This window comes from Theropithecus gelada, chromosome 12, assembly GCF_003255815.1.
Source record: "Theropithecus gelada isolate Dixy chromosome 12, Tgel_1.0, whole genome shotgun sequence".
NCBI classification, from domain to species: domain Eukaryota; kingdom Metazoa; phylum Chordata; class Mammalia; order Primates; family Cercopithecidae; genus Theropithecus; species Theropithecus gelada.
Genome location: NC_037680.1, coordinates 115032345 through 115104433, shown reverse-complemented (window position 1 = coordinate 115104433; position 72089 = coordinate 115032345). Strand labels below are relative to the sequence as shown.

General features: G+C 50.5%; 1 long non-coding RNA gene across 1 annotated transcript; it reads left to right on the top strand.

Annotated features, from left to right (window-relative positions):
• The first annotated feature begins 14811 nt into the window (after nt 1-14811).
• Nucleotides 14812-57936, top strand: LOC112636506. Its single transcript, XR_003122191.1, has 3 exons — nt 14812-16406; nt 19347-19483; nt 56410-57936. It is a non-coding gene; the product is annotated as an uncharacterized LOC112636506 (long non-coding RNA).
• The last annotated feature ends 14153 nt before the right edge of the window (nt 57937-72089 follow it).

Sequence of the window (72089 nt, the reverse complement as noted above, 5' to 3'; positions counted from 1 at the left end):
AGTTGTGGAGCCCCGAAGTCTGAAATCCAGGTGCAGACAGTCTTGCTCCCTCCAGAGGCTCTCGGGGGCATCCCTCCCACCTCCTGCAGCCTCCCACTGCCCCCGCATCCCTTGGCTAGTGGCTGCATCACTGTGAGCTGTCTCCATCTTCACACGGCCTCCTCCCCTGTGCTGCTGTGTCCCCTTCTGTCCCTTAGAAGGGCAACTGTCCTCGGATTTAGGTCCCACCCTAATCCAGGACCATCTCCTCCCAAGATTCTTACCTTAATTATATCCTTAAAAGCTGTTACTCCAAACAAGGTCACATTCAGAGGTTCTGGATGGACATATCTTTTGGGGTCACTCTTCAACTCTCCGCAGGCCCCATTTTCTTCCATCCCTTTTGAAGTTGCCTGCTCAGCCTCCTCCCCTGCTCTCCAGGGCATATGTTCAGCTACTTGTTCCCGTTACCTTTCTCTACCCTCTTTCCCCCTCTGTTAATAAAATCCCCTGGGACCTCCTCCCCCGCTGTCCCTGCCATTCCCAGAGGCCATAGGGAAACTCTGGTCCAGCCACAGTGGTCTGGCCACACGGGGAGCCACATGGTGACCTCCATCTCCAGCCAGGACGACACCAGTCTGCAGTGCCCAGCTCGTCGTCCAGACGGGATCATCCAGGCCTCACCCCCCTGCAGCCCCTCACCCACCCTCTTCCAGGTCCTCTTCGGGCCCTGGCATTTGCTCAGCGACAGTCCAGGCAGTTCAGGTTTCAGGGTGCTGGGTGGGCCGCCAAGAGCTGGCTGCCGCCCCTCGAGGTGTGTGCCGAGCAGAAGGTGAGAAGGCGCTGTGCTCCTGAAAGTGCCTCTGCAATTCCACTGAGCACATCCTGGCAGGGGCCGCTACCTTCTGTTCTGTCCTGAGGGCCGGGGTTAGGCCACCGAGAATTCCAGCACTTACTCTTGGCCGTCACCAGCACTAAGTGGGGAGGCTGAGTGCACGGAATATTATTTCAACAGCCTTTAAGAAAACTAGCTCCACGTCATAAAACTCTTGGCTGGTACCTTTGCTCTTTAGCTTCAGACTTAAATGCCATCGGCGTGTTTCTCAGCAACATTAATTAAAATCCTTTTAAAGACCGGGCTGTTCTCCACACAGGAAGGCTCTCACCTGGGGAGCACTTTCACAGGTGAATTGGCTCCTTAAAAGCTTTTAAATTAATGTCATTCCCCATAATTCTTATTTTTCCAAAAAGTAAGTTTTTACAACTTCGCTGCCTTCCTCCCCAGCGAGCTGAGCGGTTGAGGGGGAAGTGGGAGCAAGGTGCCTCTGAAGAGGGGCTCTCCATGGGAGGCCGGCCTGGCCGCCAGCGCTAACGTGTGTGGAGTCTGCACAGGGGCATTGCTTCAACGACTCGCTTCCGGAAAGGGAGGGCTCCCCTGCTTGACTTCACACTGTTTCTGTTCAGAAGCAATGATCCACAGAGGACTCCTCGGCCCCCACGTTTTGATCTTCCGTGGAGATACAGATACAGCCCAGGACTGGAGCTTGGCCCCCTGCTCAGCTCAACACGAGTGACACTCACCCCAGTAACTGGCACTGTGGGCACCACTGGTGTCCTGCGCAGGGCCAGAGACGTATCATCTCACTCAGTCCTTTCAGCTGTGCCGTGAGGCAGGTGTCGTCACTTCCTTTCAAAAATGCAGAGACAGGCTCAGAGAGGCCAAGTCATTTGTACCAGGTAACACAGCAAGTAAGTGGGAAATGAGAATTTTATTTCAATTCTTCTGGCTCCAAAGTCTGTTTTATTTTACCTAGGCTACTTTGTGAAAATTATGAAGAGCGAGTTAATTTCGATAGTCATTTAATAAAGATTAAAGGTAAAACAAAGAATGAGGGTGCCGAAATGCTTGGCTGGTGTTGAGAGCCCAGGCTCACCCTGTCCGCCCCGCCCCGCAGCGGTTCTCAGCCACCAGCATCCCCTCTCCACCTGCTAGAGAGACCGTGGGAAAGGCAGGGCTCAGACGGCTCTCGGGGACTCCGCAACAGAGGCCTCAGAGGCTGGAGCAGAGTCCCGGTGTGGCTGTAGCCCCAGCTGGCTCCAGGTGGACAGATCAGCCCAGGGACCTTCAGTGTCTGAGTCTGTGGGACAACAGGAAACCCAGGCGCAGCAGCCCCCAGGCACAGCACCCCCAGGCGCAGCAGCCCCCAGGCACAGTACCCCTCCCCGAGACACAGCATCCCCCAGGCACAGCACCCTCAGGCGCAGCACCCCCCAGACACAGTACCCCCCCGAGACACAGCACCCCCCAGGCGCAGCACCCCCTAGACACAGCACCCCCCAGGCACAGCACCCTCAGGCACAGCACCCCCCAGGCACAGCACCCCTCAGACACAGCACCCTCAGGCACAGCATCCCCCAGGCACAGTACCCCCCCTGAGACACAGCACCCCCCAGGCGCAGCACCCCCTAGACACAGCACCCCCCAGGCGCAGCACCCTCAGGCACAGCATCCCCCAGGCGCAGCACCCCCCTGTGACGCAGCACCCCCCAGGCACACCACCCCCAGAGATGCAGTAGCCCCCAGATGCAGCACCCTCAGGCGTTGCACCCCCCAGGCACAGCACCCCCTGAGACACAGCATCCCCCAGGTGCAGTACCCTCCCTGCCGTGGAGCTGCTGCCCTGCATCTGCTGAATCGAGAATGGCAGGAGGCACCACATCAGCCGGCTTCCACTGAAAGCAGAGCCTAAGATGCAGAGCTTTTCAGGCCATCCTCTGTTGGGGGCTGTGATCCCCACAAACAGGAGTAAGAGCAAGAGTAGGAGTGAAACAGGAAAAGTTCCCGCGTCCCCCTCGCAGGGTGTGCAATGGGGGTGTGACTCCCTTCTTTATGCCCCGCTCTCAGACCTCTAGGGGAGCATATAGACGGGCAGGCTGTGGGGCTCTGACCCCAGGCAGTGTCTAGGGGTGAATGTTTTCAGCTCCTGAAGCCCCAGTGGGCATGCGTCAGTGTGCTCTTTTAGTTTTGCCATCTTTAGGCAGCTTGTGTTAATCAGCTCAATGACACCCTCTGCCTTGTCGCAAGGACAAAGGGCTTTCTGTATCCCAGGTTCTTCCTTGCTGTACCGGAAGGATCAGGTCACACGTGGGCTTGGAGAACGAGTGCAAGGTTTTATCGAGTGGAGGTAGCTCTCAGCAGAGGGGAAGCCAGACGCAGGATGGAGTGGAAAGGTTTTCCCGGGGAGTTGGGCTGCTCAGCGGCCTGGGCTCTCCTCTCACTGCCCCAGCTAAGCTCCACATCATTCTGCTTCTGCCCGTCAGTGGCCTGCCGGCATGCCGGTGTGTGTCAGGGCATTCCTCTCCACATCCAGCCACCCGTGTGTTCCTCCACTGATTTGCTCCTCTCGACATCCAGCTGCTTGTGTGCCTGCCTGCTGGGGTCTCAGGGCTTTTCACAGGCACAAGATGGGGGCGTGGTAGGCCAGGGTGGTCTTGGGAAATGCAACATTTGAGTGTGAAGGCAGGAGTGCTTGTCCTCACCTAGGTCCATGGGCACAGGCCCGGGGGTGGAGCCCTCATCAGGGACCTGCCCTTCTTCTCTACCCAGCACTTCCCTGCCCCTCTCCCATATCAGGAGGAAGAACCGGCACCAGGGCGTGTTGTCAGCTCACCCAAGACCAGCACTGCAGTGGGCCACACCCCGGGCGGTGTACAGACGGGGCCCAGGGCCACCCGGCCGGGGAGGAAGGGTGACGGCTGACTCTATCTCCCACTGACCAGCACTTGCCAGAGGCCAGAACCCTCCAGTGGCACAAGTGTTGATTCCCAGGGGATTCCAGTGTCCTCGCCCTGACATCAGTAAGAAGCCAGGGCCTGGGACAAATTACGGGAAAGCAGGTGGATGCCCAGCAGGGAACCCAGGAGGGGGCTTGGCCACCACACTGTCACACCTTCCTCTGCATCCACGAGGGCTCTCCCAGGAAGGTCTGTGCTGTGCACACATTGCACTGCAGTGCGTTCTGAGGGGCTTGAGGAGGTGCTGGGCCTCGCATCTGCACCAACAGGGTTCAATGTAGATGAGGGGCAGGACGCAGGAGCCCAGGAAGGAGAGGGCGCCCGGAGAGGTGAACTTCCAGGGGCTTCAGGAACCCCAGGAGGCTCTGCACGTCCAGAGGCTGAGGAGTCAGCAGAGGCCTCAGATTCCTGGATCCCACAGGCCACAGACGAGGTCTCGCATGGAAACAGGAACCACTGCATTCCTGAATGAGCTGGCCTTGGAGGGGCGGCCCAGCCTGGGAGATGGGTGCTGTCCCCATCCCTGTCCACTCTGATCTAAATTAAAACTTGAACTTCTCACCAGTTTAAAGCTTCTCTCCACCCCCAGCTCAGGCCTGACGCACAAAGTCCTTGCACAGTGGGGCAGAGCAGAGGTGGCCGTCTCCTTCCACCCTGATGCTTCTCCTTCTCCACCCGCCACCACAGTTCTCTAGGGTGGGAGGAGTGTGGGAGGGGAGACAAGGGGCTGTTGTCGCCTGCACTGGTGACCTGCACTGACGTTTGCCCACACACTCACCATGGGGACCTCCAGCACTGCCTGTCCTCATGCTATCCCGGCTGACCGCTGCCCACCTGCCCCAGCTCACGCCCCCAATGGCCCAACTCTCCCATCTTTCCTGCCTTCCCCTTGGAAGGAGTCTTCAAGCTGGCTGGAACTCAGCCATTTTCTGGGGCCCCCACCCAGTAGCTTGGTCTCATCCCAGCTAGAGATGCAGAGAGATGTGGCTCCCAAGGTGGGCTTTGGAGGCAGGGCCTGCAGCCCAGCCAGGATCAATGCCAGCTAGCAACGGGCATGGCAGAGGCTAGCCAAGACCCAGAGAGGTGGGCCTGATGCTTCCTCCATCCACACCAGGCAGGGGCCACCCCGTCACAGAAGAGTCTGGACCCAGCCCAGAAAGACAGGGGGAAGAAACCCAGAATTGGCAGAGTTCACACAACTGGGCTGATCCGGAAGACATTCGGTTACGCTTGTGTTATCAGGCTCCGTGGAGCCTTGATTCCAAAAATAAGCTTGCTTATGGAAAAATAATAATCATTTTTTGAAAGTTTTCATTAAAGTGTAATACACAGACAGAAAAGTGTGCATATCATAAGTGTTGGGCTCAGTGAATTTTTTTCATGAACTAGGGATACCCATAAAAAATAGTTACTTTTTAAACTTTGCGTGTGTGGCCTCGGAGAATATTGTTCCACTGCACAGGAAATGAGGCTTCCTGCCAACAAGGGTCTTTAATCCCCTTGCAGAGCCCCTCACAGACACACACCGCCCAGAGAGGTCCCAGCCTCCAAGCAGAGCATTCGGGCCTCCAGGAGGAGAGTGGCTAGTGTGTTTCTTGATGGGGACCTAGGGGCCGATGTAGAACACACAGAATGGTCATGCATGAGAATTATCTGTGAAGCTTGCAAAGCCCTGGCTGCACCCCAGGCCAGTTAACCAGAACCACGAAAACAGGACCCAAGCGTCGCATTTGTGAAAGCTCCCCAGAGAGCCCCATAGGCAGCCCAGCCTGCGGACCGTGACTTGAGTTCACTGTGTCATCTGTGTAACTGGTTTAAATACACTACACCTAGTTCCCATTCTAACGGTGGTTTAGACAATCTAAAGGAATCCTTTCATCTTATGCGAGAAGTTAAAGAAGGGCCCGAGGTCTAGTGGGCCCGTGAGGTAGCCTGCTCAGGCTGTCATGACAGCGTACCCCAGACGAGGGGCTTGAACAGCAGGTATCCTCACAGTTCTGGAGACCCGAAGTCCGAGATCAAGTTTGCAGCAGGAGTGGTTTCTTCTGAGGTCTCTCCCCTTGGTTGTAGACACCATCCTTCCCCTGTGTCCTCACTTGGGCATCCCTCCCTGGCTGCTGTGCCCTAATTTCCTCTTCCTTTAAGGGCACCAGTCACTGGGGCCCACCCCAATGACCTCACTATAACTTCATTACTTCTTTAAAGACCCTGCCTCCGAATACAGTGACACTCTGGGGTACTGACGTTAGAACTTCAATATATGAAAATATATGAATTGAGTGGGACACAGCTCAGCCCATCACAGCCAGACACATCTTACCTGACTAGCAAAGGTGCCTGGTATCAGGTCTGGAAATAGGGGGTAGGGGAAGCCCCTTACAGGGGACGCTGTCTTCCTGAGAATGCAGTGTGATGGGCCGTCCTCTGGATGAACTGGGCTTCCAGCACCCGGAAAACCAGACCTTACCAGCAGCCCTCGCTCTGGCTGGCTTTCCTTGGCTGCTTCCAGAGGAATCTCCACACTTCACATGGAGGCTCTGCCATGCAGGTGAAGGTGAATTTCAGCAGAAAGAGGTTGGGGAAAGGTTGGGGAAAGGTCAAGCCTGTTGCAATAGTCCTGGGAATAGGCCACTGGGAGACGCACTGAGGCATGGGCTGTGAGGGTGCGTGTCATCCGTGGAATCATTTGCAGATGTCTGCAAGCAGAAAGAGAGCCAGACTGCACAGAGGACTCGCCATGGTGGCCTGAGGACGCCACACTTGACGTGCAAGGGGCAGCAGCCCAGCTCCGGGGCCTTCTGGAAATGCGTCCCTGTCTGGACTCCATAACTGCAAAGGTGTTTTATTTCCTGGAACTCTTAGATCAAAGGACATTGTTTTAGGACTCTGAGCTGCTATTTCCATTTCTCTGGAGAAATTCTAAGAGGCAACAGCCAATTACTATCAGTGAGGGTCGAAGCAACAAGAAAGAAAAGGGCTGTTTTCCCTTCAACAGTGAGGCTCATCAAAGACCATAGAGTTTGCCAGTCTCGCTCCTCAGGAAATGCATTGCTTGAAAGAAACTCTGCCCCAATAGAAGGTACTGAATGGAAATTCCTTTGGCAGGAGGAAAAAGAATCAAGCCCTGCGAGTGAATTTGCACCAGGAAATATACTCTTACGTGCTCTTTGAAGCCACCAAGAAAAGAGAATATGCCCCACTTTCTGCTTCTAGGGAGGTGAAGGCCATCTCTCCACCTACATCAGCTGGAGGGGGAGCCCCCTGGGTGACCTCACCTTGCCCAGACCACCCGTCCACCACTGCTTCCCTCAACCTTCTTCCTTAAGAATAGTGACACGGCTTAACTGGAATGTTCTGGATAAAAAGAGACGCTTCATGATCACTTCCACTCGCATTACTCCCCTTTCCCTTAGAAAAGAGTTAAACGTTGCCTGGGTTTTATGTGTAAGTGGATCCGAAGACCACCCACGTGTTGGGAAGCTGAGGTTGCCAGAAACATTCCCCGATTTCCAATATCTCCCTTCCTGGAGCTGAGAGCTTCATCTCACTACTGGCGGCTCAGTGTTTTGCACAAAGGTATGAGTTCTCAAACATTTTTAAGCAAGAGAACCATTTGTAAAATAAAATTTTACACAGCAATTTCTAAAACAGGGTGGGGGGCACCCTCGTCAATCCCCAGTGCATCGCTCCATCTGTCCATGGAGTCCCACAATGTGCCAAGCACTGCACAAGTCCCCTGTGTCCCTAAGGATATCTGAGACGATCTAATTGTGCACTCAGAGTATTGACAGCCTCCAGCAGGAAAGATGCTGCAGCAAACAGAAAACTTTGATTCACTGAAATGAAATGTGTTGAAGGAGAAATAATGAGGAGAGATGGGGTGTGCCTCTGACCAACTACACTGTAAATGGGTCAAATTAATGCAACTCCAAAACCTTAACTAAATGATTCTGAAGACGAAAGAAGAAAGGGATAAAAATAATTCAGCATTTCTGGAAAGAGGGGCAGTGGAGGAGGCTTGCCTTTGGGGATATTAAAACAAGTGAGAAAGCAATCAAAACAGGAACTTCATGGTGCAGCCGACGACAGGTAGAGGATGCTCCTGAAAAAGATGCTTCTAGCAAAGGCCGAACACATGGCCAAAGTCGCATTACGGACAATTAGACTGAGGATGGAATTTTCAATTAATAGTGCTTAAAAGTGTGACTCCTTGGGAAAAAAAGTCAGGTTAGAATGTCACTCCAAACCATATCCCAAAGCAAATTCCAAATAGATTGACAAGCTGAACGTTGAAAAGAAGCCATAAAATCTTTCAAAGAAAATAGAGGTGAATATTTAAGTGACTTTAGAGTAAGTCGGGTATGATCTCTTAAAGTACTGAACTGTCTTAGTCCATCTTCTGCTGCTATAACAGAGTACCTGAGGCTGGGGAATTTATTAAGAAAAGGAATTTGTTTCTGCTAGTTCTGGAAGCTGGGATGTCTCAGGCTCAGGGGCCACATCCGATGGGCTTCCGGCCAGGGCCTCGGGCTGCATCAGAGAATGGCCATTATAACAGCCCCATGCTCATGGTAACCAACTCACTCCTGTGAGAACCCACTGATCTACCAATCCACGAAGGGACTACCCACCTCCTAAAGGCCCCGCCTCTCGATACTGTTACCTTAGGGATTCAGTTTCAACATGAGTTTCAAAAGGAACAAACATATTTCCCTTTGAAACATTTCATAGCAGGATGAAAACAAACAACAAAGGAAAATTTTATCTAAAATGGGAAAGTATTCATACTTCAAATAATAAAATTAAGCAAATAAGAAGTCAGGAAAAAATATAAGCAACAAAGGTAACAGAGAGTTCATATTCTTACTGTAAGAAGGGTGCTTTCATACAATTATTTTTTTAAGCCAAGCTTTCCGTAGGAAAAAGAGGTAAAGACCTCATAGGCAAGTCACAGAAGGAAAAAAGTAGAAATGGATGATAAATGTAAAAAGTGTATTAAACCACACAAATGTTTTCTTCTTTATACATTTCTATGTTTTCTAAATTTTGTAAATGACCATGTTATTTTCATAATCAGAAAAGAGTACAGCTAGTGTGAATTCATCTAGATAAAGCTCAAAGCTAATTTTGGAGCCAGGAGTCAGGACAGGGTTCACCTCCAGGGGCTGATCACTGCCTGGGGCGGGAGGATGCACCTGTGTTCTTTCTAAATCTTGATTTGCTGGAGATCACATGGGTGTGTTCAGTATGTCAACATTCATCACAGTGTACAATTCTAAAGTATGTACTTATCTGTATTTGTATATGCTTTGATTTTTAAAGTTTAGCAAACTCAAAACATGTATATGGCAAAAGATATCACCAAAAGTACAAAAAAAATGTGTGTGTATATATATATATTTAGATGGAGTCTTGCTCTGTCACCAGGCTGGAGTGCAATGGCACGATTTCGGCTCATTGCAACCTCCACCTCCTCGGTTCAAGCGATTCTCCTGCCTCAGCCTCCCGAGTAGCTGACAAAAAATAGTTTTAACGCAGATGACCAATAAGATGTTAATGCCTAAAATATACAGTAAGCATTTATGAAGCCACAGGAAAAGGCCAGACATCCAGCAATAAAGTGGGCAAGAGATATGAATGGGCAGAAGTGAGTCAGAGCAAGTAAATCCAGCAAACCTGAAAAGATGCCTGAAGTCACGAGCAGCCAGGGGAAGGCATATTTGCACAACAGCGAGACATCATTACACCCATCAGGCCATGAAAAATATTTAAAGAAAACTGGAACACACTTTGCTGGTAGGGAGATGGAGAAAGGTCTGTAACACACTGCTGAGGGGCGTGTTAAGATCCTGGCCTCTTTAGGAAGCTGCAACTGCTAGTACGATTAAAATGCAAAGAGCCTTCACGTTGAATTCAAGCTAGTGGAGAAGCTAAGCAGACACAGCCACTTTGCATTTTCGGGGAAACATTTTTCTCCTCCTGGCCTTCAAAGTCCTATGAGTTCCACTGTTGGATTTTCCTCATTTCTTCATCCTGGAAGGAGAGGCTGGCCCAGACCAGGGTCCATTCCCTGGTGCTGTCTGAGGACTCGTTCGGTCCTCGGGAGGCCTGGACTCATGCACAGGTCTCCTCTCGGATCCCCTGGCTCCCACTCTGCCACTCCGTCCATCGTGTGCACTGCAGCCAGCAGGAGCCTCTGAAAACACATCTCAGATCATGACACCATCTCTTGGTTGCACTTGAATGAAACGTTCCTACCACACTGTCCGGGTCTGTCCCTACCAGCCCCTCCAACCTCCTTTCTCCAAACCCTCAGTGTCCTCCTGGCCCAGCTCTGCCCCTCCGACCTGTTTCAGTTTCTGGGCTGCACCGAGCTCTTGGCCACTTGGTGCCTCTTGTGGCCTCCAGTGCTGTCCCTTCCATTCCCTGGGCGTGGAGAGGCCTCCATGTGTGCTCCCTGTCCCAGGAATATTCCCAGCACTTGCACGGTGATGATTCATGAGTCTGTCTCCCTGGAAGGCTAGAGCTCGGGAGCTGGGACCCTCCACCTCACCAACCGCCACACCCCAACCCCAACAGTGTCCCGCACGAGGAAGGAGCTGTAAGTACTGATGAATGGCACACTCGGGCCTCCTGCCCTCTGGCAGCTGAGATGTGAATGGCCAGCGTTGTGTGCTGGGAGAGGGAGGGTGGGAGAAAGGAGGCAGCCCCAGCCATCCTGGTGTCTCCTGGCAGTGGCAGTGCAGGCCCAGGACCTCAGGCCTTCCCTCGCTGGCTGGGTGTCCTCCCAGCCCCTCCCATGCTGGGTGTCCAGACAACACCCCACAGGCCCAGAGGCCACGCTGGTCTTAGTCTTGGTCCAGGCCAAGCAGTGGGACTGTGACCTCTCCATCCCTCTGTTTCTTAATCTAAAAAATGGGCAAGGGGGAGGAAGAGAAGGACGATGACCCCCAGGGCCAGCTCCACAGGTGTGAGACCTGGGCAGACTCACAGGGCCCGGCTGAGCCCACAGGGACCCCGTGCTCTGTTGAAGGCCTGGCCATCGCTGCCTTGGAAGTCTGAAGGCCTTCTGAACTGGGGGCCCCCACTTCCATTTCACCCTAGGCCCCATAAACAGCACACCCAGGCCTGAGAGCGCCTATGCAAGAGAGCTGTGAGCTGAGGGCTGAGGCGCGGGCTGCCAAGCTACACCAGGCTTGCAGGGGCTGCTGGCCTGACTCCTCACAGTCTGAAGACACCTGAGGACTCCTGCGGCCATCGGCCACCGCCCGACTCAGGAGGCAAGTGGTGGAGAAGCCCAGAACCTTTTGCTTCTCTCCCCCACTGCTGTGGAGCCCCCTCTGTGCACTGAGAAAAGCCAGGCCACTCCAGGAACTCGCCCTGCAGCTTCCCATGGACACGCTACAGCTCCTGCTCCTCACGTTTGGTGAGTGGACTGTAAACCCCTCTCCTCTCCCAGGTGGGCCCTCACCAGGCAGCTTTATGACAGGGATGATGGGCCTCGAAGGGCAGAGAACTCTGTTGAATGTCAATATCCGGGCTCATTAGGAGGGAGATATTTCAAGAATTATATATGCAAACAGTGAAAAGGCAAATGGTTTTAATAATGACTTATTAAAAGGCCTTTCCCTGGACTGAGAGTCCCATAGCGCACAAAGCCCCCAGCACTTAGCGGGATGGATTTAAGCAGCAGAAGGCACACTCCGTGCAGTTCTCCCCACAGCTCTGCGGACACGGGTCCCCTCCTGGGGGCTCTGGTCTGGTTTGTTTTTCAGCCACCTGGGAGGCTCAGGTCTGGCTGGGTGCTGGGTTCCCATGGCTGCTTCTGGCTGCAGCTAGAGACGAAATGTGGACTCCATTCTTCCAGAGCCTTCTGAGGGCACACTATAAACCCAAGTCAGCCCTGGTGAGGCACCTCCTCTCTGCGCCTCAGTTTCTTGCGTCTGTGGCTGGGTAGGGGCTCAAGTCGTGGGCTGTGAGCCTTCTCCATGGTGGGCGCCCCCCTCCGTCCAGATCGCTGCCAGCCATGCTTGGATGGGCCCAGGACATAGAGCAGAGGGCAGCAGAGCTGGCTGAACCTGGTACTCAGGTGCCAGCCCCACAAGAGAGCCTCAGTTGAGGGATGAAATCCAAGATTATTTTGAAACCTTCTGTTCTAACTTTGGAAAGCAGATGAGAGAAACACTTGAGTTGACCTCTGAAAGTACAGCCTCTAAAAGCGAGATCTTGAATTCACTTCACCTCCTTTCCATCATCTGCAACACTTTTTCTCCTGTGTGTTAATAGCTCTTGAGAAAAACGAGGTTGGCTCAGCTGGAGGTGGGATGGGCTCCCCTCGAGGACCGGCCATGGGAGGGCAGACGAAACCCACAGGATACCGGGTGACTACCTGGGGAGTGGGGTGCAGAGGCAGGACACCAGCCCCGGAGCCCTGGAGGGGCCCAGAAGACCCTCACTCCTTGAGGGAGGCCAGGACGAGAGGCAAGGTGAGGGAAGCCAGCTCCTAAACACAAAGAGGGAGGCCAGGGGAGGAAGGGCAGAGTGCCAGATGGAGCCCAGGTAACCGCCAAGGTGATGGAGCCCTGCAGGCGGCAGGTGTGGGCTCAGTGACCTCAGCTGGGCCAGAAAAAGACCAAGTGCAAGAGTCAGGAAGTGCTGATCTGGGCAGGGCCTTAGACAGCAGAATCCAGCGCCCATTCTACAAGGAGAAAATCAAGGGGCACACAGGTGAGGCACGGCCCCCAACTCTCATGGGGAGTTGGGGCTGAGCTGGGGTCTGCACCCGGTTCCTATATCTCGAGGCAGAGCCCACTCCAGCAGGCCAATCTGCACAAGGCTGGACCAGTTAAGAAATGCAATGCAAGCAACTGGCCGCTCCCAATGTGAACAGCTTAGTGTGAACTCTGCTCCAAGCTGGACAGGGCAATGCCCAACCCTATTTAATCGATGTATAATGAAGTCGGGGTCCATCAGTAAGGCCCTCTGGGACCCTACCCTGACTTGCCCTTCCAGCCTGACCTCCTTGGGAGTACAGCTTAGTCCCTGACTGCACCCCACACAACACACCCAACCCAATGGAGCCACTCCCCTGGGATCTCCCCGACTCCAACCACACTAGACCCAGCCCTGCTTCAGAGTGACCAATTCCCTCCCATTTGCCTGGGCCTCAGGGTGGAGCGGGGACTGTTTCCCTGAATGCAGGACTTTCCCTTTTAAAACCAATGAATTCCCAGTCAAACCAAGATGAGCTAGAGACCCTAGCCCTCTTCTTCCAGCCTCATTCCTTCCTTCACATCCCCACAGCCCAGGCCAGCCTGCCCCTTCGGGGGGACCTTTCCCATGCACCCAGCCTGACTGTCCTCGTGGGACCTCCCTGCTGTTGACCACCTTCCTGCCTGACCCAGAGACACCCAGGCACAATGCTCCCAAATTACCCCATCTGCGAGCTCCTCTGTTGCCTCTAGGCCCTGTGTGTTGCAGTGTGAAGCACACAACCTAAAGGGCGTCCCGTGCCGGGACAGACCCTGGGAGGCAACCCTGCTGGCAGTGGGCCCTCTGACACACGTTAGACAAGGCGGAGGGCAAGGGCCTTCTGGGGGCATTTTGGGGAAAGGAAGGTCATTTACACTATTCCAATATCCCGGCTCTGTGGGGAAGCTGTGGGGCCCGGAGCGAGGGTCTTCTCTTCCAGCAGGGCGACTGCTCAGAACGCAGTAGTTAAACAAAACATCGTGGAGATTTCTGTGAAGCATGTATTCATTTGGGGTCTCCTCCCACCCATCAGTTTGCTGCCCCCTCCGACTCCACAGACCAGCATTAGGGAGTGAGTGTACAATCCCCAGGAGCCAGTTTCCAACAGGCTGTCCTGTTCTGTGGGACCCTGAGCCAAACCTGTCTCAAGATCGTGGTGCGCCGAGAAAGCTAGCAAACGACCCGAACTGTGCCACCATCAGCCAGCAGCCTGTGCTGGGAATCACTGAGATGACCCTCCACAGTATCTTGGGACTGGCAACAGCTGGGAGATACCACCCCTAGTCCTGAAAGGCAAGGGGCTTGGGGAGTAGCTAATGGCAGTTGGAGAGAGACCCACCTGTCATGGGTTGGGAGCTGGAGAGAGGACCCACCTGTTGTGGGTTGGGTTTTTCAGAAGCAGGAGTTGAGACAAAGTCAAGATACAAGATGTTTATGAGGGTCCAGCACCTGGACAGGAGGGAGGAGGGAGGATTGGGTGGAGGGAGACGTTCAACTGTGGTGTAGGCCTGTCTGGAAGCTCCCAAGTGTGCAGTACCCATCCAGCGTCCCACCTCGGGTCTCCCAAGACCCTCTCCCAGTCTCCGGGTGTGAGCTGGGCATGAAAACCAGGCTGGCTGGGGCTCATCACTGGGAAGATCCTAAAGAGCTAACAGGTGGAAGCCGTATTCTGACCACTCCTCAAAGCTGCAAGCAAGTCCTTCCTGGAAGGGGCGTCTGGGTGGCACATCTCCAAGTCTGTCACACAGGCTGAGAGGAGCCGAGACCTCAGCAGAAGGGCAGAAGTTGAGACAACATTTGGGTGTAGGTAGAAGTAGAAGGCAAATGACAGCAACAGACAGGGTGGGAGCCAGGTGGCCTTGCCCAGCTCCTGCCCCCTTCTACTCTCTCTCTCCGGCTGCCAACCTGACCAGAAGCCAAAGAGCAGAGAAGCCACTGGGGTCTGGCCCATGCAGTCAGCCTCCTGCAACACAGAGCATGGCGAGGATGGAGGTGGGTCTGGACCAGCAGTAGACAGCCAGTACCCCGGTCAGCAAAGCATGGCACTGTCCCTAAAGATACAGGGCTTCACCAGTCAGCAAAGAATGGCACTGTCCCTAAACATACAAGGCTTTGCCAGTCAGCAAAGCATGGCACCGCCCCTAAAGATACAGAGCTTCACCAGTCAGAAAAGCATGGCACTGTCCCTAAACATATGGGGCTTTGTTTTCCTTTGATTATTATTACTTGCATTTGAAGGAGCGTGGAAAGCATGAGGAAGATTATAGAAGGCTAAAACACACACACACACACACCATGCACACATGCACATGTATGCACAGACAGGCACACACACTTACCACATACACACACACCATGCATAATGCACATCACCCATACATATGCATGTGCACACATGTGCACACATGCACACACAGGCACACACACCCCATAAATATGCACATGTATGCACACATGCTCATATAGGCACACACTCACACACCATGCACTCACACACAAGCTACATTTTGTTGCATTGATTCTTTTACAGCTTTCTCAAATGTTTCTGTAGATGGTGCATTTGAATATGTTACCACATCTTCAATTAATTTTAATAATACACACTTTTCGAAAATTACCTTCTTCAACTACATTTTCAAACTCTTTTAACTTACAATGGTAAGAATTGTTCTCTTCAAATTCTGGTTTATCCAAGGCTAGTCTTATGAGGAGCATTCGTGTTTTCTTACATTTCTCCTTGGTTAACGAGTTAGATTATCCATTCTATTTTTCTAGAGTCAGCTCTCAGGATTCATTTATCAATTCACTTGTTTCCATTTTCAAATTCATTATTTCTGCTGTTATCTGTAGTCCTTACTTCTGCTTTCCTTGGGTTTGTTTGTCTTTTATTTCAAGTGATTTCTTAATTTCCTTTGACAGTTTTAAAACTGCGGAATTATTTTCTCAGTATAGTCCCAGCTATATCCAATAAGCTCTAGCATGTAACTTTTTCTTTTTTGTTCTTTTCGAAATACTGTGTCACTGCTGACTTGGTTTTTCTCTTTCATCCATGAGATGACTGTTTTAAGTTCCCAGGAAGTGGGTCTTCTGGTTCCAGTTTATTCCTGAATTGTTATTTTGACTGTCGTTACACTGTAGTTAGGAGATGTGATCTCTACAATCTCCAGCATTTAGAATGTATTGCGGATCCAGGGTCACAGGAAGTAAGGTGGGCTCTGTCGCAAGGATGGTTAAAACATAGACTTCCACGTCAGTCTTCCATTATTTGCATACTCGAGACCCTGATGTGCTGGCTGATTTGCCAGGAAACCCCCGCAGCAGACTGCGTCCGCAGGGCAAGGCTGAGTAGCAGGGCCAGCACCTCTCATAGGAGCAGGGCTGCCTGCCCAGCCTTGAGGAAGGGGACCCAGACATTGCCTTTCTCAATACTGAGCCACTGAACAGGCTTTCTGGTGGTCTGGGGTCTGGGGCTAGGCTATCTGGACCGTCAAACTCTTCCCACTGCGTCCTCAGCCCCACTCGGAAAGAAAGGGGAGAAATGAGGGCTTTGCTTTAAAGAGTTCAACGGTCAGAATGTGTCCCCAGCAAACTGACACGCTGGAATCCTCATCCCCAAGTGAGGGCGGGGCCTCACATTAGCGGTGATGAGGTCACAGAGGCAGAAACCTCACGAATGGGATCGGGCCCCTTATCAAAGAGGCCTGAGAGACGACACCTACCAGCCGGAAGGCGGCTGCGCACCAGACACCGAAGCTGCTGGGCCTTCGACCTCGGACCTCCATCATCCAGAACTGTGAGCAACACATTCCTGATGTTCCTGAGCCACCTCGGCTACGGTGTTTTGTGACGGCAGCCCAAATGGACCAAGAGAGGAGCTAAAGGTAACTGACCAAACCTCCAGCCCACCCGCAGAGCTAACGGACAGGTCCTCAGCTGCAGGCCTGGGGCAGAAGGGCTGCCAAAGGGGCTGTGGGGGTGAGGGGGGCTGCACCCCTGTAGCCCCACTTGGCACAGGGGCTTTGATTCGCTGCTGGAGCTGCCAGGCTTCGAGTGGACAGGCCGGCCTGGGAGGGGGCAGCAGCGGCAGAAGCCACCTTGGACAGAGGACCAGGTCTCTCTCCTTTGTCCCGAAAGAAGTCCCCATGTCGGGTTCAAGGGAGGGGTGAGGCTTCAGTTGGAAAAAAAAAATGTAATGTCAGACTTGCTACCAGTCTTTGCATATGGATGTTTTACTTGATTTGGAGGGAAAAGTGAATGTGACATCAGCCACACTCTGAGGAATAGGGAGAATTATTAACGGTTAAGCCCACTTACCTTCGTCTCCAAAACCTTCCAGGGACTAGGAGATCGAGACTGCCCACAGATGTAGTGCCGCCAGTTTCTCCTTGTGGTTCCAATCCCTCTTCAAATAATTTTTTTTTTTTTTTTTGAGACGGACTCTCGCTCTGTTGCCCAGGCTGGAGTGCAATGGCGCTATCTCACTGCAACCTCTGCCTCCCGGTTTCAAGCAATTCTCTGCCTCTGCCTCTGCCTCTGCCTCTGCCTCCTGAGTAGCTGAGATAACGGGCACCCGCCACCACACCTGGCTAATTTTAGTATTTTTGGTAGAGATGGGGTTTCACCATCTTGGCCAGGTTGGTCTTGAACTCCTGACCTCGTGATCCACCCGCCTCGGCTTCCCAAAGTGCTGGGATTACAGGCGTGAGCCACCGCACCGGGCCCCTCAAATAAATATTAATACTGTCTATTTTATTTAGTTTTATGGAAGTGTATAACTTCATTACGGATTGAACATTTTATCAACAAAAAGAAATCCTCTTCATACAGTTTTTCTTCTTTGAACTCAAAGTTTCTGGTATTAATATTGTGACTCCTACTTTGCTCTAGGTTTTATTTTCTTTTTTATTTACTTGGAAATATTCTCATGATTCTGTGTTCATTCTTCTTATTGTAAACATACAAAAAGTCTTTGGATTTATGTGCCCCCTGAGAGTCTTTTTCTTAAAATGTGTAAATTTATCCCATTTACATTTATAATTATAATTGATACATTTGGTCTTATGTTATAGGATCTTATTTCAATCTCCTGGTGGAATGCTTCCTAGGGGTTTTCTTCTATTGTTGTTTTATATATTGTTAGGTTGTTTTCTTTCTCTCTCTCCTCTCCTATACCTTGGAAGAATACAGTCATAATTGTTGTTCTCATTGCAATTCTTTTTTATATAAATATAAGGAAATGAATACAGGGAGAAGTTAATTCTGCTGAGTGGAGTGGGATGTCAAAAGGATCATGAGAAAGCTAAAGTGCAGTGGCCCCATCACAGCTCATTGCAGCCCAGAACTCCTGGGCTCAAGCAATCCTCCTGCCTCAGCCTCCCAAGTAGCTGGGACCACAGGTGCACAGCCCTACACCCAGCTAATTTTTTTTTATTTTATTTTGTAGAGATGGGATCTCTCTATGTTGCCAAGGTTGGACTCAAACTCCTGGCCTCAAGCAATCCTCCCAACTTGGCCTCCCAAAGTGCTGGGATTCCAGGCATGAGCCACTATACCCAGCCTTAATTATTTTTACAACTTTAAAAATACTTCTTATCCTGTGTTTCTGAATGTTGTGATATACTGTCACAAAACAAAGTGAATAAATTAACAGAATTACACTTATTCCAACTTCCCCAGCTACCTATTTTTGGTTGGTGTTCTCTGCACATTTTTTGCCATTTTGGTTAATCTGTTGTGATTTTTACCTTACTAAAATTATTAACATTTATTCAGAAAATACTTATTGGTTATTCCCTAAGTTCCAGGTTCTGTTGCTGCTGGTGGCTCAGTCATACACAAAACAAAATATGTACTCAGAATAAATAATCTGTCCTCACACAGACTGCAGTCTAGAAGGGAAGAGAGATGTTAGGTGACTAATTCCACAATAGACATGTAGTCTGCCTTGGTCTGCTCAGCTGCTATAACAAAACGCTATGAACTAAGTGGCTTGTAAACAATAAAAATTTATTTCTCACAGTTCTGGAGCCTAAAAGGCCAAGATCAAGGCAGACTCATTGTGTGGCAAGGGCCATTTTTCTGGCTCATAAACAGTGTCTTCTTCCTGTGTCCTCACATGGTGGAAGGGACCAGTAAGCTCTTTTGGGTCCCTTTTAGAAGAGCACTAATCTCATTTATGAAGGTGCCATCCTTATGACCTACTCACCTCCCAGAGGCCCCATGTCCTAATAGCATCACCTTAAGGGTTAGAATTTCAATATATGAATTTGTAGGGGCCAGGGGGTCACAAACATTCAGATGGTAATATAAAACTTTTCAGTTTCTTTGAGAGCAACACATACCTTATCATTGGTGGCACTTTACAATCTCCATCAGCCATATGGAAACCTGATTAGATTAGTGATTAGGGAAACGTTTATGTTCTGATGTGTGTCCAGACTCAAGGTTATTATTTGGACTTAATTTCACATTTAAATGAATTCCCTGCTCACCATCTGCCGTTTCTTTGTCCAATCCATGTTTAGCTTATGATTTGGATTCATCTTTTGGTTGGTTGAAATAAATCTTCATGTAGTAGTAATAGCTGTTGCTGCTGATGACATTAACTGAGAAAGTGCATATATGGGAAACAAGTTATCCTACATGAGATATTATCTTCTGCTGCATTATACAAGCTGGAACTTTGGCTAGGAGAAAATCTTGGGTTCACAGACTCTTCACCTGAAGAATTACAAATATTGGCCTTTCTAACACAATGCTGAGATAATTCTGAGGACAGCCTCACAAATTCCTTTACTAAATGATCCTTTTCTTATCACTAGGTGCTTGTGAGGTTCCACGCATCATACTAGAGGTGTGAACACTGCACCCAAGGGTGCCTTGGATCATCCCTGAGATGCAGGCTCTGCACCAGGAGGTGTCTTGGATCATTCCTGAGGTATGAGCACATCATCAGGAGGTATGTTGAATCATCCCTGAGGTAAGAGCACTGCATCAAAGGGGTCTTGACTCATCCCTGAGGTAGGAGCACTGCCCCAGGAAGTGTCTTGAATCATCCTTGAGGTGTGAGTGTGGCACCAGGAGGCATCTTGGATCATGGCTGAGTTGTGAGGACTGCACCATATGTCTTGAACAATCCCTGAGGTAAAAACACTGCACCAGGAGATGTCTTGGATCATCCCTGAGGATCAGGCACTGCACCAGAATGAATCATCAGAAGAAGGAGCACTGCATCAAGAGGTGTTTTGGATCATACCTGAGGCTTGATCCTCCTTGAGGTGTAAGCACTGTAACAGGAGGTGTCTTGGATCTTCCCTTTGGTGTGATCACTGCACCAGGAAGTGTCTTGGATCATCCCTGAGGTGTGAGCACTGTAACAGGAGGTGTCTTGAATCATCCCTGAGGGGTGAATACTGTAAGAGGAGGTGTTTTGAATATTCCTGGAGGTAAGAGCACTTCACCAGGAGGTCTTTGGATAATCATACCTGAGGTGTGAACATTTCACCCTTAAATGTGTGAACCTTATATAAAGTGTGAACATTTCACACATTATATCATGCCTGAGGTGTGATTCATGCACCAGGAGGTGTTCTGTATCATCCCTGAGGTGCAGGCACTGCACTAGTAGGTCTCTTGGATTATGCCTGAGGTGTGAACACTGCACCACGAGGTGTCTTAAATAATCTCTGAGGTGGGAGCACTCCACAAGGTGTCTTTATTCATCCCTGAGCAGGGACTACTGCACCGGGAGGTTTTTTGGATAACCCTGAGGTGGGAGCGCTACACCAGGAGGTATCCTGGATGATAACTGAGTTGTAACCACTGCACCAAGAAGTGTCTTAAGTAATCTCTGAGGTGGGAGCACTACACCACAAGGTGTCTTGGATCATCCCTGAGGTGCAGACACTGCACCAGGAGGTCTGTAAAAGTATGCCTGAGGTTTGAGCACTGCACCAGGAAGTGTCTTTTATCACCCCTGAGTTGGGAGCACTGCACCAGGAGGTGTCTCAGATCATCACTTAGGTGGGAGCATTGCACCTGCAACTGTCTTGAATCACGCCTGATGTGTGAGCACTGCACCAGCAGGTGTCTTGGCTCACTCCTGAGGAGGCAGTACTGCAAGAGGAGGTGTCTTGCATCACACCTGAGGTGTGAGCACTGTACCAGGATGTGTCTAGGATCATCCCTGAATTGAGAGCAGTGCACCAGGAGGTGTCTTGGAGCATCCCTGAGATGGGAGCACTGCACCAGGAAGTGTCTTGCATGTTGCATCATCCCTGAGGTAGGAGCACTACACCAGGAGGTATCTCAGATCATTCCTGAAGTGGGAGCACTTCACCAGGTGGTGTCTTGAATCATCCCTAAGGTAAGAGCATTGCACCAAAGGGGTTTGAATCATCTGTAAAGCACTGCTCCAGGAGCTGTCTTGGATCATCCCTGGGGAGGGAGCACTACTCCAGGAGATGTCTTGGGTCATCCTTGAGGTGTGAGCACTGCACCAACAGGTGTCTTGTATTATGCCTGAATGTGAACACTGCACCAGGTGGTGTTCTGGATCATTCCGGAAGGTTGAGCACTGTACCAGCAGGTATTTTGGATCATCATACCTGACATGTGAACATTTCACCCAGAAGTGTTTTCTTATATCATGCCAGAGGCGTGATTCATGCACCAGGAGGTGTTTTGTACCATCCCTGAGGTGCAGGCACTGCACCAGTAGGTGTCTTGCATTATGCCTGAGGTTTGAGCACTGTGCCAGGAAGTGTCTTTTATCATCCTTGAGGTGGGAGCACTGCACCAGGAGGTGTCTTAAATAATCTCTGAGTTGGGAGCACTGCACAAGGAGATGTCTTCATTCATCCCCGAGAAGGGACTACTGCACCAGGAGGTTTTTTGGATAACCCTGAAGAGGGAGCACTGCACCAGGAGGTATCTTGAGTGATAACTGAGTTGTAACCACTGCACCTGGAGGTGTCTTAAGTAATCTCTGAGGTCGGAACACTACGTCACGAGGTGTCTTGGATCATCCCTGAGGTGCAGACACTGCACCAGGAGGTCTGTAGGATTATGCCTGAGGTTTGAGCACTGCACCAGGAAGTGTCTTTTATCATCCCTGAGTTGGGAGCACTGCACCAGGAGGTGTCTTGCATCACGCCTGAGGGGTGATCACTTTACCAGGAGGTGTCTAGGATCATCCCTGAGGTGAGAGCACTGCACTGGGTAGTGTCATGGAGCATCCCTGAGGTGGGAGCACTGCACTGGGTAGTGTCTTCCAAGTTGCATCATCCCTGAGGTAGGAGCACAACACCAGGAGGTGTCTTGGATCATTCCTGAGGTGTGGGCACTTCAGGAGGTGTCTTCAATCATCCCTAAGGTAAGAGCACCGCACCAAAGGGGTCTTAACTCATCCCTGAGGTGGGAGCACTTCACCAGCAGAGGTCTTCAATCATCCCTGGGGAGACAGTACTACTCCAGGAGGTGTCTTGGGTCAACCTTGAGACGTGAGCACGGCACCAAAAGATGTCTTGTATTATGCCTGACATGTGAGCACTGCACCAGCAGGTGTCTTAGCTCATCCCTGAGGAGGGAGTACTGCATGAGGAGGTGTCTTGCATCACACCTGAGGTGTGAATGCTGCACCAGAAGGTGTCTAGGATTATCCCTGAATTGTGAGCACTACACCAGGAGGTGTCTTAGAGCATCCCTGAGGTGGGAACATTTCACCAGGAAGTGTTTTGCATGTTGCATCATCCCTGAGGTAGGAGCTCTACACCAGCAGGTGTCTTGGATCTTTCCCGAGGTGGGTGCACTTCATCAGGAGGTATCTTGATTCATCCCTAAGGTAAGAGCAGTGCACCAAAGGGGTCTTGGATCATCCCTGGGGAGGGAGTACTACTCCAGGAGGCATCGTGGGTCATCCCTGAGATGTGAGCACTGCACCAAGAGGCATCTTGTATTATGCCTGAGTGTGAGCACTGAACCAGGAGGTGTCTTGGATCATTCCTGAAGGTTGAGCACTGTACCAGCAGGTATCTTGGATCATCTCAAAGGTGTGAGCACTGCACCAGGAGGTGTCTTGGATCTATGCTGAGGTGGGATCACTGCATCAGGAAGTGTCTTGAATCATCCCTGAGGTGTGAGCACTGTAACAGGAGGTGTCTTGGATCCTCCCAGAGGTGTGAGCACTGCACCAGGAGGTGACTTGAATCATCCTTGAGGAGTGAGCACTGTACCAAGAGGTGTCTTGGATCATGCCTGAGGTGTGAACATTGCACCCAGAAGTGTCTTATCATGCCTGAGGTGTGACCCATGTACCAGGAGGTCTCTTGTATCGTCTCTGAGGTGGGATCACACCATGAGGTGTGTTGAATCAGGCACAACACCAGGAGGTCTCTTGGGTCATCCCTGAGGTGGGAGCACTGCACCAGGAGGTGTCTTGGATCATCCCTCGGGTGTGAGCACTGAACCAGGAAGTGTCTTAAATCATACCTGAGGTGTCAGCACTGCACCAGGAGGTGTTTTTGATCATCCCTAAGGTGCAGGCACTGCACCAGAAGATCTCTTCGATTATGCCTGAGGTTTCAGCACTGCACCAGGAAGTGTCTTTTATCATCGCTGAAGTCTGAGCACTGCACCAGGACGTGTCTTTGGACATCCCTGAGGTGTATGCACTGCACCAGGAGTTGTCTTGCATTATTCCTGAGGTCAAAGCACTCCGTCGCAAGTGTCTTGGATCGTGCTTGATTGTGCCTGACCCGCAAGTGTCTTAACTCATCCCTGAGGAGGGAGTACTGTAAAGGGGGTCTCTTGGGTCATCCCTGAGGTGGGAGCACTGCACCAGGTGGTGCCTTGGATCATCACTGAGGTGTGATTACTGCAGCAGGAGGTGTCTTGGATCATCCCTGTAATGTGAGAACTGCACAAGGTGTTTTCAATCATCCCTGACGTGGGAGCCCTGCACCAGGAGATGTTTTGCATCATCCCTGGGGAGACAGCACTACTTCAGGCGGTGTCTTGGGTCATCTTTGAGGTGCGAGCTCTGCACCAAGAAGTGTCTTGAATTATGCCTGAGTGTGTGCACTACACCAGCAGGTATCTTGGATCATCTCAGAGGTATGAGCATTGCACCAGGAAGTGTCTTGGATATCCTTGAGGTAGGATCACTGTACCAGGAAGTGCCTTGAATCATCCCTGAGGTGTGAGCACTGTAACAGGAAGTGTCTTGGATCCTCCCTGAGATGTGAGCACTGCACCAGGAGGTGTCCTGAATCATCAGAGGAAAGAGTACTATACCAAGAGATGTCTTGGATCATGCCTGAGGTGTGATCACTGTAACAAGAGGTGTCTTGAATCATCCTTGAGTGAGCATTGTACCAAGACATTTATTTGATCATCCTGGAGGTGTGAGCACTTCACCAGCAGGTCTTTGGATCATCATACCTGACGTGTGAACATTTCACCCAGAAGTATCTTATATCATCCCTGAGGTGTGACCCATGTACCAGGAGGTGTTTTGTATCATCTCTGAGGTGCAGGCACTACACCAGTAGGTCTCTTGGATTATGCCTGAGGTTTGAACACTGCACCAGGAAGTGTCTTTATCATCCCTGAGGTGTGAGCACTGCACCAGGAGGTGTCTTAAATAGTCTCTGAGGTGGGAGTACTGCACAGGGCGGTGTCTTCATTCATCCCCGAGAAGGGACTACTGCACCAGGTTTTTTGGATAACCCTGAGGAGGGAGCACTACACCAGGAGGTATCTTGGATGCTAACTAAGTTGTAACCACTGCATCAGGAGGTGTCTAAGTAATCTCTGAAGTGGCAGCACTACACCAAAAGGTGTCTTGGATCATCCTTAAGGTGCAGACACTGCACCAGGAGATCTGTAGGATTATGCCTGAGGTTTGGGCACTGCACCAGGAAGTATCTTTTATCCTCCCTGAACTGGGAGCACTACACCTAGAGGTGTCTTGGATCGTCACTTAGGTGGGAGCATTGCACCTGCAAGTGTCTTAAATCATGCCTGATGTGTGAGCACTGCACCAGCAGGTGTCTTGGCTCATTCCTGAGGAGGGAGTACTGCAAGAGAAGGTGTCTTGCATCACACCTGAGGTGTGAGCACTGTACCAGGATGTGTCTAGTATCATCCCTGAATTGTGAGCACTACACGAGGTGACTTAGAGCATCCCTGAGGTGGGATCACTGCACCAGGAAGTGTTTTGCATGTTGCATCATCCCTGAGCTAGGAGCACTACACCAACAGGTGCCTTGAATCTTCCCTGAGGTGGGAACACTTCACCAGGAGACATCTTGAATCATCCCTAAGGCAACAGCCCTGCACCAAAGGGGTCTTGGATCATCCCTGGGGAGGGAGCACTACTCCAGGAGGTGTCTTGAGTCATCCTTGAGGTGTGAGCACTGCACCAAGAGATGTCTTGTATTCTGCCTGTGAACACTGCACCAGGAGGTGTCTTGGATCATTCCTGAAGGTTGAGCACGGTACCAGCAGGTATCTTGGATCATCTCAAAGGTCTGAGCATTGCACCAGGAGGTGTCTTGAATCATTCCCGAGGTAGGATAACTGCATCAGGAAGTGTCCTGAATCATTCCTGAGGTGTGAGCACTGTAGCAGGAGGTGTCTTGGATCCTCCCTGAGATGTGAGCACTGCACGAGCAGGTGTCTTGAATCATCAGAGGGAAGAGTACTACATCAAGAGGTGTCTTGGATCATCCCTGAGGTGTGAACATTGCACCCGGAAGTGTCTTATCATGCCTGAGGTGTGACCCATGTACCAGGAGGTCTCTTATATCGTCTCTGAGGTGGGATCACTACATGATGAGGTGTCTTGGATCAAACCTGAGGTGCAGGCACTGCACAAGGAGGCTCTAGGATCATCCCTGAAGTGGCAGCACTGCATCAGAAGATGTCTTGGATCGTCCCTCAGGTGTGAACACTGCACCAGGAAGTGTCTTAAATTGTGCCTGAGGTGTCAGCACTGCACTAGGGGGTGTTTTTGATCATCCCTAAGGTGCAGGCACTGCACCAGGAGCTCTCTTGGATTATGCCTGAGGTTTGAGCACTGCACCAGGAAGTGTCTTTTATCATCCCTAAAATGTGAGCACTGCACCAGGACGTGTCTTGGGTCATCCCTGAGGTGTGTGCACTGCATCAGGAGTTATCTTGCATTATTCCTGAGGTCAGAGCACTGCATCACAAGTGTCTTGGATCATGCCTGATCATGACTGACCAGCAAGTGTCTTAACCCATCCCTGAGGAGGGAGTACTGTAACAGGGGGTATCTTAGATCATGCCTGAAGTGTGAGCACTGCACCAGGAGGTGTCTTGGATCATCCCTGTGGGTTGAGCACTACACCAGGAGGTGCTTTGGATCATCCCTGAGGTGTGTGCACTGCACTAGGAAATGTCTTGTATTATGCCTTAGTGTGAACACTGCACTAGGTGGTTTTTTGGATCATTCCTAGGTATGAGCACTGCACCAGGAGGTATCTTGGATCATGCCAGAGTTGTGAGCACTGCATCAGGAGATGTTCTGGATCATCTGCAAGGTGTGAGCACTGTACCAGGAGCTGTCTTGGATCATCCCTGTGGGTTGAGCACTACAGGGGGTGGTTTGGATCATCCTTGAGGTGTGAGCACTGCACCAGGAAATGTCTTGTACTATGCCTGAATGTGAACACTGCACCAGGTGGCTTTTTGGATCATTCCTAGGTGTGACCACTGCACCAGGAGGTATCTCGGATCATGCCAGAGTTGTGAGCACTGCATCAGGAGATGTTTTGGATCATCCCTGAGGTGTGAGGACTGGATTAGAAGGTGTCATGGGTCATGCCTGAGTGTTAGCACTGTACCAGGTGGTTTTTTAGAATCATCCCTAGATGTGACCACTGCACCAGGAGGTATCTTGGATCATGTCTGACTGTGATCACTCTACCAAGGGGTGTCTTAAATCATATCTGAGTTGTGAACACTGAACCAAGAGATATTTTGGAGCATCCCTGAGGTGTGAGCACTGCACCAGGAGGCTTCTTGGATCATGCCTGTGTTGTGATTACTCACCAGGGGGTGTTTTGGAACATCCCCGAGGTGTAAGCACTGCACCAGGAGGTGTCTTAGATCATGTCTGAGTGTGAGTACCTCACGAGGATGTACCTTGGATCATGTCTGAGTTCTGTGGGCACTGCATGAAGACATGTTTTGGATCACCCCTGAGGTGCGAGCACTGCACCAGGAATTGTCTTGGTTCATTCCCGAGTGTGAGCACTGCACCAGGTGTTTGGGGTCATCCATAAGGTGTGAGCACCACACCAGGAGGTTTGTTGTATTATGCCTGAGTGTGAGCACTGCACCAGGAGGTATTTTGAATCATGCCTGAGTTGTGAGCACTGCATCAGGAAGTGTTTTGGATCTTCGCTGAGGTGTGAGCACTGGACCAAGAGGTCCTGTGAATCATCCCTGAGTTGCGAGCATGCACCAGGAGGTGTCTTGGAGCATCTCTGAGGTGGGAGCACTGCACCAGGAAGTGTCTTGCATGTTGCATCATGCCTAAGGTAGGAGCATTACACCAACAGGTGTCTTGGATCTTTCCTGAGGTGGGAGCACTTCACCAGGAGGTATCTTGAATCACCCCTAAGGTAAGAGCACCACATTAAAGGGGTCTTGGATCATCCCTGGGGAGGGAGCACTACTTAAGGAGGTGTCTTGGGTCATCTTTGAGGTGTGAGCACTGCACCAAGAGGTGTCTTGTATTATGCCTGATTGTGAGCACTGCACCAGGAGGTGTCTTGGATCATTCCAGAAGGTCGAGCACTGTAGCAGCGGGTGTCTTGGATCATCTCAGAGGTGTGAGCATTGCACCAGGAGGTGTCTTGGATTCTCCCTGAGGTAGGATCACTGCACCAGGAAGTGTCTTGAATCATCCCTGAGGTGTGAGCACTGCATCAGGAGGTGTCCTGAATCATCAGAGGAAAGAGCATTACACCAAAAGATGTCTTGGATCATCCCTGAGATATTAACATTTCCCCTGCAAGTGTCTTATCATGCCTGAGGTGCGACCCATGCAACAGGAGGTCTCTTGTATTGACCCTGAGGTGGGATCACTACACCATGAGGTGTCTTGGATCAAACCCAAGGTGCAGGCACTACACAAGGAAGTCTCTTGGATAATCCCTGAGGTGGCAGCACTACACCAGAGGGTGTCTTGGATCATCCCTCATGTGTGAACACTACACCAGGAAGTGTCTTAAATCATGCCTGAGGTGTCAGCACTGCACCAGGAGTTGTCTTGCATTATTCCTAAGGTCGGAACACTGCATCACAAGTGTCTTGGATTGTGCCTGATCATGACTGAACAGCAAGTGTCTTAACTCATCCCTGAGAAGGGAGTACTGTAACAGGGGGTATCTTGGATCATGCCTCAAGTGTGAGCACTGCACCAGGAGGAGTCTTGAATCATCCCTGAGGCGGGAGCACTGCACCAGGTGGTGTCTTGGATCATCCCTGTGGGTTGAGCACTACACCAGGAGGAGCTTTGGATCATCCCTGAGGTGTGTGCACTGCACCAGGAAGTGTCTCGTATTATGAGTGAGTGTGAACACTGCACCAGGTGGCTTTCTGGATCATTCCTAGGTGTGACTACCACACCAGGAGGTATCACAGATCATGCCAGATTTGTGAGCACTGTATCAGATGTTTTGGATCATCCCTGAGGTGTGAGCTCTGGACCAGGAGGTGTCTTGGATCATGCCTGAGTGTGAGCACTGCACCAGGTGGTTTTTTTGGATCATTCCTAGGTGTGAGCACTGCACCAGGAAGTATCTTGGATTATGTCTGGGTTGTGATCACTGCACCAAGAGGTGCCTTAAATCATATCTGAGTTGTGAGCACTGCACCAAGAGGTGTTTTGGAACATCCCTGAGGTGTGAGCACTGCACCAGGAATTGTCTTGGATCGTCCCTGAGTGTAAGCACTGCATTCAGGAGGTGTTTGGGGTCATCCATAAGGTGTGAGCCCCACACCAGGAGGCTTGTTGTATTATGGCTGAGTGTGAGCACTGCACCAGGAGGTATTTTGAATCATGCCTAAGTTGTGAGCACTGGACCAGGAGGTGTTTTGGATCATCCCTGAGGTGTGAGCACAGGACCAGGAGGTCTCTTGGATCATCCCTGAGTTGCAAGCACTGCACCAAGAGATGTCTTAGATCATGCCTGATTGCAATAATGCAAAAACCACCACTGCACCAGGTGGTTTTTTGGATCATCCCTTGGCGTGAGCACTGCATCAGGAAGTATTGTGGATCATGTCTGAGTTGTGATCACTGCACCAGGAGGTGTCTTAAATAATATCTGAGTTGTGAGCACTGCATCAGGAGGTGTTTTGGAGCATCGCTGAGGTATGACCACTGCAGCAGGAGGTGTCTTGGGTCATCGCTGTGGTGTGAGAACTGCACAAGGAAGTGTTTTCCATCATCTCTGAGGTGGGAGCACTACACCAGATGTCTCCAGGAGGTGTCTTGGGTCATCTTTGAGGTGTGAGCTCTCCACCAAAAGGTGTCTTGGATCATTCCTGAAGGTTGAGCACTGTACCACCAGGTATCTTGGATCATCTCAGAGGTATGACCACTGTACCAGGAGGTGTCATGGATCATCCCTGAGGTAGGATCACTGCACCATGAAGTGTCTTGAATCATCCCTCCCTGAGGTGTGAGCCCTGTAACAGGAGGTGTCTTGGATCCTCCCTGAGGTGTGAACACTGCACCAGGAGGTGTCTTCAATCATCAGAGGAAAGAGCACTACACCAAGAGATGTCTTGGATCATGCCTGAAGCGTGATCACTGTAACAAGAGGTGTTTTGAAGCATCCCTGAGGAGTGAGCACGGTACCAAGACATTTATTTGATCATTCCAGAGGTGTGAGCACTTCACCAGCAGGTCTTTGGATCATCATACCTGACGTGTGAACATTTCACCCAGAAGTGGCTTATATCATGCCAGAGGTGTGATTCAGGCACCAGGAGGTGTTTTGTACCATCCCTGAGGTGCAGGCACTGCACCAGTAGGTCTCTTGCATTATGCCCGAGGTTTGAGCACTGTACCAGGAAGTGTCTTTTATCATCCCTGAGGTGTGAGCACTGCACTAGGAGGTGTCTTAAATAATCTCTGAGGTGGGAGCACTGCACAAGGAGGTGTCTTCATTCATCCCTGAGAAGGGACTACTTCATCAGGAAGTTTTTTGGATAATGCTGAGGAGGGAGTACTGCACCAGGAGGTATCTTGGATGACAACTGAGTTGTAACCACTGCATCAAGAAGTGTCTTAAATAATCTCTGAGGTGGAAGCACTACACCAGGAGGTGTCTTGGATCATCCCTGAGGTGCAGACACTGTACCAGAAGATCTGTAGGACTATGCCTGAGGTTTGAGCACTGCACCAGGAAGTGTCTTTTATCATCCCTGAGTTGGGAGCACTACACCTGGAGGGGTCTTGGATCATCACTTAGGTGGGAGCACTGCACCTGTAAGTGCCTTGGATCATGCCTGACATGTGAGCACTGCACCAGCAGATGTCTTGGCTCATCCCTGAGCAGGGAGTACTGCAGGAGGAGGTGTCTTGCATCACACCTGAGGTGTAACCACTGTACCAGGATGTGTCTAGGATCATCCCTAAATTGTGAGCACTACACGAGGAGGTGACTTAGAGCATCCCTGAGGTGGGAGCATTTCACCAGGAAGTGTCTTGCATGTTGCATCATCCCTGAGGTAGCAGCACTACACCAGCAAGTGTCTTGGATCTTTCCTGAGGTGGGAGCACTTCACCAGGAGGTATCTTTAATCAACCCTAAGGTAAGACCACTGCACCAAAGGGGTCTTGGATCATCCCTGGGGGGAGCACTACTTCAGGAGGTGTCTTGGGTCATCCTTGAGGTGTGGGCACTGCACCAAGAGGTGTCTTGTATTATGCCTGATTGTATTATGCCTGAGAGTGAGCACTGCACTAGGAGGTGTCTTGGATCATTCCTGAAGTAGGATCACTGCATCAGGAAGTATCTTGAATCATCCCTGAGGTGTGAGCACTGTAACAGGAGATGTCTTGAATCATCAGAGGAAAGAGCACTACACCAAGTGGTGTCTCGGATTACCCCTTAGGTGTGAACTTTGCACCCGGAAGTGTCTTATCATGCCTGAAGTGTGACCCATGTACCAGGAGGTCTCTTTTATCATCTCTGAGGTGGGATCACTGCATGATGAAGTGTCTTGGATCAAACCTGAGGTACAGGCGCTGTACAAGGAGGTCTCTTGAATCATCCCCGAGGTGGCAGCACTGCACCAGAAGGTGTCTTGGATCATCCCTTAGGTGTGAACACTGCACCAGGAAGTGTCTTAAATCATGCCTGAAGTGTCAGCACTGCACCAGGAGGTGTTTTTGATCATGCCTAAGGTGCAGGCACTGCACCCAGAGGTCTCTTGGATTATGTCTGAGGTTTCAGCACTGCACCAGGAAGTGTCTTTTATCATCCCTGATGTGTGAGCATTGCACACATGTCAGGACGTGTCTTGGGTCATCCCTGAGGTATGTGCACTGCACCAGGAGTTGTTTTGCATTATTCCTGAGGTCAGAGCACTGCATCACAAGTGTCTTGGATCGTGCCTGATGGTGCCTGACCAGCAAGTGTCTTAACTCATCCCTGAGGAGGGCGTACTGTAACAGAAGGTCTTGGATCATCCCTTGGGGTTGAGCACTACACTACTAGGTGCTTTGTATCATCCCTGAGGTGTGAGTAGTGCACCAGGAAGTGTCCTGTATTATGACTGAGTGTGAATATTGCACCAGGTGGATTTTTTTATCATTCCTAGGTGTGACCACTGCACCAGGAGGCATCTTGGAACATGCCAGAGTTGTGAGCGCTGCATCAGGAGATGTTTTGAATCATTCCTGAGGTGTGAGCACTGGACCAGGAGGTGTCTTGGATCATGCCTGAGTGTGAGTACTGCACCAGGTGGTTTTTTGGATCATCCCTAGGTGTGACCACTGCACCAGAAGGTATCTTGGATCATGTCTGAGTTGTGATCACTGCACCAGGACATGTATTAAATCATATCTGAGTTGTAAGCATTGCACCAAAAGGTGTTTTGAGCATCCCTGAGGTGTGAGCACTGCACCAAGAGGTGTCTTGGACCATGCCTGAGTTGCGACCACTCCACCAGGATATGTTTTGGAACATACCTGAGGTGTCAGCACTGCACCAGGAGGTGTCTTAGAGCATGCCCGAGTGTGAGCACCTCACCAGGATGTACCTGGGATCATGCCTGAGTTCTGTGGGCACTGCATCAGGATGTGTTTTGGATAATCCCTGAGGTGTGAGCACTGGACCAGGAGGCATCTTGGATCATTCCTGAGTTGTGAGCACTGCACCAAGAGGTGTCTTGGATCATGCCTGAGTGTCAGCACTGCACCAGGTGGTCTTTCTGGATCATCCCTAGGTGTCAGCACTGCACCAGGAAGTATCTTGGATCATGTCTGAGTTGTGATCACTACACCAGGAGGTGTCTTATATCATATCTGAGTTGTGAGCACTGCACCAAGAGGTGTTTTGGAACATCCCTGAGGTGTGAGCACTGCACCAGGAGGTGTCTTTGATCATGCCTGAGTTGTGAGCACTGCACCAGCGAGTGTTTCGGAACATCCCTGAGGTGTGAGCACTGCACCAGGTGGTGTCTTCGATTATCGCTGAGGTATGATCACTGCAGCAGGAGGTGTCTGTCTTGGATCATCCCTGTAGTGTGAGAACTCACAAGGAGGTGTTTTCAATCATCCCTGAGGTGAAAGCACTATACTAGGAAGTATGTCGGATCATGCCTGTGGTGTAAGCATTGCACCAGGAGGTCTCTTAGATCATGTCTGAATGTGAGCACCTCACCGGGATGTACCTTGGATCATGCCTGAGTTGTATAGGCACTCCATCAGGACGTGTTTTGGATCACCCTTGAGATGTGAGCACTGAACCAGGAATCGTCTTGGATCATCCTCGAGTGTAAGCACTGCAGCAGGAGGTGTTTGGCGTTCTCCATAAGGTGTGAGCACCGCACCAGGAGGTGTCTTGGGTCATCTTTGAGGCGTGAGTACTACACACGAGGATGTCTTGGATCATCCCTGAGATGTGAGCACTGCACCAGGAATTGTTTTATATTATGCCTGAGTGTGAACACTGCACCAGGTGGTTTTCTGGATCATTCCTAGGTGTGACCACTGCACCAGGAGATATCTCGAATTATGCCAGAGTTGTTAGCACTGCATCAGGAGATGTTTTGCTCATCTCTGAGGTGTGATCACTGTACTAAGGGGGTGTCTTGAATCATCCCTGAGGGGTGAACACTGTGACAGGAGGTGTCTTGAATCATCCCTGAGGTAAGAGCACTGCACCAGGAGGTCTTTGGATCATCATACCTGAGGTGTGAACATTTCACCCAGATGTGTCTTATATCATATCTGAGGTGTGACCCATGCACCAGGAGGTGTTTTGTATCATGCCTGAGTTGTGACCACTGCACCGGGGGTATTTTTGAACATCCCTGAGGTGTGAGCACTGCACCAGGTGGTGTCTTGGATCATCTCTGTAGTGTGAGGTGTTTTTAATCATCTCTGGGGTGAGAGCACTATACCAGGAATTGTGTTGGATCATGCCTGAGTGTCAGCAGTGCACCAGGAGGTATTTTAAATTATGCCTGAGTTGTGAGCACTGAATCAGGAGGTATTCTGAATCATGCCTGAGTTGTAAGCACTGCATCAGGAAGTGTTTTAGATCATCCCTGAGGTGTGAGCACTGCACTAGGAGATGTCTTAGATCATCCCTGAGGTGTGAGCACTGCACCAGGAGGTGTCTTGGATCATCCCTGAGGTGTGAGCACTGCACAAAGGAGTGTCTTGTATTATGCCTGAGTGCAAAAGCTGCACCAGGTGTCTTTTTAGATCATCCCTAGGTGTGACCACTGTACCAGGAGGTATCTCAAATCATGCCAGAGTTGTGAGCACTGCATCAGGAGATGTTTTGGCTCATCCCTGAGGTGTGAGCACTGAACCAGGAGGTCTCTTGGATCATCCCTGAGTTGAAAGCACTGTTCCAGGAGGTGTCTTGGATCATGCCTGAGTGTTAGCACTGCACCAGGTAGTTTTTTGGATCATCCCTAGGTGTGAGCACTGCACCAGGAAGTATCTTGGATCATGTCTGAGTTGTGATCACTGCACCAGGAGGTATCTTAAACCATATCTGGTTTAAGTTGTGAGCGCTGCACCAAGAGGTGTTTTGGAGCATCCCTGAGGTGTGAGCACTGCACCAGGTGGTGTCTTGGATCATGCCTGAATTGTGATTACTGCACCAAGGAGTGTTTTGGAACATCCCTGAGGTGTGAGCACAGCACCAGATGGTGTCTTGGATCATCCTGTAGTGTGAAAACTGCACGAGGAGGTGTTTTCAATCATCCCTAAGGTGGGAGCACTACACCAGGAAGTGTGTTGGATAATGCTTGAGGTGTAAGCACTGCACCAGGAGGTGTCTTAGATCATGCCTGAGTGTGAGCACCTCACCAGGATGTACCTTGAATCATGCCTGAGTTCTTTGGGCACTGCATCAGAACGTGTTTTGGATCACCCTTGAGGTGTAAGCACTATACCAGGAATTGTCTTGGATCATCCCTGAGTGTGAGCACTACAACAGGAGGCATTTGGGGGTCATCCATAAGGTCTCAGCACCGCACCAGGAGGTTTCTTGTATTATGCCTGAGTGTGAGCACTGCACCAGGAGGTATTTTGAATCATGCCTGAGTTGTGAGCACTGCATCAGGAGGTATTTTGGAACATCCTCGAAGTGTAAGCACTGCACTAGAGGATGTCTTGGATCATCCCTGAGGTGTGAACATTGCACCCAGAAGTGTCTTATGTCATGCCTGCAGTGTGAGCACTGCACCAGGACGTGTCTAGGATCATCCCTGAATTGTGAGCACTGCACCAGGAGGTGTCTTGAATCACGTCTAAGTGTGACCACTGCACCAGGAGGCATCTTGGATCATGTCTGAGTTGTAACCACTGCAACAGGAGGTGTCTTGGATCATCCCTGTGGTATAAGCACTGCACCAGGAGTTGTCTTGAATCATCTCTGGGATGCAGGCAGTGCACCAGAAGGTGTCTTGGATCATCCCTGATGTGAGAGCACTGCATCAGGAGGTCTCTTGGTTCATCACTGAGGTGTGAGCACTGCACCAGGAGGTGTCGTGGATCTTTTCTGAGGTGCAGGCACTGCACCAGGAGGTATCTGGAATGATTTTTGAGGAGAGTGCAGTGCACCAGGAGTTGTCTTGGATCTCCCCTGAGGTGGGAGCACTTGCACCATGAGGTGTCTTGGATCTACCCTGAGGTGTGAGCACTGCAACAGGTTGTGTCCTCAATCATCCATGAGGTAGGATCACTGCACCAGGAGGTGTCTTGTATCATTGCTGAGGTGGAAGCACTGCACAAGGAGGTGTCTTAGATCAACCCTGACTTGTGAGCACTGCACCAGAAGGTGTCTTGGATCATTCCTAAGATGCAAGCACTGCACCAGCAGATGTCTCAAATCATGCTTTAGGTGGGAGCACTACACGAGGGGTGTCTTGGATCATCCCTGAGGAGGGAGTACTACACCAGGAGATGTCTTGGATCATTTCTGAGGTGCAGGCACTGCATCACAAGGTGTCTTGGATCTTCGCTGAAGTGTGAGCACTGCACCAGGAGGTGTCTTGGATCATCCTTGAGGTGTGAGCATTGCACCAGGAGATGTCCCAGATCATCCCTGAGGTGCAGGCACTGTACCAGGAGGTGTCTTGAATCATTTCTGAGGTTCAGATGCTGAACCAGGAGGTGTCTTGAATCAGCCCTGAGGTGTGAGCACTGCAGCAGAGGTGTCTTGATTCACCCCTGAGGTGTGAGCACTGCACCAGGATCTGTCTTAAATCACTTCTGAGGTGTGACCATTGTAGCAGGAGCTGTCCTGTATCATCCCTGTGGAGGGAGTACTACACCAGAAGTTGTATTGGATCATCCTTGAAGTGTGAACACTGCATCAAAAGGCATCACAAATCATCCCTAAGGCTTGAGCGTTGCACCAGGAAGTGTCTTTGATCATATCTGAGGAGTGAGCACTGCACTAGGAGGTGTTTTGGATCATCCCTGAGGTGGGAGCACTACACCAGGAGGAGTCTTGGATCATCCCTGAGGTGGAAGCAGTGCACCAGGAGTTGTCTTGGATCATTCCTGAGGTGTGAGTACTGCACCAGGAGGTATCTTATAACATCCCCGAGGTCAGAGCACTACACCAGGAGATGTGTCAAACTTGACAAGTAGGCACTGCACCAGAAGGTCTCCTGGATGATGCCTGAATTGTCAGCACTGCACCAGGAAGTGTATTTTATCATCCTTGAGGTCGGAACACTGCACCAGCAAGTGTCTTGGATTGCGCTTGAGATGTGAGCACTTCACAAGCAATTGTCTTGGCTCATCCCTAAGGAGGGAGTACTGCGCCAGGGGGTGTCTTGGATTATGCCTGAGTTGTGAGCACTGGACCAGGAGGTGTCTTGGATCATCCCTGAATTGTGAGCACTGCACCAGATGTCTTGGATCATCCCTGAGGTAGGATCACTATACTAGGAGATGTCTTGGGTCATTCCTGAGGTGTGAGCACTGTAGGATGAGATGTCTTGGGTCATCCCTTAGGTGCAGTGATATGATTTGGTCATGTCCCCACCCAAATCTCATCTTGAATTGTAGCTCCCATAATCCCCACATGTCATAGAAGGGACCTTGTGGGAGGTAACTGAATCATGGAGGGAGTTACCTCCATGCTGTTTTCGTGATAGTGATTGAGTTTTCAGATCTGATGGTTTTATAAGGAGCTTTTTCCCCATTTACTTGGCACTTCTCCTTCCTGCCATCCTGTAAAGAAGGATGTGTTTACTTCGCCTTCCACTGTGATTGTAAGTTGTTTGAGGCCTCGTCAGCCCTGTGGAACTATGAGTCATTTAAACCTCTTTTCTTTATAAATTACCCAGTCTTGGGCAGTTCTTTATAGCAGTGTGAGATCAGACTAATAAACACCCTCACGATTCAACTACTTCCCACCAGGTCCCTCCCATGACACATGGGGATTACGGGAACTACAATTCAAGATGAGATTTGGGTGGGACAAAGCCAAACTATGTTATTCTATTCATCGTCTCTTTAAAATACCATGTCCTCACACTTCAAAACACAATTATGTATTTCCAACAGTCCCCCAAAGTCTTAATTCATTCCATCATTATCCCCAAAGTCCAAATTTAAAGTCTCATCTGAGAAGGCAAATTCCTTCTGCCTATGAGCCTGTAAAATCAAATATGAGTTAATTACCTCCAAGATACAATGGAGGTACAGGCATCGGACAAATACACCCATTCCAAATGAGAGAAATTGGCCAAAACAAAAAGGGTCCAGGTCCCACCCAAGTCCAAAATCCAACAGGGCAGTAACCAACCTTAAAGTTCCAAAATAATCTCCTTTGACTCCATGTCTCACATCCAGGTCACGCTGAATCAAGAGATGGGCTCCCATGGCCTTGGACTGCTTCACCCCTGTGGCTTTGCTTTCACAAGATGGCACTGAGTGTCTGAGGCCTTTCCAGGTGCATGGTGCAAGCTGTCAGTGGATCTACCATTCTGAGGTCTGAAGGACGGTGGCCCTCCTCTCACAGTTCTACTGGACAGCATCTCTGTGGGGACTCCCTGTGGGGGCTCCAACCCCACATCTCCCTTCTTCAATGCCCTAGCAGAGGTTCTCCATGAGGGCTTTGCCCCTACAGCAGACTTCTGCCTGGACATCCAGGCATTTCCATACATCCTCTGAAATCTAAGACTCCCCACAGGTCCAAGACTGCATGTAAGCCACCAAGGCTTGGGGCTTGCACCCTCTGAGGCAACAGCCTGAGCTCTATGTTGGCCCCTTTAGCCACAGCTGGAACTCACTACCACCAAATCCCTACACTATACAAAGCAGCAAGGCCCTAGGCCTAGCCCATGAAACCATTTTTTCCTCCTAGGCCTCTGGGCCCATTATGGGAGGGGCTGCTGTGAAGAACTCTGACATGCCCTGGAAAGAGTTTCCCCATTGTCTTGGTGATTAACATTTGGTTTTTCATAACTGATGCAAATTTCTCCCGCTGGCTTGAATTTCTTCTCTGAAAATGGGTTTTTCTTTTCTATCACATCATCAGGCTGCACACTTTCCAAATTTTTATGCTCTGGTTCCCTTTTAAACATAAGTTTTAATTCCAAACCATATATTTGTGAGTACATAAAACTGAATGCTTTTAATAGCACCCAAGTCACCTCTTGAATGCTTTGCTGCTGAGAAATTTCTTCTGCCAGATACCCTAAATCATCTCTCTCAAGTTCAAAATTCCACAGATCTTTAGGGCAAGGGCAAAATACTACCAGTCTCTTTGCTAAAACATAGCAAGAGTCACCTTTATTCCAGTTCCCAAAAACTTCCTCATCTCCATCTGAGACCACCTAAGCCTGGACTCCATTGCCCACATCACTATCAGTATTTTGGTCAAAACCATTAAACAAGTCTCTAGGAAGTTCCAGACTTTCCTGGAAGACATCTTCCTGTCTTCTTCTGAGCCCTCCAAACTGTTCCAACCTCTGCCTGTTACCTAGTTCCAAAGTCACTTCCACATTTTTGGGTATCTTTATACCTGCGCCCCACTACCCAGTATCAATTTACTATATTAGTCCATTCTCATGCTGCTATAAAGAACTGCCTGAGAATGGGTAATTTATAAAGGAAAGAGGTTTAAATTACAGTTCTGCAAGGCTGGGGAGGCCTCAGGAAACTTACGGTCATGGCAGAAGGCAAAGGGGAAGCAGGCACGTCTTCATGTGTCTGGAGAAGGAGGAAGAGAGCAAAGAGGGAGGTGCCACACACTTTCAAATGACCAGGTCTCCTGAGAACTCATTCACCATCACAAGAACGCAAGAGGGAAATCTGCCCCCATGATCCAATCACCTCCAACCAGTCCACTTCCCCAACACCGGGAATTACAATTTGACATGAGATTTGGGTTGGGGACACAGAGCCAAACTATATCAGTGCTTAACCTCATTTGAGTTGTCACAGGCAACCAGGAGGCTTGAATAACCCACTGCTTCCAGACTAGATGGCTTTCTGTGTGACCCCAAGAGAGACTCACAGCCTCTGCTGATTCCTATGTAAAGTGTGGGTTGGAACTGGATGGTATTGTAGGCTCCTTTAGCTCCGTATGATTCTCATGTAAAATTCCACCTAGCAGTCAGGCAAGAGGTGCACTGGGGACTGGAGGTGGAACCCGCAGGTTGTTGATAAAATCCTGAAATCCCTTGGCTCTGTGCTTCAAACAGGCACCTTCTCAACATCTATGACTGTCTTTGAACTGCTCATAAAGAGCGCTGATTAATGTGACACTTCACATGCCCACCATGAAATTAGGAAGGCCCTTAGATCTCCTTCAAACCCGTGGTGCCGGTGCCTTCGCCCCATCAATCAGAGATGAAACTGTGATTGCATTGCAAGGAGACGAGGCCATCCTGGAGTTCTGCCATGAAAGAATCACTGGGACTCAAAGGAGGGGAAAACAAGGGAAGGGGAGAAGGAAAGAGAAGCTGCTTCCAGAAGGAATAAATTTGTGCGTGTACTTTGATCCTGCTATGATTTTTATTTGTTTTAGCCACATCCTTTTCACTGCACCACTCAGCTAAAGGTGCTTTAAATTAGATGGCGCTAGGAAACCCTCTTCCTCCCCCCTCCTTCTCCTGCCTGCCACACAGGCCCATGGTCTTCAATCAGTGTGAGATGTATAATCATGTCATGCTCAAATGTAACTGGAATAAATTGAGACAAATAAACTCAAAGGCACCACATGCATTTAGAATGCTCTTTGCCAGGGTTTCCTAAAGTGCTTGCAGGCAGCTAACTCTCAATGCAAACAAAAAGTGGCAGTGTTTACCCAGCTTTGCTTTGGAGCATGTTGAGAGCCTCTGACTCACAGATTGCTGCTGACTGAATCTGCGCATACATCGGTGTTCACTGTCCCCCAGCTAGCTTTCTTTCCTCTTCCACACTTCTCCCTTTCCCAGGTGTCCAGGCTGAACAGAGACTTGTTTGGGGTCCTCTGTTCTTCTCCTCTATCTGTCTTCAATAGGATAGCACAAAGATCACAAGGGTCTTGAGAGCAGAGATGGGAAGTGAGAACTGTGTCTCACTGTAAGGACCCCAGGACCTTTGTTCAAACAAAGCAAAGCAGCACCTGGCATGGCCGGCCTGTTCTGCTCAGCATTCAGGAGAGAGCTGCCTACCAGAAACCTCCTCTTTGGTGCTCTTGTTAAAGAAGAAGATGCCTCAGGGCACCTTTAAGGGAAGATCTGAAATGAACCTCTTACCTTCCAAAACCTTTTTTCTTGGCCAGTCTTTTTCCATGACCAGTCGCGTGACTGTGGATTTACTGGCTCTCTGGACCCTCACCCTCCCGTCAGGGTGCCATCTTATCCATGTCTCTGCTTGAGGGACACACATGTCAGCTCTCTGCTCCTGCATTGCCAGGCATAGCCATGATGGTCTCAGAGCCCATTGGTCCCCAGCATAGAGGTGAGCTTCAAACAGTAGCGTGATGATGAAGGCGGTAGGTACCTAGTAGCTACGGACTAGTAGCTACGGATTATATCCATTTCCAATGATTAACAAGAAGCCTCTTTAATTTTAAGGATGAACTTTTTTTTCAGAAATAAGGTCCCACCCTGGCACCCAGGTGGAAGTACAGTGGTATAATCACGGCTCATTGCAGCCTCAACCTCCCAGGCTCAAGCGATCCTCCCATCCCTGCCTCGCAAGTAGCTGGGACTACAGGCACACCATCATGCCTGGCTAACTTTTAAAATTACTATTCTAGTAGACATGGGGTCTTGCTATGTTGCCAAGGCTGGTCTCAAACTCCTGACCTCAAGTAATCCTCCCACCTCAGCTTCCCAAAGTGCTGGGATTACAGATGTGAGCCACTGTTCTGGACCAAGTATGTACATTTCTAAATAACACCCATTTTCCTGTGATTTCGTTAGCTTCGCTCTATGAACTGCTACTTGCCATGCCTCCCTGTCATATCCTCTGACAGTTTTCACAGTCTGATGCCCCATGGGAGTCTCTCTCTCTCTCTCTCTCTCTCTCTCTCTCTTTCTCTCTCTCCTTTCTTTAGTTCCTCTTTGGCTGCCAAGAGTTCATTTTCTCAGCCTGTGACAGCACCTCAGGTTCCCCAGTTTCTTATGGGGAATCACACCTCCCCTGCTACATTTAGTCTGTTGAGAGCACAATTCCAGGTAATCAGCTTCTACGGCAGAAGTGACAGAGCCTGAGCAGCCTCTCACTAGATTTGGAAGAACTAGAAAGCAGGTCTCGGTGGCCCACCGCCCAGCCCCTAACGTCATGCTATGGCACTTCCTGCCCCCTGAGTTTCACTGATTCCACACCCGGCACCCAGCCCTCAAGTCCATTCTGGGAGCATCCTGTCCCTCCCCCAGACAGACACATGCACTGGATATCCTTTCACTAAAACCATCTGGGACGGGATCCAGTCTGGAAGGTAAATCTTAGAAACCTTTCCCTTGTCTTCTCACACATCTCTTTTGAATTCTTACATCTCGGATCAATTCTGCTAGTTAACACGTCCCAGGAAAGTCACCATCGCCTCTGACGTCAGAATGTATCAGGAGAGAGTCTGTGGCAGGGAGAGTAACGTTCCTCAGCGTTCGACCCAGTCTCCACATTGTCCTGTCTTCTTGCTGCGTAGCCAGAGCAGGGGCACGTGACTGGTTCTGCACCAATCTGGGCAAGTGATGTGTGTCACCTCTGGGCCAAAATATAGAAGAAACAGTGTGTAAGCCTCCAGGGGTCCCTTCCCCTCCTCCACTCTCCCAGATGATGGGGTCTCAATCAGCCTGGGTCCTGGGTGTCTCGGTAGAGCAGAGCCCCTGCCGACCTCCACAAAACATGTAGCCTGAAAAAGAAGTAAATCTGTGCTGGGTCAGTTTCCAGGACACCAGGATTGGCTCCAATGCATTCCTAATATCAGTGATTTCCATGTCGTGGCTAAAAATACCTTGCCCTCCCCAAGGATACAAAAATACTCTCCTATATGTCCTTCCGGAATTTTTCAGTCTTTCTTTATTACACCTAAATCTTTAATGCAGTTTAAATGTATTGTATGTATGGAATGGCAGAAGGATGTTACTTTTTAGGTAACATTGTTTTCCCTGTGGATAGCCAGTGATCTAAAATCCTGTATTCAATTCTCCCTACTTATTTGAAATGCCCCACGGATCAAATGATAAAGTCTGCCACATACGTTCTCCAGATCTGGAATCTCTGCACTAACTGGAATTACATGCCTGTTGTCAGTGTCAGTCCTTTTGGGAAAGTTACTTAGCGTGTTCACCAATTCTCCTTGAGCCAGTGCCTACTCGGGACGTGCATGACACAAAAGGGCAGGGCCGCATTCCAGTGAGTGTGTGTAGGAAGGCATGAGAAACTTGCAGGGAGCAGACACTGCGGGCAGGTCGGGGAGGGCTGGACGGACCAAAGTCTTCCTGACGAAGGTCAAGGGGACTTGCCAAGCCCACCTGATGAACAAAAATTGAGAGCAGAAGAGGGCAGAGCCCATCAGCCCCTGAAAATCTCCAGCTCTAGGACCAAGAAGCAGAGTCCTGGAGGCACCATCCCTCACGCCAGGACAGCACTTGAGAGTGTTGACAGGCACAAGCCCAGGGTCTGGGCACGGTAGCTCACACCTGTAATCCCAGCACTTTGGGAGGCTGAGGCGGGCGGATCATAAGGTCAGGAGATCGAGACCATCCTGGCGAACACAGTGAAACCCCATCTCTACTAAAACTACAAAAAATAAATAAATAAATAAATTAGCCAGGCGTGGTAGCCACCTGTAGTTCCAGCTACTCGGGAGGCTGAGGCAGAAGAATAGCTTGAACCCAGGAGGCGGAGGATGCCATGAGCCAATATCATACCACTGCACTCCAGCCTGGGCGAAAGAGCGAGACTCCATCTCACAAAAATAAAAGAGAGAGAGAGAGAAAAATAAAGAGCAGCACAAGCCCAAATCAGACCCGCACTGCTCTCCAGCACCTTCCAGACACTGATGGAAGCCTGGGCCATGGTCCTCGGGGGGACTGGGCATGGCAAGAGCAGCTGCAGGTGCAGCTGTTTCTGGCCAGTATCCCAGGAAACCCCATGCCGGCAGCTCACAAAGCTGACCGTATGGACTGACGACTTTCCTTTTCAAGATCAGCTGTGTCTTCTCTTCCTCAGGCCACCACCCTTTCCAAGGGTAGAAAAAACCCTTGATGAGAAAAGGCAACAGGACATGCTGGGCAAGTTAAATCACTTAATATTTCAAAATATTATTCGACCACAATAATTGTAGTTGTCTAAGAGAATCTGCATTTGTGTGGTTCCTTAAATTGTAGTTTTTTTTTAATGTAATTTTTTTTTTTGAGACAAGGTCTCACTATGTTACCCAGCCTGGTCTGAAACTTCTGGGCTCAAACAATCTTCCTCCCTCAGCCTCCCAGAGCATTGGAATGACAGGCACGAGCCACCACGCCCAGCCAAATTGCAGTCTTTCTTCCTGTCTTTAAAATTCACTTGACTTCCCGTTCAAAATGGCAGACTGAAGCGTTTACATCTTCTGCCACAAATCCCATTAAATTAACAAAGTAAATATGGAACTATGAATACATTTCCTATAGCACTAGAAATAGAGAATGGTGCCTAATTCTGGAGGATGTTAGTAGAACCCATCACACCGATGCCAGAATAAAACGGAGGGAGAAGCCAAGGGCAGCACCAGCAAGCGACGGGCTTTCCCTGAGAAGCCTCGGCAACAACTCATGTGTGGCAACATTGGCGGCTTTCAGCAGGAAGGGCCATGGGGCTGTGATGGGACTCACAGCAGAACTCCTAGAATAGATACAGAGAGCTTGGCTGAACCACCCACCCCGCCCCCGACCAGGCTTCAGCTAGCGACAGCTCCCTAAGTCATGGGGTGATCTGCCTGGGAGCCACAGTAAGAACCTGCGGCCACAAAAAGACGCAGGGAGTGCCCCCAGTCACCAGCTTGACAAAGGAAGGAAACAAAGGCGTGGGAGGGTGGCAAAGTCACACCAGGATAAAGCTTCCTAGGACATCCTAACATCCAGGACATTCCAGTAATTTCACTTAGTAAAAAGCGACACAAGAACTGCAGTTCGGGAACCAGGGGATCCCACAGGGCCAACCTCCCCCTTGGCCCCACTGAGCTATTGGCTGAACAAGCACAAGCCCCAGGCTCCATTCTAAGCAAGGGGAAACACATCCTGCTCCTTGGAAGAGCCTGAAAATGTACTATGTGTCCAGCGGAGCCCAGGGCAGCTCCAGTCCACGAGGCTCGAGTGGTACCGATGAGCCAGGTGTCAGCCCTCACTTCCTTCCCCTGGCTGAAGCACCTTCGAGACAGGGCAAACTGATCACTTGTGCCCAACAAATGAAGGCCAACGGGTGGCCTGAGCCCCCAGTCAGCACCGCCCAGGAACCTGGACACTCAGCTGCTGGGGTTCATACACCTGCTCAGGACGGAGGGCACGCATGCCCATCGGTACTGCCCGCCTGCCCCTGGGGGCTGCACTGTGACCAACTCCAGCCTCCCGGGTCATCTGCCACTCCAGCCATCCAAAAGAACCGCCAAGAAAGGGGAGCTTCAGCCAGCTCTTGAGGTGGGAAGTGACGGGTTCTGAATGGCCTTTGAGGAAAATATGCACCCAGAAAGGATTGGAGCAGACTGGCCAATTCCTTTGCTTGGGCTCTCAGGGGATGAGCGGTTCTGGAAAGTCTGAGTTGTCAGGGAGGTGTGGATTCGAATCTCAGCACTGACTCTGACAAGCTGTGTGACTTCAAACAAGAACCTACCCGCCTTCTGTCCAATAGGGACGGAAACGCCACCTGGCCAGGCCCTTCAGGGATGTGACCCCAGTGGGCCCGGCCTGGAGCAGATGCTGTGAGATGGCACCATGTCACGTTGGCATGGGCTGCAGCCCCTCGTGAACATTTCCTTTCGGTCCTTGTTAGCTGGTGTCTTTGGGTGAGTCTCATGGTGCTATCTCATGGTGAGTGTCAAGCACGGCAGCAGGGAGACCTTTCCACCCACCCCACTCCCCAGGACGCCAGGCTCCCCTCCCACCAGTTGTACAGAGAAGACGTCAGCCCACAGAACCATGTGCTGTGTAAGCTCCTCACTGCAAACACCCCCAAAGGTCAGAGACCGGGGGACCCACAGGAGAATGAGAGGCCTCCGCCTCTGAGGTCAGGCCTCTGACCATGGCTGTGTGTGCTGTGATGCCCTGCATGGCTCTCCTCCCCCAGGAGGCCCGCCCGGCTCAGTTCTGTCTATGGGGAAGGCCACAGAGCTCTGGGGGCTGGCTTTCCTCAGCCCCGAGTAATTACAGACATGTGTCTGCACATGTCACCGGCCAGACTCCCACGACCCTGCAGTAGATCCTCATTAACCCGGGAACTCAAGGACTCCGAGAGGAGCAAGGGGCCGAGAGGAGCAAGGGGGACCGGGGCACTGGCAGGGATGGGGAACCTGCAGAGAGGCCCAGACAGCCTGTGCCCATGCTAATGGGCAAGGTATACCACCTGCCCTGCGAATGATGAAGGGGGAGCCTGCCGCAGGGCCAGGGATGGCTGCGGGGCCAGGGATGGGCGCGGGGAGCCTGAGCAGAGCAGGTTGGGGAGCCAGAGAGAAGAGTTTATGAATCGGCATCCAGCCCCCTCCCCTCTCCCTCCTGAGCACGGCTATTAAACCCCTTCTGGCCTCCAGATGCGCAGTCTGCAAGCTATTTCCCTTTTGTTATTTCAAGCTCAGGGCCTTGATCTTTTGCCACTTTGGAAGAAGCGGAGAAACAAAGGGATCTGGTGCTGTTGCTTAATAGCGCGCGGGCTTGGCCCTGCTGGGCCGGCATGTGTCTGATGCTCTGTGCCGTCACTGCAGAGCCATCCCTTTGATGGGAGCAAGGCAGGGACCGAGCCCAGGAGCCCTCTAAGAGCCGCTCAGCAGCTCCCTCTCCCGTTCCCGCAGGCCTCACCTCATGCAGGGGGAGCTGGCCCACTGTCTTCCTCCTTGCCACGGTGGTGGCCGCTTAGAGACAAGAGATTGATAATGGAGAGCCCTCCGGGTCCCCGAAGGATCGGAGCACAGTGCAACCAGTCACCAGGGCTGCTGGGCCCTCGACTGCACTTCACTCAAGCTGAAGGTGCAGCGTCCCCCGCAGACTGTCAGTCCCCCACCCCCCCGCAGCATGTCAGGAAGAGCACTGAACTAGATGTCCGCAGGCCTGCGTTCCAGTTGCCTGCATGTCCCGGACAGGCTGAACCTCTGCTTGCCTGGTTGGCCTCTGTGGCACTGGCTCTGAATTCAGGGCTGGGCCCCGATGGGGACGCAGCAGACACTTGCTGAGTGATGAAAATCCCAGCACTGCCATGAGGAGCCATGTGACCGGGGCCTGTTCCATTCATTCTTCATTCCCTCCCTCCTGTATTCACACACCCCATAAGCACCCTGACTGCCTGCTCCATGCCAGACAATAAATGGATTCCACCCCGACCTCAATTGTAATTGGTGTAACAAGGGCTGTGACAGAGACCCTGATGGAAGGACATCAGGGTGTCCCACCAGACAGGAATGGGCGTCAGGATGGCAGCTTCCCCGGCTGACACCCACCCTGAGCCCAAAGAATGGAGGGAGTTTCTCAAGTGAAGGAACAAGGAAGACCAGTCCAGGCAAAGGATGAAGCCTGGGGGTACCTGGAGACACAAGAGATTGAGGACATTTGGGGACCACTCAGGAGCCTGTGTGGCTAGAGCAAAAACCTCAAAGAGACAGAAAAGAAGATTTACTAAACGGGACTGTGCATCCCCCTGAGAGCTCAGGAGCCAGGCAGGGTAGACAGTAAGGAGGGGACCCACCTGCAAAGTGTGAGAGGCTGACCGGCCAGCTGGGAGGCTGCAGGCAGCAGCTAGTGCACAGGCTGCTGTACCCCAAAACGGGAGGGGGGCCACAGCCGAAGAGGAGAGGGAGGCAGCTCTGAGAAGAAGAGGGAAGAACAGTCACCAGGACCTGGGACTGCACACCCCTGAGCAGGTGGTGACATGCAGGCCCCTCCAGACAAGGTGCCTGGAAGGAACACGAGCGCTATTTGGGAGGGGCTCTGCTTTGGGGGCACTTAGTGTGCCATGACTGAAACAGGTGGCAGGAATGACCAGGCAGAGGGCAGGCGGATACAGCCAGCCAGTATCAGACGTCAGGAGCACTGTCTGGGCCAGAGGCAGGGGAGGAGGCCACAGAAAATGCAGGGAAGCGAGGCCTGGGGATGGAGGGACCCAGGGCAGCCTCCACACTTGAGGGTCAGGCTGCAAAGTGGAAAGGTCCGCAGAATGCCAGGATAAGGTCCTGGAGACTGGCGTGTCCCATCGTGGGGAAACACAGTCACCTGTCCCCCTGCTGCTGCTGCCAGAGGGGAAGGTCTCAAGACACACGACCATAGGCTCCCACCACAGAAACACTCTTGCCTACACCTCGGTCCTGCAAACCTGCTCCTCACCCCACACTGTCCCAGGCCTGAGGGTGCAGGCTGTGGCTACATTTTCCTGAGCCACAGGCTTGTGTGGTGGGATCCACAGAAAATGCCTGTCCAGATGCCTTTGGTTTGCACAAGGTGCTGCCACTCTCAGATCAAGGAGGACAAAGCCCTGGGCTGGGAATGAAAGGCCTGAGCCAAGTGTGAGCTCTGTCTCTGGTACAGCAATGACCATATCTTTCAGCCTCATTCACTCTGCTGGGTGTTAAAACACTTGACCACACCCACAGAGGGCTGATGCAAGTATCAGTTGGGTATGGAAAGGAATGCTTTGTTCATTGTTACAATAACACGAACACTAAGGATGTTAAGAATGTTTAAGTTCATCATTACCACCACCATCACTATCATCGCCATCATCATCACCATCGCTATCACCATCACCATCACCACCATAATCACCATCACCATCCCTGTCAACCATCACCATCACCACCATAATCATCATCACCATCACCACCATCACCACCATAATCACCATCACCATCCCTGTCAACCATCACCATCACCACCATAATCACCATCACCATCACTGTCACCATCACCACCACATCACCATCACCATCACCGCCACCACTATCACCACCATCACCATCACCACCAGAACCATCATCACTCTCATCATCGCCACTATCTACCCTGCACTTAAAGCCCTGCTGCCACCCTATCCTCTCAAATAGTCTTCCTGTGACAGAGAACACGCAACTCTCTGAGTCAGCCCATCTCATTTACAGACAGTTTTGCTAGTAGAAAGCTATTTGCTTCTTTTGTTTGCTTGTTTGTTTGTTTCCATTGTAATTGGCCTTCCCATCTATATGGTCTGTTGAGTGTTGCTAGAAAAGAATACCTGAGGCTGGGTAATTTAATTCTTAAAAAAAGAGGTTTCTTTAGCCCATGGTTGTGCAGGCTAGGAAGTTCAGGGGAATGGCAAGCTTCCCTCCACCTCCCTCTGGGAGTCAGGGCAAGGAGACCCTGCCTCCCTTCTCCCCCTGTGGTCAGGGCACAGGGCGATGTGACGCAAACTCCCGCTTTGTGTCTTTTCAAACACAGAATAGAGAAGGGGGAACAAGTGTTCTGGAGCCCCAAGCCTGGCTATATTACTTAGACTTGTACCAACCTGGCCATATCATTTAGCTTTTCAGAGTCTGAATTTCCCCAAGTGGTTATGATGAGAATTAAAGGAGGCCATGTGACTGCCTGGTACACAGCCTCACCCCCAAGAAGAGCCTAAAATTGTGCATCTCCCTGTGAGCTCCACTGAGAGACAGCAGGCTCCAAGGAGGAGGCCCACAGGGAGAGCAGTGCCTACTGCTAGGGTCGCCTCTGGGGCCCAAGGTTGCCGGTGGCTGGGCCCCCAGATGGCCACAGGTGACTGGGAGTTCTGTGAGGTGGGGTGGGTGGGACCCCTGGGACCAGTCATACCTGGCCTGAGTATAGCCTCCCCACAAGCTGTTGCCAGGGGCCCAGCTGACCCTCACTGGGTGCCAAGCCAGGCCTCTTGAAATGGCAGCAAGTAAAGAATCATTCAAGCTAAGAAGGAAAGCCAGGGCTAAGAGACGGCAGCCCCAGTGTGCAAAAGGCAGGGTGTACAGGTGCCTGGCCAGCTGGCTTCCAGTCCAGGCCACATCACTAAGTACCAAGAGATTGACTTACCCACCCTGGGCCTTGACTTCTCCACTTTAACAGCAAGGCCAGACCAGCACTGCCCATGTACCAGAAGTAGTGTGTGCATGCATGTGTGAGGAAGTGTGTACACAAACCTCCAGGGAGGGGCTCTCTGATTTTCAACAGGTCACCAGGGACCCAGCACTGAAAACTGAACACAGACTCCAGTGGTAGATAATCCCCAAGAACCTCCAGGTTCAGTGGCCCAACCACCATGGCCAGTGCAGAATCCCTGGGTGGGAGGGGGTGAGGGGGCACCTCCAGAGAGCAGATCCAACCCCCAAGCAGCAGGGCCCCTGCAGGATGGTAAGAACACCCTGACTTCTCCTTTGCTCGCTCTGGATAAGAAAGGCTACAGGATCTTTGTCTAAATAGCACAACGAGGCCAAGGGTGGAGATGAAAGTGCTGAGTTGGCATTGTAGGAATAGTTCCTGATAGGCCAGATCTCAAAGTTGGACGTTTGATTGATGAATTCCTCCATGTAAAAATAAATAGCATGACGACCCAGCTCTCCACAAAGAGCAGAGTGGGAGGAGAAGCTGCAATGTGCCCCCCACATGACGAGCCCAGGACAGCATGTAGGTCTGCGTGTGTGTGCAGTGCGTGTCTGTGTAAGTAAATACACCAGCGTGTGTGTGAAATGTGTTCTCACATCAAGCGTTCCGACCCTCCGTTTGCCTGAGGAGGCGGAAGTGCTCAGAGTGAAAATCAGATGCAGACATGTGTATGACAGCAAGTCCAAGTCTAATTAAAACAAGCTTCCCACCTCCCCTCTCCAGGAACTGAGATGACCCCTGCTGGATTCTCAGTAGCTTCTGTAGGTTTGGTGCATTTTTAAAAGGAGCTAACCATTATCCCATCAAGTACATCGGACGAAGTGTGTATGTTTCCATTTAAACCCCCTGAGTCTATGATGGTATTTAATTCTGTGAAAACCACTGAAATCCTGCAGGATTCTGAGGAAACAGTCTATTGATTCACGTCAGTCCTTCCCGAACCTCAGACAAAATGAGAATTCTTTCCCGATGAGCCTCCCACCCCCGTAGCAGGGCGGACGCTTAGATGAAGCAAGAGCTTTGATGTGAGAGAAGTGCCGTCGCTTGAGCCAACAGACACAGCTGCCCCTCGAAGGGACCAAGGAGATTTCCCATTAATGAGCTCTGGTAAATTCCAGGACTGAGGCAGGGTTTTATTTCACCCTGGATGGTGAAAGAAAGAAAAAAAAATGGCATAATACTGCACACTTACCAACATGTCATACATTCTTACACAAATCGCACTGCAGAACATACTCCCTCTTATCCGCTACTACCAAAAATAAAGACAAAGACAAGGTCAAGGATGCTGAAATCACCAAAAACCGCCAGCCCATGACAGATACTCTGGAGAAAACCCGCTGTAGGGGTGCACAGAGAACAAAGTCTGAACTAAAAGGAGTCGCGGGGCCCAGGCATACAGGACAAGGACTTTTGCTCTCTCTGGTTTGGGGCAAATGGAAAACCCATATGAAACTCCCATCACTCCAAGATGGGCAAATAAAAGAATCCCAGCACCTTAAGCTATACAAAACTTCAAAATGAAAATACAGCAAAGTAAAAAAGCAGATAAAGAGAGCATTTCAAAAAATGGTAATATATTAAATAAAAGTTGAGACAAAAATTGTTCCCATATTCTCAAGTAAATGAAAGAAAGCATTTTAAAATTTAGACATGTAGGTATCTTTTTCATCTGGCTAATTTTGTAAGTACCTTATATATGTATATATGTTTATTTATATACACAAAGCACATATAGTTATATAAATATGTTTATATAATCATATAAATACATGTTAAGTACTGTATATATATTATCTTACCTAATCCTTAAATTGAATAGCCTTATTTCCATTTTACACATGAAGAAACTGAAGCACCTGAAATTGAAGTCAATTGATAATTATAACAAAAAATATAAATGGGACAAATACACTATTCCAGTTTCTATTTGCTGGGTAACAAACCACCTTAAAACTTAGCAATATAAAAGCCATTTTATTTATGCTCACAATTCTGCAGGTTAGGAGTCAGGGCAGGCACAGACAGGAAAGCTTCTCTCTGCCCTACCACGTTGGCAGTCTCACTCTGCTGAAATAGGAGATAGCAGGGACAGCTCAACTGGTGCCACATGTGTGGGCCTTGATTCTTCTTGACATGGCATCCTCTGGGGATTCTAAGTAACCTCTGTAGATTTGGTGCATTTTTAAAAGCAGCTAACCATTATCCCATCAAATATGTAGGATGAACTGTTTATGTTCCCATTTAAACCTTCTGAGTCTATGAGGGTATTTAATTCCATGATATCCAGCAGGATTCTGGGGAAACAGTTTACTGGTTTACATCAGTCCTTCCTGAACCTCCAACAATGCAGTTCTTTCTCAACGAGTCTCCCAGTCCTGTAGCTCTGGATGGATGTTTAGATGAAGCAAGAGCTTTGATGTGAGAGAAATTACCAAGGTGACTTATTTTACTGCCAGTCTAGTAGTGATCCTAGCACCTGGGATGGTATGGGTGGAAAAGCTAGGAGCTGGACAGCACTTTCTCTCCCTCTCCCTCTCTTTCCCTCTTCCTCTCTCTCTCTCTCTTCCTCCAAGTGGCTTCTTGACATGGCTATCTTGGGTTCATCATAGAATTGTGGCCTCAAGGTAGTTGGACTTCTCACATAATGGCTGCCTACCCTCATCCCCTTTCAAGTGAGCACCAAGATACCAAAGCAAAAGCACCAAAGTTTCTTCAATCTAGCCTTAGAAGTCATGCAGTATCAAGTATCCTGCATTTCATTGATCAAAACAGTCATAGAGCCTGTCTAAATTCTGAGGGAAGGGAACCATAGACCCCAACTCTTGAAGAGAGGACTGTCAAAGAAGTTGTGGCCATCTTTAATCTGCCACACTTACCTTTTACAAGAAAAAAGTCACTCAGAAGTCAGGAAAGGCTGCAATGCTCTAGAGGAAACCAACTGAAGAAAATAAACAATGCACTCCTAAATAACCAATGGGTCAAAGAAAAAATCAGAAGGGAAACTAGAAAATACTTTGAAGTGAGTGAAACAAAAACACAACATACCAAAACTTATGGGATACAGCTAAAGCAGTACTTACAGGGAAATGTCTAGCTATAAATGCTAGAAAAAGAACAAAGATCTGAAATCAATAACCTAACCTTCCACTTGCAAACCCCAGTGGTAGATAATCCCCAAGAAAATAAGAAAAATAAGAGCCAACCCAACTGAAAACAAGCAGAAGCAAGGAAATAATAAAGATTAAAGCAGAAATAAGAGAAACAGAGAATAGAAAAACCAATGGGGAAAACCAATGAAACCCAAAAGCTGGTTCTTTGAAAAGGTCAATAAAGCTGACCAACCTTTAGCTAGACTAAGAAAAAAAAGGAATGACTCAAATGACTAGAATCAGAAATGAAAATGGGGACATAACTAACAACCCTGAAGAAATAGAAAGTTTTGTAAAGGAACACCATGAACAATTACATACCAACAAATTGTATAACTTAGATGAAATGGACAAATCCCTGGAAAGACACAAACTGCTGTCAAGAAGACAACATGAATAGACCTGTAACAAGTGAAGAGATGGAACTAGTAATGCAAAAATTACCCAGAAAGAAAAGTCCAGGCCCACCCAAGCTTTATCACTGAATTTTGCCAAACATTTAAAAAATTAATACGAATTCTTCACGACTCTTCCAAAAAATAGAAAAACCACAGGAACATTTCTTAACTCATTTTATGAGGTCACTATTACCCTGATGCCAAAACCAGAAAAGACATTACAAGAAAAGAAAACTACAGACCAATATCTCGAACAAATATAAACAAAAAAATTCTCAGCAAAATACTAGCAAACTAAATCTGCAACGTATAAAAAGCGTTATACACACACCCATGGCCAAGTGGGATTCGTCCCAGAAATGCAAGCTTGTTTCAACATCTGAAAATAAATGAATATAATACATCATATCAATAAAATAAAAAACAAAAGTCATATATTATTCTCAATAGAACCAGAAAAAGCTTTTGACAAAATTCAACACATTTTCATGATAAAAAAAAAAAACTCAACAAACTAGAAACCAGAAGAGAACTTCCTCACTTAATAAAGTGCATCTACAAAAAACTTACAGCTAAGTTGGCACTTGATTGTGAAAGACTTAATGTTTTCTCCCTCGTATCATCAAAAATGATACCTTTTGTGCTTCAAAGGACACTATTAAGAAAGTTAAAATAACTCAGTGAACTGGAGAAAATACTTACAAATAATACGTCTGATAAAAGACTTGTATTCAGAATACATACCCTTCTAACTCAGTAATAAAGACAAATTACCCAATTTTAAAATAAGTTAAGAAGACTAAATAGACATTTCTCCAAACCAGAGATACAAATGGCCCATAAGCACATGAACAGATATTCAGTATCACTTGTCAGGGAAACACAAATCAAAACCACAAGGTGATACCACTTCACACCCACAAGGATTTCTAGAAATCCAAATGTTCATCAACTGACAAATGGATAAACCAAATGTGGTCTGTCCATACAATGGAGTATTATTCCACCATAAAAAAGAATGAAGTATTGATACATACTACAACATGGATGAACCTTGAACACATTATACTGAGTGGAAAAAGCCAGACACAGAAGTCTGTATATTACATAATTTCATTCATATAAAAGGTTCAAAACAGGGAAATCTATGGAGACAGAAAGTAAATTCGTGGTTGCCTAGGTCCATGGGGAAGGATGAAGCTACGGAGGTGGTAACTAAGTGTTGGGGGTGGGGGTGGTCCTTGTTCTTAGAGCTCCCAAGATGGTGGCGGGCTGCTTCCAAGATGGTGGCAAGCCTCTTGTTCGCTAACCTGGAGTTCTTGGCCTCACGGATTCCAAGGAATGGAATCTTGGACCATGTGGTAAGTGTTATAGCTCTATCAGAAGCCGTGGGTCACGGAAGAGAACCATGGAACCCAGTGGCTAGTGTTCAGCTCGATTAGGACAAATCTAGGCACTTAGCCGTGTAGGAACAATGACAAGCCTTTAGCCCGATCAGGAGCGGCAATGGGTGCCTCGCTGGGTCAGAAGCACGGCGGACACCCTGCTGGATCCAGAGGGGTGGAAGTCAGCAGCGGGTCTGCAAAGGCGGCAAACAGCAGTGATGGACAGCGAGCGAAAGCTCAGCTCGAGCCGTAACAAACATGGACCAGAAGAGTGTGCAGTTGCAAGATTTAATAGAGTGAAAACAGAGCTCCCATACAAAGGGTGGGGACCCAAAGCAGGTTGCCATTGCCTGCTTGAATGCATGGGTTTATATCCCGATCATTGTCCCGCCCCCTGTGCTTTCAGGCAATAGATGACTGGCTATTTCTTTACCTCCTGTTTTTGCCTAATTAGCATTTTAGTGAGCTCTCTTTACTACCTGATTGGTCAAGTGTGAGCTAAGTTGCAAGCCCTGCGTTTAAAGGTCACCTTCCCAGCTATGCTTAGGGATTCTTAGTTGGCCTAGGAAATCCAGCTAGTCCTGTCTCTCATAAGGAGGATCAAAATGTTTCAAAATGAACCATGATGACAGTTGCACAACTCTGTAAATGTACAAAAAACACGTAATTATATTATTTAAAGGGGTGCATCTTAGTCTGTTCAAGGTGCTATACCAAAATACCAACAACTGGGTAGCTTGAAAACAACAGAAATTTATTTCTTACAGCTCTGGGAAGTCCAAAATCAAGGCACTGGTAAACTCAGTGTCTGCTAGGGGCCCACTTTCTGGTTGATACATGGCACCTTCTAGCTGCACCCCCACATGGTGGAAAAGAGGAAGAAGCAGCTCTTTGGGGCCTCTTTTAAAGGGGTACTAGTCCCATTCACCTAATCACCTCCCAAAGACTCCACCCCTAACACCATTACCTTGGTGATTAGGTTTTCAATATACGAATTTCGGGGACAGACAGACATTCAGACCACAGCAGGCTAAGTTGTATGAGATAGCAGCTTAGACATATGTATGTGAATTATATCTCAATAAAGCCATTATTTTTTTAAAGTCATAGAACCTTTCCAGATTTGTGGGGAGGTGGGAGTTGACCCCACCTCCTTATAGAAGGAGGCCATCTTTAATCTGCCACACTAAACTTTTTAAAGAAAAAAATCACTCAGATTCAACCTTCTTGAAAATCAGTACTGTGATTTAAAGATTACAGCCCCTGCCGGGCGTGGTGGCTCACGCCTGTAATCCCAGCGCTTTGGGAGGCTGAGGTGGGCAGATCACCTGAGGTCAGGAGTTCAAGACTAGCCTGGCCAACACAGTGAAACCCCATCTCTACTAAAACTACAAAAATTAGACAGGTGTGGTGGTGGGCACCTGTAATCTCAGCTACTAGGGAGGCTGAGGCAGAAGAATCGCTTGAACCAGGGAGGCAGAGGTTGCAGTGAGCTGAGATCGCACCACTGCACGCCAGCCTGGGTGACAAGAGCGAGACTCTGTCTCAAAAAACTAAATAAAAGAAATAAAAATAAAAATAAAAATTACAGCCCTTAAACAAGGCTCAGCAAACTGCCTTTGGTCCAAATCCAGCCTCACTTCCTGCTTGTGTAAATAAAGTTTCACTGGAACACAGCCACACCCACTGTGGCTTTCTCACAATACAGCAGTGTTGAGTATGTGTGTCAAGGGCCGAATGGCTCACAAGGCCTAGAATATTCACTATCTGTCCCTTTACAGGAAACACTGCTGATTCCTGCCCTAAAACAAAACAAACAAAAAAACTCAGAAACGCTGAAAGTAAAAGAGTGAGCAAAATGTGTGGTAGATTGAAAAAAAAAAAAACAAGTCTCTGCCCACATGAAACCTTGCAATGACATCATCCCTCACCGGGTGCTGGTTCTCCTCCAGCACCTTCACTGCCCCCACCAGCAGCCACAGTGGGGTGGGAGCAGCTCCAGACGCGAAAGTGCAGTGCTTGGCACAAGGCGGGGATGGGCGTCTGTGCATCAGTAGAACAATGGGCCTCGCCCAACCGTCAGGCAGACTCCTTCAGCCAGTGGTCAGAAGCCCACCCTACCTTCTGCAGCGTGGTTCCAGCCCTAAGCCCAGTTACAGCCTGTTGTGAATTGGGTTCCCCAGAAGTGGTCCCTGGCCTGGGGATGACTGCAGGTTTGCAGGTGAGAGCACAGCTGTGGACAGGGTGCGCCCTCCCGGGGAGCTCCCGGGTGCTGCCAGCACTCCTGGATGTGGCCCCATCTTTCCCACACCGGCATTGTCTTCACATCGCCTTCTCCTCGTGTTTGTGTCTGTCCTCTTCTGTCTCTTACAAGGACATTTGCCATTGGATTCAGGGCTCACCTTCATTCAAGATTATCTTAAGATCCTTAATTTTATCTTGCAGACCCTTTTGCCCATGAGGTCACATCCTCACACTCTGGATACACATCACTCTCGGGGCCGCCATTCTAGCCGCCTCACTTGCGAGCAGCAGCCTGGACCTAGAAGCTGTGTCCCCTGTGCTGCCCAGTGGAGTCCAGCACCTGGCACCCAACACCCAAACAGGGTGACCACCAACCTGGCTGAGGAGACTGTCCTCAAGATGATCACAGCACATCAGGCAGGGCTCCTGAGCCAGCCCCGCAACACTGCCTCGCTCCCAGTACGGCCAGAAGCGTAGTTGAGGCCAACCCCTGAAGCAGCCAAGGCGTCCTCTAAGCCCAGAAGTGCCAGGGATCGGGGGCTGCCCAGTTCCAGACAGGGTCATTACACTCCCGACCCTCAGAGGGGCCCCCCGCCTCCCAGCTCCAGACAGGGCCGTCACACTCCCAATCCACAGGGACCCCCCTATGTCTCCCAGCTCTGGACAGAAGCGACTGCCCAGCTTCACCGACCTCCATGCCGCTGCCTGGGGTCTTGCTCGAACACAAGAGAACACGGGTCTCGTTGAGGGCTCCTCTGTCCCACGTCTCCTGCTCCTGGACACCCAGGCCTGCCCTCACCACTGCCGCTGGACACCGGGCAGGGGTCCTGGCCACTCTTCTGGAGGGCCGGTCTGATGTTGCAGGTGCAGCCACTTCACTGTTTGTCCCTCACAGTGTGCCAGAGGCCCTCCTCCCTGCAAGAGCCGCTCCCAGGGCCCAGCCCACCCCTGAGAGGTGCTGATGAGAATGGAGTGTGGAACCATCTGCCAGCCAACCCCTGGTGGCCTCTTGGGGGTGTTCTGCCCCCTGGGGCCATGCATGGTGTGGCCCTTCCCAGTGCTGTCATGTCTGAATGTGGCCCTGCAGACCTGCCCCCACTGGGCCTGAGCACATCCCCCGGGGCCTGATCCCAGGAGCTCCGGGAGCAGCTCGCACACACCTCCATGGATGCCTCCCACAGCGGGAGGGACAGGAAAGGCCAGCTCCATGTCCCACATCTCACTCTTCAAGCTGGGAAAACGATGCTGTTACCTTGGGAGGTGAGACCCTCCAGATGGGAACCTTGAGGCTGGGAGCCGGTGTGTTCCCGGAATTCGGGGGAATGTTTCATTCCCTGCGTACAGTGTCTGGACTTACATATCACCTCCTCCCAGGCACCCAGGCATCACTTCACAACCTCATGCTCAGCAAGCCCCAGAGAACACTCCTCAATAAACTATGAGTGTTAATGCCAGATGCAATAAGATGTGATTAAATTTTACACAAGGGAGGGGTGTAGGTACTTCAGAATCGTAAAAACAGCTTTTCCACAAAACTGTCAGCATTAGACACAAATATGGGAGCAAAGGGGCACTCGGGTTTATTCAGATTGCTCAGTTTGCTTATACTAAGTGTGCACAACATAAAAAACACCTGCTCCGCTTTTAAAATCGGTCTTCTCCGTTGTGCACAGGAAAGTTATAGTTTGCAGAGGTTTTTTGTATTTTAAAAATGCCACCCATTTTGTGGTGTTTAAAGAGTGAGAAGATACAAGGCTTATTTAAAAAGTAAAAGTATCTAGGCTCCTCCCAAAAGAAATCAAGATGAAAAAACACCCGAAGGAGGGCAGCCAAGTGAGGAGACCTTCCGGAATCTTCTGTGCTGATCCCCACTTCAGCAGGCCGTGGCAGAGAAGGTCCTGGGGTGGCCGGGAGGTGGAGGGTGGGCACGGCCCCTGCCTCTCTCCGCTCCCTGAGGCGCCCACCTCCAGAGACCCCTTTCTAGTAGGTTAAATGGGTGCTCGCTCTCCACCACCTGCCCCAGCAAGCAAGCCGCAAAGCCGGCACCGGGCAGGCCCACCCAGCTCTGTCAGCGAAAACTGAAGAGAACCGACTGCCCCAACCAGAGCGAACTAACAGAGACCCTCAGAGGGGCAGCAGGTCAGAGGTCAAGTGCAGGGGCCCTGCACCCACTCCCTCACTGTGGGACCTCGGGGTGTGACTGAAGCCACGGACTCACTGAAGCCACTCTCTCACATAAAAACTGGGGACCTGGGTCCTACCTCCAGGGTGGCTGAGGGAAGGGCCTCAACACGGCTGCGGTTACTGCTGTTCAGAGATGCAGCTGACGAAACACACTCTGGGAAGAGCAGGCCAGCTTAGGGATGAAACCAGGGTGGGCTCCTGCAGAAGACGGTGGAAGGAACAAAAGCATTTAATCACCCGCCCCAGAAGCCCAGTGCAGGGAGCAGCAGGGGACTTTCAATGGCATCAGTCCAGAAAGACAAAGAGCCCGGAGAGGCTGCGGCAGCCGGGGTTGCACAAGCGGAACTCCCAACAGATTCAAGAAAGCTGACCCCTCAGCCAGGAGCCCACGCGGCCCAGAAGTGGCCCGGCTACCTGCGGGAGGCCTGGGAGGTGCAGGTGCGAGTGGCTTCACTGCCTCTGGAGGTCAGGAAGGAGGCCACGCGGAGAGGTGGTCAGAGGCCTGTGTAAGGCGCTTCAGGCTCGCTCTGTCCTGACTGTGTCCAAGCAGAAGATCAGTTGTTTCATTCCCTGGAGAGGGTGACACTGAGGGTCAGCGGACAGGGCGAGCAGAGTAAACAGATCTTACACACACTGTGCATAGACCCGCACCTCCAATCCAGCGGGCTCCGCAGGGCTGGGTCAGACTCGCGCCTCCAATAAAGAAAGACCTAAAGATGTGGCTACATCCGCAGCCCTCCAGCCCCAGGCGCTGCTCTAACACCCCACCCAGAACAGCACCCCTACCTAGGGTGGCCAGGGCAAATACAGGACCCAGATAAATGTGGATTTTAGATCAACAACAAATCATTTTTTAGTATAAGTATGCCCCATGTAATATTTAGAACATACACTAAAAAAAATTCCAAATATAATTGGGCTTTCTGTAATTTTTGTCATTGTTAAATCTGGCAACTTTACCCCTACCCAACACACACACACACAGACACGTGCGCGCACACACACACACACACAGACACACACACACAGCTTATACATGTTTTTTTCCCATCTCTCTCTTAGGTGAGAGCAGACAGCCAAAGAGCACCCCAGTTTTGAGAAAAGCTCTGACAGAGAACAAAAGCGGGGCCAGGAGCAAGTTACAGGAAAGATGAAGCTGGAAGAAAAGCCGAGGCATTTTTTCCAGCATCAAAGGGCTCAGTGATGCCCTGTGGGCGGCGTGCAAAGAGACCCACTCAGAGACTCGTCCTGTGGCAATTCAGGTCCCTGGGTGCAAACACAAGCTCCTACAGTTTCCAGAGAAAAACCAGGAGGTTTCACAATGGATTGGGAACGAGGAAGATACTGGGACCTCTCAACCACAACCTCAGAAGCCAGAAACCAGCCAGGCACGGTGACTCACGCCTGTAATCCCAGCACTTTGAGAGGCTGAGGCACGCGATCGCCTGAGCTCAGGAGTTTGAGACTAGCCTGGGCAACATGGCAAATCCCTATCTCTCCTAAAAAAAAAAAAAATACAAAAAAATTAGCCAGGCGTGGTGGTGGGCCCCTGTAATCCCAGCTACTTGGGAGGCTGAGGCATGAGAATTGCTTGAACCTGGGAGGTGGAGGTTGCAGTGAGCCAAGATTGCACCACTGCGCTCCAACCTGAACGACAGAGTGAGATTCTGTCTCAAAAAACAAAAAAACAAAAACGCCAGAAACCAAGGAGCAGTGCCCGCAAAATTCCAAGGGAAATGATCTCCAATCTGGAACTCTAAGCCCAAACTGTAGAAAAGAAAGATATTTTCAGAACTGTAAGATCTGCCCAAGTCACCACCTATGCATCCTTTCCTTTCTCAAGAGGTTCCTGGAGAATAGGAGCCGCCAAAGAGCCAACAGGTCAACCAGCAGAGAGGGAACCTGGGGGGCAGAATGGGGACCACTCAGCCCCAGCCAGCAGCAGAGGGGCTGCGGGGGGCAGGGACATCCCCAGCCAAGACCACCACCCAACAGCCTCCTTCCCTGGAGCAGGGTCCATGGCGTCAGGAGTCCATGGCGTCAGGAGTCCATGGCGTCAGGAGTCCATGGCGTCAGGAGTGCACTCTTCACGAAGAGGAAACGGACAAATGGTTTGTAAGGACATTTATACAATTATGGGAGAGGCTGGGTTTGTTGTGGTGATAAACACATAAAAACAATGCAAATGAAAACATAATTAACTCCAGAGAAAACAAAAAGTTGTTCAGGTAAGGACAAGTAATATTATTCTAATGGCTTGGCTGTGAATAGTAAACACCAACTATTCATCTTAGTGAAATGGTGAGATGCTGCTGGGAAAATGGAGGGATGGGATGTGTGTGTGTGTCTGTATGGGTGCATGTGTGTGTATATGTTAGAAAGAGACACACAGAGTGGCCGGGCATGGTGACTCATGCCAGTAATCCTGGCACTTTGGGAGCCTGAGGCAGGCAGATCACCTGAGGTCAGGAGTTCAAGACAGCCTGGCCAACATGGTGAAACCCCGTCTCTATTAAAAATACAAAAATTAGCCAGGTGTAGTGGCATGAGTCTGTAATCCCAGCTACTTGGGAGGTTGAACGAGGCAGGAGAATTGCTTGAAGCCAGAAGGTGGAGGTTGCAGTGAGCCGAGATTGCGCCACTGCACTCCAGCCTGGGCAATGAGAGCACAGCTCCATCTCAAAAAAAAAAAAAAAAGAAGAAGAAAGAAAAAAAGAAAGAGACACACAAAGAGACAGATAGAGAGCAGAGGACAGAATGTGGGTCAAGGGTGAAGAGAAAACTGGAGCTTGCCCTGAAGGAAGCCAACAGACGATGCCCAAGGTGAAAAATCAGAAGTGGCAACATGAACATGTTATTCTAAGATATCCAGGCAAACATGAAAATAATTGGCTGAAAGACTAAAAGCGTTTGCCCCTGGAGAAGGAACTGTAGGACATCCCTGTGGAAGGGCTGCTGTTTTGCCTTTAAATTCTCTGCATGTGTAACTGATTAAAAGAACAAGTAAATGTTTAAAGAAATAAAGTTTTCAAAAATGTAGGTAGGTGTGGAGTGAGAGCCAGGATAAGGATTGAGCCTTTTCAGCAATGGCTATGATTTAATATATGCCTTGGCAGGAAAGTGCAAATGTCTGGGGGTGGGTGTTGGCAATTGCACTGGGGAGGGCATTAGCCCTGGACCTTCATCTCACACACACACAGCCCTAGCACCCTAAATCACACAGATTCGCAGTGAAAATCGTTTGTAAGTACTGGCAGCTTCAGGCCAAAACCTCAGCGGCCTCCCTAAGTTCCTCCTATGTGGAAGGCTGAGGCCACCTGTTCCAGTTTCTTTTTGCTGCTGTAACAAATTACCACAGTTTAGTGGCTTAAAACAATAGGAATTTATTTTCTTACAATCTGAAGCTCAGAAATAAAAAATCAGTCTCGCTGGGCTGCAATCAAGTTGCCAGCAGGGCTGGATCCTTATGAAGGCTCTGAAGGAAAATGCATTGATTGCCCTGCCTGTCCCAGCCTGGAGGGCCTCCGCAGGATAATCTCCCCATCCCAGAATCCTTGACTCAGTTACATCTGCAAAGACCCTCGCTATGATCCCACTGTCTGTGTCCTCCCAGAATTCATGTGTTGAAACATAAACTCCCAACGTGATGGTGTTAGGAGGCAAGACTCTGGGAGGTGACGAAGTCACAAGCGTGGAACCCCACGGATGGGATTAGAGCCTCATTAAGGGGGCCCCAGAGCACTGCACTGGCCCTTCCACCATGTGAGGACACAGTGAGAAGGTGTGTCACTAGCCTGCGAAGCAGAATTGGGGTCCTCTCCAGACACTGCCTCTGCCAGTGCCTTGATCTTAGACTTGCCAGGCTCCAGAACTGTGAGAAATACATTTCTGTTGTTTCTAAGCCACTCAATCTACAGTGTTTTGTTATAGCAGCCAGAATGGACTAAGACAGAGGTCCCCAACCCCCCGGCCGTGGACCGGTACCCAACTGTGGCCTGTTAGGAACCAGGCCACACAGCAAGAGGTGAGCGGCAGGTGAGCGAGCATTACTGCCTGAGCTGCCTGAGCTCCACCTCCTGTCAGATCCTTAGATTCTCATTGGAGCATGAACCCTATTGTGAACCGCACATGTGCGGGATCTAGGTTGCCTGCTTCTTATGAGAATCTAATGCCTGATGATCTGAAGTGGAACAGTTTCATCCCAAAACATCCCCATTCCCCTTGGGTCTATGGAAAAATTATCTTCCATGAAACTGGTCCCTAGTGCCAAAAAGGTTGGAGACCACTGGACTAAGACATCCTTTTGCCATCTAAAGTTACGGTCACAGGATCCAGGGATTAGGGTGAGAATATCTTTGGAGGTGGCCACACAGCCCACTGCAACCCTGCTGTTGGTGACGTGGCAACAGAAGCCAGAGGTCAGAGTGACTCAAGGAGTGGGAGGGCCACGGATGAAGGAACACAAGGCATCTGCAGACGTCAGAAAAGACAAAGAAATATATTTTCCCCTTAGAACCCCCAGAAGGATCCACTGTGGACTCCCGACCCCAGAAGTGTAAGAGAGAAAATGAGTGTTGTTTTAAGCCACTGGCTGTCTGGTAATTTGTGGCTGCAACCCTGGGAAGTGACGTGGCCTTGGGGTAGCGCCTTCCTGCAGCTGCCTTGGGGCACTAAGGGGCCTGGGAACCGAGCAGGAACCAGGAGACAGGCTGGGCTGTGCCTGCGGGTGGTTCTGGCTCCTGAGTCCAGGGGTGGCTCTGGGTGCCAAGCAGGGTCAAGTGTCCGAGTCCCAGAGTCCACCAGGAGTGTCCAGGCATCTGGGACACCTGGCAGTGGCGGGAGGCCAGCTCCTTGGAAGCCACAATGACCAGCACGCACAGGCACCGCACAGAGGGCAGATGTGAGGGGCGCTCAGTGTGGCCTCGGTCAACACACTACCTGGTCTCAGGCTCTCAAAAGTCATTTTAAGCTGAAAGGGGTCAGTGAATCACATCTGAGGGTGCAGGGGCCTTGGGCCTCCTGGCTAACAGAGTTCCTTAGGAGCGCAGAACCCCAAACAGAACCGCCTTGGAAAGTCCACCCAGTCACTGTGGGGTCTGGGCAGAGGTGGAGGTGCAAGGTCCCCAGATATTCTCGGAGATTTTCACGCCATCTCAGCAGCACATTCAGAACTCAGCCTGCACCGGCTGCAGCAAGAAGAAAGAATTATGACTTGTGACTTTGGAAAGCGAGAAGCTGCCCGGATTCCCCCTCCATGAGACATTTGGGGTGGGAAGTTCAGGGAGAATTTCAACTGCAAGACCAAGGTGATTTAGAAGGTAAAACATTTGCGTTTGTGTCAAATTTCCACACCTTCCCCCTCTGGATGCCGCCGCCCCTGCTTCCCACACAGCACGGCTCCCCCCACGGCCCGCCTGATGACAGCTGGCTTTGGGGGCTCACGTCTGCAGGTTAGAGCCCTCCCCACCCCGGCAGCCCCCCAGCCCCCTCGGGGCTCCACCCAAGCCCTTCCTCAGGCTGGATCAGATCCCCAGGCCACCCCGGGGTGGAAACTCGCCCTCCCGCTGTGGCCCAAGCGCTCACACTGCCTCCATTGTCCGGGCAGCCCAGCTGGCCCGAGGCCAGCCTCACCCCAACTATTACAGATTTTTCAAATCCTTCCATTTATGTATTTGGTTTGGTAGCTTTAGGTTGATGATGTACTTAATTTCACCACTATATTGAGTTTGAATGAGCTGAAAGGAAAAACATGCAAATAGAGAACAATGCCTGGCCAGCCCCCGTGAGCCCAGAAGACAGGTGTTTCCCATCGACAGTCTGCTGCGCGCCCTTGGCCATTTTCCTCCTGGAGCTAGGTGCACCCCAGGCATTTTCTTTTAGGCAGCTTTGTGATCAGTGCAGGTCCCAGGGCCCAGCAGGACTCCCTTTGGGACTGCTCTTTCTTGGGATTTTAAATACAGCAGGGTTAGCAGGAGGGTTCCTCTGTCACATAAATATCTGATCCTCAGGGGTGGCAGCCTCCAAGCTTTTCCCACTCCCAGCAGACACAGAATAGCACGAAGATCTGTGGACAAAGAGGGCAATCTGCTCCTCAATCCACCCCTCCCTCAGTCTAGAATTTGCACTCTGTCTACAGTTTTGCAAAAGTGGTTTTGTAAAGGTCATAAAAGGATAGAATAGCAAAATAAAATGGTCCAGTAGGTAAACCCAGGTATTTTAGAGAAGTTGCTTCTCTCTAGGTTTCCTTTGATGGGGGGCCTTGCTTCAGGCCAGTGACAGACGCTTGCCTCGGTGGAGGGCCTCAGCGGTCACCCCTCCAGGTTCAAGACCTGAGCGCACTCCAGCCACACCAATGGCCTGAGTTCCAGGGCACTGTGTCCACGCCTCAGCCATAGAGCCAGCTGCCTGGGTGGGTGACCACACAGCTCCACAGTGCCCATGCTCGGAAGGGACCCCGCACATAGTGGCCACAGTTGTGTGGTCACTGTCTTGAGATTCTTCATAATCTTCTTTGAATTTGTGTTTCGTAAATAAAGTCTGATGGGCCAGTGGAGCTTGCGGCTCCCAGAAGCCCCACCTTCACAGGATGTGTGCTCTGCCCTCACCTAGCACCTGGGCGGGAGGGTCAGGGTCAGGCGCACACAGCCTGCCTCCCACCCTGAGTGCCAAGTCACAATACAGGCCGGGCTCCTGTGTGGGCCATGCATTTGCACAGCTCTGCTGTGGGGGTGGGGACAGGGTCTGCCACCCAGCCCAGAGGCCTCTGCGCTTGGAAACAGCCATAGAAATCCAAGCAAGCCCTGGCCTCAGGACATATGTCTACAAAGCCCAGCCTAGGCTCTGCCACCTCAGCCCAGAGTCCCCTGCACTTGGAAACGGCCCTCCCATCCAAGCAGGCCCAGCGAAGGACCACTGAGAAGACCTACAAGACACCCCATCCAGACCATCCGCATCCCTGTCTCCACCCTGAGCTGCATGGCACTGCATCGCACCCCTTTGTGGCACTCACTGTGATGAAATGGTGCACACTGAATTTTTTTTTTTTTTTTTTTTTTTTTTTTTTTTTTGGCACAGGGTCTCCCTCTCTCACCCAAGCTGGAGTGCAATGGCACAATCTTGGCTCATTGCAACCTCTGCCTCCTGGGTTCAAGCAATCCTCCCTCAGCCTCCTGAGTAGCTGGAATTATAGGCACATGCCACCACAGCCCAGCTAATTTTTGTATTTTTAGTAGAGACACGGTTTCACCATATTGGTCAGGCTGGTCTTGAACTCCTGACCTCAGGTGATCCACCCACCTTGGCCTCCCAAAGTGCTGGGATTACAGGCATGAGCCACTGCGCCCAGCCCGAATTCTTTACAGACACACACAGTGAGAGAAGTCCAGCTGCATCCAGGCTCTGCTAGTCACTTGCTGAGTGACCACAGGGAGTTTCTTAACCTCTCTGTGCATTGGTTTTCTCACCAAAAAGACAGAGGAGACAGACTCTCTGCGTCAATGGGACAATGCATGTGAAGAGCCTGGCCCGGCACCCAGCTGACACCTCATGGGACTCTGGAGCGACTTGCCCCTCTCCTGCACCCGCATGCACACCTGTGCTTGGCTGCACACACACACTTATGCACACACACACATGCATACACACTCATGCACACACACACATGCATACACACTCATGCACACACACGCATACACACTCATGCACACGTGCGCACACACACATCCACACGGACACACTCGTGCGTGCACATGCACACACATGCACATGCACACAGAGATGCGTGCAGAGACATGCACACACACTCATGCACACACACACATGCATACACATGCACACACATGCACACATGTGCGCACACACACATGCACATGGACACACTCATGCACACACACACATACACACACATGCACATGCACACAGAGATGCGTGCACAGACATGCACACACACTCATGCACATGTACATACTCCGTGCACACACATACATGCACACAGAGATGTGTGCAGACATGTGTGCACACACACACACGTGTGCAGACATGTGTGCACATACACACCCTCTCGGTGAACACAATCCATACTCTACACCTGTGTTTCTTACAAAGTCCAAACGTGGGCCTTGAAAATCACAGGCAGGAAATAGATATTTGTTAACTAAATAAATGAATAATACACTCTTTACATCATGATTTTCTTCCTTCTGATAAGAGGAGATTCTACTCTTGTCCTGCTTTGTAATTGCATCCTTTACTAATCTGAGACTTAACATACATATTTTTGTTTTATTTCTAATACAGTCTAACTTAACCAACAACCCCAGGCCAGAAGCTGTCCACAGGATATTTGCTGTATGCTCAGAGGTGGGTGACCTCTAAAGCCCCCGCAGAACTGAGCATACAGTAAAGGCGTCAGAAAAGTGGTTGTGCCAATGAATAAGTGAATGGATGAGTGAATGGATGAGTGAATGAATGAGTGAATGGATGAGTGAATGGATGAGTGAATGAGTGAACAGGTGAGTGAACGGGTGAGTGAATGGATGAGTGAGTGGATGAGTGAATGAGTGAGTGGATGAGTGAATGGATGAGTGAATGGATGAGTGAACGGATGAGTGAACGGATGAGTGAACGGATGAGTGAACGGATGAGAGAATGGATGAGTGAATGGATGAGTAAATGGATGAGTGAATGGATGAGTGAATGGATGAGTGAATGGATGAGAGAATGGATGAGTGAATGAATGAGTGAATGAATGAGTGAATGGCCTGGTGTCTTCATGGCCAATAGGATTTGTCTCCACACCAGCTTGGAGCTCTGTAGAGGGTGGTCATGAGGCTGAGTCTGTCCTCCATGAAGAGGAGTTGCTGACAGGCTGATGGAGTCTGCCCTGGTGTGAGAGGTGGCTGTTGGGTCATTGATGGGCTGGTGGTCTCTGTCCTTGCGTGGAGGTGGCCGTGGGGTTGTTGACAGACTGATAGTGTCTGTTTTGGCATGGGAGGTGGCCATGGGGTCGCTGACGGGCTGGTGGTATCTGTCCTGGCATGGGAGGTGGCCGTGGGGTCGCTGACGGGCTGGTGGTATCTGTCCTGGCATGGGAGGTGGCCGTGGGGTCACTGATGGGCTATGGTGACTATTCTGGCATGGGATGTGGCCAAGGCAAGAGAGGGCTTCGCCTATGCCAGCCCAGATAGCCCTATTCTAATTTTAAAGATAAGAAAACTGAGGCCCAGAGAGAAGAGCGAGATCCTAAAGATGAGCCCAGATTGGTTTGAGTGGAGAAAGAAGAACGAGCATGGCACGCACTCCGGGAACTCCATACCCCGGGGGTGAGACGAACATCTCCAATCTGAGCTCGGCACATGCAAATAAGAGGCGGCGGATCTTGTACGGCCTGGGCCGGTTTCCGCCACCCAGTAGTTACCATATTGCAGGGAGCTGGGTTCAATATGAAGGAAACGGTCAATAGCTCTTTCAATACCCTAAACCCACTCAGGCTGCTAACACCGCATTCTGCAGGGTAGTTTCCATTCCCTTAGTCAAAAAAAAAAAAAAAAGAGAAATCGCTTCATATGAAACTACAAATGAGATTAATATAGATTTTTAAAGTTTATTTTGCTCTGACTAGGACCCCAATAACTGTATGTATCTGTTAAATAAATGCAGCCCCGGAGTATTATTTCATGAAGCTTCGGAGTCCTCTAAATTCCTTGCCAGCCCCAGCCCTGTGAAAAGAACAGAATTCAAGAACCACAAGAGCATGCACTTGGCGGCGCAGCCACGCCAGTCACAGGGCCCTTTGTGTGACTGCACATACTTTGGCTTGGGGCGGAGAAAACACTTTTGCCAAAAGGGTTATTATTACCTGAACCGTGATTCATGCGAGCGCTTCCCCGGAGGGGTGTTTTATTATGACTTCTCAGCTCTCAGCTCCTTCTTGCCCCCGAAGTGGGGCTGGGCTGCATTCCTGTGATACTGGGCTGTTCATAAAACACAAATGGTCCATTCACTGTGCCCCAGGGGCCGCTGGAGGATGACTCCTACCTCCCACCTGGCCCTCCAGCCACAGTCCTCGCCCCAGGGGAGCTGGCCCGGGGGTCCCCATAGTGAGCCTGGCTGCAGCGGCCGCCTCCTGGCATCAAACCTCTTTTCCGTTTGTTCTAAGTGGCCGACCTTCCAGAGTCACAGAAAACAGCCATTATGGATGGCACTGCAGGACCCCCATTCCACAGGAAGGAAAGGAGGCCACCCCGTACCGGATTCCAGGACTGGGCACATGCGTATGGTCAGGTCCCCTCAGTGTGTCCTGGCTGTGCCGACGGCACCATCGGGCTGGGCTGCTTCCGCCTTGCCCAGCCCCTAATGATGTCAAAGGAGGACACGGACCATGCACTGAGAAAAAGAATCTTACTCACAAGTAAGGTTTGCGGGAGGGTCAAGCTGGAGAAAGATGGCTCACCAGGAAACATACACCAGGCATTTAAAGATGAGACACAGGCCTGGCACAGTGGCTCACTCCTGTAATCCCAGCACTTTGGAACGCCGAGGCGGGCAGATCATGAGTTCAGGAGTTCAAGACCAGCCTGACCAACATGGCGAAACCCCGTCTCTACTAAAAATACAAAAATTAGCCGGGCGTGGTGGGCGCCTGTAATCTCAGCTACTCAGGAGGCCGAGGCAGGAGAATCGCTTGAACCCGGGAGGCAGAGGTTGCAGTGAGCTGAGATGGCACCGCTGCATTCCATCCCAGGTGACAGAGTGAGACTCTGTCTCAAAAAAAAAAAAAAAAAAAAAAAGATGAGACACAGACAAGATCCCATAGCTATCAAGTTTACAGCAGGTCTGTTCCTGCTTTTTGGTAGAAAAATGGCCATTTTTAACATGATTCTCCTACCTGGATGGTCAAAGCAAACGTTCCTACACCCAGCATTGCAGGAATCAGAGAGACTTACAGGAAGGGTCCAGGTTTCTTTATTTGGGGGCGTGGAGCTTACGCCCCTAGAGCTGTGTGGGCCTCCAGCCTCACCCACCTCCACAACTCACTTCTCACAGCCCCGTCTCTCTGCCCCACAGGAGCGAAGCGAGACCCACTTTCTTCCTGAAGCAAGAACCCTCGTGCAGGAGCGCAGAGCCCAGTGGGAAGGGGCTTCCTATGCGGCTGCGGGCTCTGGGGAGGCTGAGGTGGCTCCCTCGAGTTCTGCCGCTCTCCCCAGAGATGACGGCTTCTTCCAGGAAACACAGCCCCACAGCTAGCTCACCCAGGAGGAGGCCGCTCATCCATCTGAAACATAGTGCCCTCCCTCTCCGAGGAGGCTGGCCTTGCTTCTCTTCATCAGGACCACACCCTCCCAGGAGCCACCTGAGCATCGCTGCCCCTCGCCCAGCCCCATCTCACCCTCGGACCTGCATGTCCCACACGGCGGCTGCCAGTCACAGGAGGCCACCAGGCACACGATCCAAGGAAGCTGTCACAGATAGGTTACCGTGTCAAAATCACACCACATGTCAAAGACTCGGGGTGAAAAGGAAGCACGGTATCACATTCACAATTTTACATTAATCATAGATTGAGATAGCATTTTAAACAGAGAGTTTAATAAAATACATTGTTAGAATGGATGGCCCCTGTTTCTTTTTCCTGTTTTAATGCAGCATAGACACAGTAAGAAGGAGCCACAGCAGGTGCCATTAACAGACGTGGCCTGCATTTGTGTGCAGTGTTCACCACTGCCCTAGACCGTCCCGGCCACACTCAGCTCCGTATTCACCCCCCAGCTCGGCACAGAGCACCTGCCCCTGCTGGTGACTGGGTCCAGAAGGTCAGAAACTCCCTGAAGTGAAGAGTGGCCTCAGGAAGCCCTGATCGGAGGCCTCGTGTCCAGCCAGCCTCCTCCCTGGGACAGTCCTGAGACCTCCTTGGTCAGCCCCTCTCCTGGTACCCTTAGGGACCCACCTTTCCCCCAGTCCCCATGCTGCCAACCCAACTTCCTCCCCAACCCCCTGCCCCCCCTTCATCAGAAAAACAGGAGCCTCTGCTGGAACCCCCTTCCAAGTGGCCCCTTGAGGACTAGGCCTTGCCTGGAATTTCCCAGTCCTCTGTAGAGCCGCCCCTCCCTGAGTGCAGGGCTCAGAGGGGCTTCCTCCACCAGGCCTCCAGACAGCACCCCACTCACTCCATCTCTACCCTGTACCCTGCTTCCTAGCTCTTAACCCCATCTGATAGTCAATCTTCACTTATTTTTCGTGATGCCTCTGTCCTTCCACTAAAATACAAGCTCCCTGCAGGCCCAGACTTTCACTGCCCTTCACAGCCTGGAAGATAGACAGTGAGAGCCCCATGTGGCCCGTGTCCCCACATCCCCATGTGCAAAGGTGCCTGTGTCTCAAAGGCCAAGGGGCTTTTCTGTCGCAGGCCTCTACCCACACTCACCAGTCTCCCTAAGCTCCATCCACTCCCCTTCCCGTCTCCATGCTTCCCCATCCTGGGTCTCTCCCCCAGCCCACTCAGGGTCTCAGCCCTCTCTCTGTGTCTGCCTCTGCTGCCTTCTCCTCCATCCTCCCATCTTCTGAGTGAAGCTCCCTAAGTGGCAGTGTCCCCAGGGCCCACCCACTCCGTGTGGCTCTGTCTGGGGAGCTCGCTGATGTCCACAGTTGAGCCCCTGGGATCCTGAGGAGCGTTTCTGAGGATATTAAACTGGATTGGGGTGGACACATTATCATGAGCTTACGGGACAGGCTGAAGTCAGCAGGTATTTCAAACCCTGCTCTGGCTGTGGCTTCTCCCACCTGGACAGGTAGTGTCAGCTCTCCAAAAGCTAAGGTCCTCACGCATCAGGATACCAGCTGCCTCTAGGGTGCCTGGGCCAGCACCACCCTCACAAGAAGCCAGGAGTCCACTCCGGACCAACAGCCACATGAGACTCTTGGAGAGCCAGGGGAAGGGTGGGGACAGGCTCACTGCCTCCTTCTCTCCGTAAATGCCCCTGCCTTTCTGTGGGATGTTGGTGGTTATGGTGCCAGGAAGGGAAGCACGTGGGATCTGCCACCTCCTTGACACCCTCTTCCTTCCAGCTGCATGGAGAAGCAACGCACCTGTTCCCAAGATGCCAGTGAGCACACACAAGGTCAATAAGCTCACCCGGTTTTTGATGCCACACAAAAAAATCCACACATTAGCCTCTCTGCCCCCCACTGTTCAGAACCAGCCTGGTCCTCTGGAGCAGAGGCACCCGAATGTCCCGTGGGCACCACAGCAGGACCCGCACGCCATTCTCCATCATCCCCCAAATCTGATCCTCAGCAACAACCTCTCTTCTGTCTGCTTTGCTGTCCAGTCCAGAACCTTCTCTTCTTCAGCACCTCTCAACCCTCAGCCAGACGGTCTCCAGCCTTGCTCACTTAGCTCCTATATATTTCCGGAATCCCCCGCCCAGCCCTCCTTACCCTGCCCTATCCCAAACCTGGCATCTCACCATGACTGTGGCAGCCTCTCCCCATCTCTCGCTTCTTTTCAGAGCCTCCTCCCCAAAGGGTCCTCACAGAGACCTACGTCCATGGTAAGGCACCGTGAACGTTGTCAGAAGCAAAATGGAGCTGCTTGTGTTTAAAAAAAACCCTGACAAATAGAGCCAGGGAAGGGCATGGAGAGAGGCTTCTCATGCACAAATGCCTGGTAACAGAAAGTATCACAAAAGACTGCGAAAACC